The sequence below is a fragment of the Miscanthus floridulus genome, chromosome 10 (genome assembly GCF_019320115.1).
Source record: "Miscanthus floridulus cultivar M001 chromosome 10, ASM1932011v1, whole genome shotgun sequence".
Classification (NCBI taxonomy): Eukaryota; Viridiplantae; Streptophyta; class Magnoliopsida; order Poales; family Poaceae; genus Miscanthus; species Miscanthus floridulus.
This window is the reverse complement of record NC_089589.1, coordinates 26047025-26119113: the sequence shown is the minus strand read 5'-3', so window position 1 is coordinate 26119113 and position 72089 is coordinate 26047025. Positions and strand designations below refer to the sequence as shown.

General features: G+C 44.2%; 2 protein-coding genes, 1 non-coding gene and 1 pseudogene across 3 annotated transcripts; 1 reads left to right on the top strand and 3 right to left on the bottom strand.

The window, feature by feature from the left end:
• Positions 1-1617: 1617 nt before the first annotated feature.
• On the bottom strand, positions 1618-11024 carry LOC136486392 (uncharacterized). Its single transcript, XM_066483272.1, has 15 exons — positions 10728-11024; positions 8601-9003; positions 8339-8516; positions 8132-8271; positions 7124-7967; positions 6138-6238; positions 5906-6050; positions 5761-5829; positions 5596-5641; positions 5072-5505; positions 4885-4964; positions 3781-3916; positions 2834-3023; positions 2360-2442; positions 1618-2273 (listed from the first exon to the last, which is right to left on the bottom strand). The coding sequence occupies exons 1-15, from the start codon at positions 10828-10830 to the stop codon at positions 2133-2135; spliced, it is 3093 nt and encodes a 1030-aa protein (XP_066339369.1). The 5' UTR covers positions 10831-11024; the 3' UTR covers positions 1618-2132.
• A 12610-nt stretch (positions 11025-23634) lies between these two features.
• Positions 23635-30255, top strand: LOC136488268 (ankyrin repeat-containing protein At5g02620-like). Its single transcript, XM_066485263.1, has 4 exons — positions 23635-23809; positions 23968-24543; positions 28898-29424; positions 29560-30255. Exons 1-4 carry the CDS (start codon positions 23647-23649, stop codon positions 30253-30255), a joined length of 1962 nt encoding a protein of 653 aa, XP_066341360.1. The 5' UTR covers positions 23635-23646.
• An 8775-nt stretch (positions 30256-39030) lies between these two features.
• On the bottom strand, positions 39031-39102 carry TRNAP-AGG (transfer RNA proline (anticodon AGG)). The gene has a single exon. It is a non-coding gene; the product is annotated as a tRNA-Pro (tRNA).
• A 10915-nt stretch (positions 39103-50017) lies between these two features.
• LOC136488267 (wall-associated receptor kinase-like 17) lies at positions 50018-69198 on the bottom strand (annotated as a pseudogene).
• Positions 69199-72089: the final 2891 nt, after the last annotated feature.

Here is a 72089-nt window from a genome sequence, read left to right as displayed (position 1 = left end):
GAGCAGATAAGGTAAGGCGCACAAGTCAACCGCAATACCAAGGACCATACCCTACACACCTACAGGACAGTACTATCAGGCCATGTCAGAAGGATACTTTGCAACCTTCCAGACATGTCAGGACACGAATAGTATTGTGGGCGCCGACATTTGTCCTACAGTATGGTATGCGCCGACATTTGCCATACCAGAAGAACACGATAGAACCAACCACATGCATTAGGGCGTCAACAGTATTGTAGACGCCGACAAACTGTCTCCTACCCAACGGCGTGGGCAACAAGATTAGGTAGCACACACTCCCTCTCTCTCACTTGTAAGGTCGTCCCCTTCATCTATAAAAGGGGATGCGCCCTCTCCCAAAAGATGATCGATTCAACGAACAACACACGGATCATTCCGACTCACTCTCTGCTAACTTTAGATATTCTAAAGCTACACAGAGTATATGTTTCAATACTTAGCGCACGTAGGAGCTCCCGTCACTCTCGGCCCTTCGGTCCAGAGTCCGACCGAACCTCTGATACCCCCATCTTATTCCCACTCGTTTGTAACCCCACAGCAAACTTCGAGCACCTAGGCTCAGGAATAAAGTCACCGACCGACTCAAACTGGACGTAGGGCACGTTGACTGAACCAGTATAAACCCTGTGTCATTGAGTGTTAGGCCACATCCGATCACAAGTAATCCAATCCGAGTGAACTTTTCCGAGTCTCATCATCTTTTCATTCTGAATCATACATCACTGTTACGCGTGCCTGATCATAGGATTTAAACGACGGCGACCCTAAACCTCCACACCACTACGGTGCGAAACCCAGACCAGCATGTCAGTGACCGTCGGTGTCGGTTTCATCACAGATATCATCCTCACCCATCCCCATGCTCAACATTTTTTTCTTCAACAAACGACATTGTGCACTATTGGTGTCACCTTGGCCTCGATTCCACACTGAGAACGACATTTGTGTGGCGTAGCTAGCTAGGTCCTATGGGGGACCTCTGCCTCAGTAGACGCCATGGCAAGTTGGACTAGCTCCAAGGCCAACCGCCAACCAAAACAGGTGCACGCCGAGGAGAGGAGTCTTCTGCACGAGCCAGCCAAGCCTTGTCCACATGCATGCATTTAAGCGTTTCATCACAAGTGGTCGGAGGTGTCACCCAAGTCCAAGTCCATATGGATCGGAGTCGAGCCACAGAGCAGTTAGCCAATGCCAGGAAGACCAAGGAACGAGCTCAACTGCCCATGATCACGATGGTCCATGTCCGTGTCTGGTAATATCTCAAGGATAGCTTATGTCAGACATGAGACATGAGACAGCAACGACTGGCATTTTCAGTAGGAAATGCGACCCCCAAGCCATTTCGAGAATCAGGAGGATGATCCATCAAGTAATGTCTCTAGTCTCTACGTTGCTGAAGCATATATGCCCACGGGAATCATCAGACACGGACATATATGTAAGGTTGCTGTCTCTTGCAGTATTCACTCTCTCCTTTCACAATATTTGTCTGACACTGATACACGTACCTAGACGGCATAATATGTGAGTAATACTTAATAAAATCCAAGTAAATTTGCACTGTTTGGATAATTATAGTAGCTATATTTTATCAAAAACAATAAAGAATCACTTAATTTGGTATGAAAAAATTACATACCTTTTGCCTCCTAAGTATGCAGACCGGACAAATATGTGAAAACCGAGGTGGCACCTCGTACAACATTTTGATTTACTCAGGCACTCAGCAACACATACAGTACAGCTATACACTTGACCTTCAAAACTTTACAGGCCTGGGGCCTCAGCCTAAGACAGGGAGGGAATAGCTTAAATCTTGGGGGAAAGAATTAAAGAATGCTACCATACATTCAACACCTACAAGATCTTACTGTAAGTTGTTCTGGTTTACTACATCAGGGGGCTAATTTACACAACTTCTGATATACATCTGTACAGATCGTTGTTGGGGTATAAGCCTCGTTAAACACCAAGCGCTTCCTCAATCCAACTTTGCACCACGGAAATACAATTGCAAAGCCAGTAACTCACCGTGGAGCAATGCAAGTGGGTTCAAAACTGTTACGATTCTATCTGAAGTAGCATGTTTATCCTGACAGTCTCTTGGGTCAGAGTTGGTATGTGAAAGAGGCTTGCTCTTTGCGCCCCTTCTCATGTATGTCGTCTATTAGCTGGCGAAGCTCTGGGAAGACTGTCACGAGGACCTGCTCTAGCATTGCATATGCGAGCTGCTTGATGCAGACGTTGGACTACAGCACATCGGTAATGCATCGTGGAGATCAGAATGATGTCCAATCGTAGAGCTTAGATTACAGGGATTTTGAGTTTTACTTACTTGGAGGAAGTAGTACATGTCCCTTGCGCTGCGTCGGTACTGTTTGTATCCAATTATGCTGACCAAGGTCGATGGAGTTCCATCTGAAAGGGCATTGCAATTTGCAAGTCATTATTTTCCACTTTCTAGAGGAGCAAATTATGTTAGTTAAATGGCATGGTACTGAAGGCATGTGATAGACGGCTCGAGTTCTAGATGTGTTTCCTAAGTGGTGCCTTTCTTAGGAAGTCTGGAAGAAAATACAGCAATGATGTTTTCCTTTTTTTACTTCTAAGTGACCCCATTGAAGGCAATCACCTATGGATCAGATATTCAGAGTTATTACTGCTGCACACACAAACAGAACTAGCATGCTCGTACACCACATATAGTCATGTAGAGTCGCAAACATACATCATCCTAACATCTTCAGGGGAACAACATAAATAGAAAGACAAAAAAATGCCACGAGCCGGAAACAGTCAATAGACTAACCTAAAAGAAGTTTTTTGACCTCACTGGCATTTCTGGATGCCTCAAGCTGAAGTTCAAAAGAGCTTGTGCTCTTTTTGTTGCCAACAGCCTGGTTGGGACTCCCAAATGACTGCTTGTCAAATTGACTTGTGCCTGCATTCCCTTTATATCCATCCAACTTGGTGAAGAATATACCGTTTGGCCAAAGGGTCTGTAAATAAGAAATCCATTAGTTGCACAGAAAAAGAAAGACAAAGTTTGGAATCCATTACTTCTGCAATAATACCTATAAACCACAAAGGATAAAGAAACTATTGAGATGCACATATTACAAAGATATATCCATGTGAAACTTTATGCGTTTGGAACAGCTCTTCACATGGTTTGCCCAATCACACAATTAGAAGTACCAGGGACCTGAATCAAGCATTGCTGAATGGTGGAGAAAAGCAGGTCGTGACATTGACGAAGCTCAAAGGAAGGGATTTAATAGCGTTGTGACTTTGGGGGGCCTGGATTTTATGGACTCATAGGAACAAATATGCTTTCTATGGCATCTCCCCCTCTTTACAAGTTGCACATCAATTCTTCAAGGAAGAGTTGAGACTTTGGGGGTCATGCCGGAGCCAAAAAGCTCGAAGAACTGGGCCTAGGTCGTGATGAGGACTAGCTGAATATTCTTTATATGGTCATTATCCTAGTTTGCTTGGGTGATTTTTTTTCAGTGTTACAACCCCTCTGATCTCTAGTGGAGTTAGAGTGTTTGCTTTTCAGGGTCTTTTAAGGGATCATTTCCTCCTCTCTTTAACATAAGATACACAGCTCATCTCACCTGCACGTTCGAGAGAAAAAAAAAATAGTGCCACAGAGGCATCAAAGGAAATATCAAATTTTAAACTAAAACTTAAAAGAGAACCAAGATAAATCCAGTGAAGGAAAAAAAATGGGGGGATAATGTGTCTCCTTACATCTTGAATCCAACGTATTCCTTGTACAATGACATCTTCTCTTCGTAGCCAATTGATTTGTCTTATGATCCATTCATCGATTGCATCTTCCATGACCAACTGCAAAATTTGTTTTGATATCCAAAGAACTTGTCTCCTGCAGATTCCGTAACATATCAAGGAAAACATCATGTTTTGTAATTGAAAGATAGAAACCGCTGGATTGCAGAAGTGACTAAGTTGTAGGACTGAAGCATAGATGGTGAAAATAAAAGTGGTCTGTGCATGGCTATAAACACGGAAAAATGGCGATAAACCACCCAAATTTTATTATCATCTAAACAAACATCAGAGAATATACTGCCAAAATACATGAAATGGGAACTATATGCTGATATCTAGTAACCATTCCAATCAGGCCAATTGCCTTTGGGTCACAAGTTTCTACATCTACAGTATTATAGTGTATCATTCACTTAGGCCTTGTTTGGAATGGAGGTTAGAGGAATGCCAAACCGTTGTTTTGCTGATGTCACTATGCGTTTGGTTTGGAGGAATCGGCAAAGAACTTTCCATAGGAACAGTGGAGAAGCATGTACTTTTGCAGGAAACAAAAAATGAGCTCCGAGTCAATGGAAAGCTTTCCTGTGGCCACTGCAGCTTCGCTCGCTCTCTGAATATGCTTATAATGCTAATCTAGCCTTAACAGCGAGACAACATTCAGCTTCCTGTTTGAGCCCCATGGCACACAAAAGAAAAGTTTTGTCCGCTTGGTAGGTATGGCTCTCTCTCTCTAGTTTATATACTAAAAATGATGTTCTGAACTATATTTTCTTAAGGATTTGATTAGTATAAAAAAGTTCATATTGCAATCAAGTTTGAAAGTTTACTATACTCTTTTCATTCCTGCATTCCAAACACCTATCTTGAAAATTTCCTATGTTTTTTCAATCCTCTGTTTTGCAACTACTTTCCTTTCCTATACCTGTGTTTTCTCTCATTCCTGTGTTTTCTATTCCTTTGTTCCAAACAGTCCCTTAATTTGTTACTATGTAACAGTGGTCTGAAACTAGTAAGCAAATTCTGAGGAACAAATTTGATAAAGTTCATTATAAAGGAACATACCGTATCCAACCCCGTCGCTTTAGCTGGAATACCTTGTCAACCAGGTTCAATAAAGGCACACTAACATTTGTTGGCATCCACTGCCAAAATAGAAGAGAAGGTTTATCAGTAAAAGGAAAAACAGTAAGAACAACCATTCCCTATGATCTGCATCAAATAAATTATGTAGTAGTAGGGTGTGGTGTACCTCAGGAGGAATTCCTGTTGGATCCTCGAATGTATTTAGAGATGACATGTTTGAAGAATCAGAATATGCACTTGTAGGTTTTCCTATTTGGTCACTGGCTTGTTTATCCAAACTGGAATATGTTTCGATGTGCTTAACATCATTTGAAGTATGGCCTCTATTATTGACCTCATTGTCTGAATGGCATCCACTATTCATAGATGAGGTGTGATCTTCGTAGTTACTATCACCATCTGATAGGCTATGAGCACTTTCCAAGTTTCTTTGATGCAAGTTGTGGTTATCTTTCTCTTCCTGGTTCCAAGATAGAGACATCCTATTATCTGCAAATTGGGCAGTTGCGCTAGAAGGCGATGTGCCGACCGCCCGTTTCAAACCATCTGAAACTCCTTTAAATTGTCGAACAATGTCATCCATTGCATCATCAACATTAACTGTTTTAAAACAAATAAAATGTCTTTAAGAAAAGAACATAGCAAGTTATAGCTTTTAAGGGGAGAAAACAAGTGTGGAGACATGCATACCAGCCAAGGTTTTCATAACAGAGGTGGACTTTCCAGCAGAGTAATTCTACAAAGTGGAAAAGAAATGAAGTGCTCAGAACCTCAAGAAAGCACTGAATGAAAATGTGTGCAATCCTTATCATTAAGGACAAGGCTATAAGGATTTGCTTGGTGTAAATCACACACCTTTGAGGATGCACTCAGGAAATCCCAAACTTCATGCTGCTCTGCAATATTAGCTATAGACAAGAGATCCTATTGAACACAAAATTAATATTATAAACACATTTGAAGTAAAAGATGAGCAAAAATGCTAGAGAACCAATCATACTTGAAGATATTTGTCCAGGAGAATGCATCGTTGGTGCACAAGGTAATCATCAACACTAGATGAAAGAAAACTCTTTGGAGGCAGATGTAATGAATAATTAGGTATCTCCTTCAGTTGTCGATGAAGACGTTCAAAATTCCGGTATCTACAAATAGAAGCTATAGGTGAGGATCATACATGTTCCTCTCTCGAAGCTGCAATTAATGTACAAATATGCCAAGTAAAACCATGCCTTCTTTTCACAAACCAGGCCTTGTTATCTGCATCAGTCACCGCGATAGAATAAACTGCAAAAGATTTTGAACCTAGTTTCTCAAAATATGCACCAACAACCTGCAAAGAAATAGACCCCAACAAATCACATCAGCTGTGGAGAATGACATTACTTCACATCAATAGATGTTGTATCAAGAACAAGAGAACTGATGGTGACATTAACCGCTAGGCCTGATATAATGTAATCATGCAGGAATGGAAACTGTTAGAAATTAATTAGTAATTATCAGACCAAACCACCACAAATACCAATTTTCCCCCATATGACGCTGAATAACTTCTTATGTTCAATATATGCCACTCACTGACATGTGGGCTGGGCCTCACACACCAGCCTTACAATGAGTGCCACATTGTGGATCATGCATGTAGTCATTCAGTGGCATCTTATGTATTTTCTCTATATGAGGACTAGATACAAATTAAGCACAGGATTATACAGATCTGATTCTAATCGGACACCAAGTACTAAAATGTAAAACCAATGGAAACCATGGAACCCACGTGCTAATCAGAAAATGCAGAATACGATAAAACGAAGAGATATTCCCATAGTTTAGATTACTTATGGAAGGATGAAAAAGCTTAAGAGCGCGTGAGATGCAAACCCCATGCCCATAAATATTTTAAAATCACTGCCCGCAAAGAGAATAATAAAATAACAGCAACATGCAACACAACAAAATCAGAGATCAATTTGCCAACTGTTACAAACTTCTGAAACTTATCTCACAAGAGATGATCCTAATGGTATAATTGTTAATAATAAAATTTCACAAGAAACTGTGGTGAATACTAGCAACATAACCCTGACCAGGTTGGTTAAATTTATTCAATTAATCCAATTGATCAAATTTATTCAGTAAAAGCCAGCAACTTGATGCTTGTGGTTAAGATGATGATACTGGAATTGTTCTAGTGATAGGATTAGAAAACAATTACCCGGCATCTTATCTTCGGAACATGCATTAGCACCTCAACATGTGAGGCAGGACCAGCACCTCTCTCATCCTGATTTTTCCTCACAATTAGCCTTTCACTGGGAACCATGGGCTGGTTACTTTTTGCCAAATATCTTTTCTCAATATCAGGAGTACTATTAGATCGTTTTAGTTGAGCTTTTACACTGTTGCTGGTTTCATGTGGTTTCTCCTTGCTGCTGAAATGAACTTGACTCCCCTCTTTTGGTTTCACTTCATTCGTATTTTGTAGAGCAAGTGGATGACTACCTGTGACGAAAGTAGATTGAGCATTCCTATTTTTACTTTGCATCAAATTGACCATGTATTTATAATCAACAGATGCAATTCTCTCGTTGAAGTTAGAGGATAGCTCTTTAGCCACTGCCCCTGCACTTGGACTGTTATCGGAACCTCCATAACCTTTCAACCTAGATGATTGGTCTACATTAATCATTTTCTTTTGATAATTTCTTCCGATTGCCCACATGTTCTCAAGATTCTCAGGGGCAAGAACCTCTGACCTCCTTTTAGTAGCTGCATCCAATACCACCGCCCAGTCTGGTTGACGAGGTTGGATGGTACTATCATTGTCATCCTCTGACATTTTCGACTTTCCACATTCAGAAGTAACAAGTGACCTCATCCCAGAATTATTTGGTGGAATTAAGCTGCTAGGTTCTACAGTCAAATTCCTTGATTCCATTTGACAACCTTGTGAACCTCCTTTGTAAGGCACTAGTTCCGTATTAGCCATGTTTGTATTTCCTCCAACATTACCTGTATCTTTGATGTTTAGAAGGTAGACAATCAACTCGTTGATGTAGCTGAAACAAAAACAAACAAACAACAAATAAAGATTTGGAACAAAGCTTAGGTGCAGCTAAAGGTGGAAACTAAAATTCGATAACTTAAATTACAGTTAAGCAGCCCGTAGACTGCTTGAAGCCTATATATTGCCATAAATCAGCCGTTTTAGCAGACAACTTACACAGGGCTTGCGAAGTTCATAACAGGTTGCAAGACTAGGCAGGTCATCAGTTCCCTGGAGAAACAGCGAACTAGTGGACTCTGTGCATCTTGTGGCCTCAAAACTAGAGCCATAATGCCCCCAACGATTTCTTGAAGAACCTAAAATTCGTATTAATTAATGGCTGTATTATTGTATAACATGAAAGCTAAAATGGTTAGCTATTACCTTGTACTCATGCTCTGAAGATAACAGTGCTGGATGAAGTTCCTGTGAAACTATTAGGTGCTGCTTCAGTCTCTCATCTCTTTCCTCAGAAGACAAAGTCCTCATGACATCAACACCAATTAGAGTTTGATTTTTCCGGAAAATATCTAAATGGTTACCAATCAAATCAACCATATCCCTGAAATAGGAAAAAAAAATTAGCATAGAACTATTACTCAATAATGATGGTATGTACTAGATAGTATATCAAGCCTTTAGTCACCTTGTTAGCATGTCAACTAGATTCATCTCTTTCACCCTGCCTGATACTTCACCAAGAGCATGAAGTACTAAGCCACGTATCAGTTCTGGGGCCTCTCTGTCGGGAGTAATATCTGAATACCACAAGTCTAAAACAAAGTCTCGCAAAATATTCTCAATGAAACTTTCAAAAGCAGCCTCAACAGAAGGTGAACCAACTTTTCTTCTCCATCTGGATACTGGTGGTACAGTCGAAAGGCGATGATCATTTGCAGACAACTGCCTCTTTGAGGCTTGAGACAAATATGTCTGCTTACGTACAGGCTGTTCCCTCCAACAGAACTCCACTTTGAAGGAGAGATACCGGAGAAATCCAAGTATAAGGATTGACATGGGCACATTTGTCCACATTGATTTACTTGTATCTATTTGAAACAAAATGATATGGATCTTAGCATGGATACAAGTGACTGGACTATATATTTAAGAAATATACTGCATATACAAACATAAAGAAACCTCTGCACACAAAAAAGAGTCAATAATAATGGTTGAAAGATAAATAATTACTAAGTGTTTAAAGATTGCCAACACATTCACAGAGTAGAAAGTAAAACAATGGAAAAGGAAGGAAGGAAAGAAGGCTATCTTGACAAGCAAAAAGATCAGAGAAAAATATACGCATGCTTAATTTAAAATATAATAATAAATAAAATTATACATGACTCAATAGTGACTTATTTCACTTACATTTCCACCCTCGTGAAGCTAAAACGTTAACTTATCTGAAGCTACTTTCCGCTGACAACTAGCCAATCACTTCAGAAATGGTTCCCAAGTGGTCGGACTATAGGCAATTATTTATCTCCAAGCTAACTCACCAATATCTAAACAATACACAAGCAAAAATCATTTCACATCTCTCACTAGATTCCCTTTGCTTTCATCTGTTGACATCATGAAGGCTCAAGAAATCATTATAGTACCGTGACTGAACTCTGTGCAAGTCGAGTAAAAGACAAAGAAGGGATACTCATTATATGATTCAGAAGGACACAAACTAGTTGCTGTTTACATTTGTGTTCAACTTCAACCATTACTTCAATCCCATCCTGGTACCAAACAATTTTCCTGCATCATTTACTTTTTGAATAAAACCACAACTTGCCAACACCAACTAGATAGATGCCCACATATCCACTACATCATTTGAGTGGTCACTAAAGCTAAAGCTAAAAATCTCTGAAGCATCATAGCATAAAACTACTCATAAGTCATAACACAATTTATAGCTTGAAAGAGCAATGTCCTAGACCTCACACTATAGGTAAATGACATAGAAATGTGTAACACAAAAACTCATCTTCAACCCCAGAGTACAGGAAAATTTCAAAAATTGGCACCTGAGTGATTATGGATTGGACATTTACACTCAAACTGTACCTCACCTCAGAGCAGAATGAACATCACTCTCTTTTCAAACTTATCCAAGAGCTAATGCCAAAACCTCTGCTACATACTCGGCACGTTTTAATAACCACTAAAACATCTATCTTTTGCACCAGACCATCCAGAAGCCCTCTATCCACAACGAAATTCTCACAAAGAGAATCTCAGGAAACCCTAGATTACACTTCCCATCTCCAGCAGTTTCATAAATAATGCATGCAAAAGTTCCTAAAATGAAATTAATTAAGGATCCTAATTCGAATTTTTCAGCATTTCAAGCAAATCCAGCAAGCTTTCTTAGTAACTGTAACCTGAAAGTAGTAGTGGTAACTATTAACTAAAATAGAATGCAGGCAGCAAAGTAATAGCTAACATCCAAAAAATGCCACGTAACAGGCATTAGAGGTGTGACTACAACCTCTAGCTGCCCGGCTAACAAAAGGTCTCAAGTTTTGTAACGCATGAGCCATCAAATCACATCGCAATCCCAGCATGGACAGCAGCAGTTACCCAAAATCTCTCACACCTATGCTTTTGTTCCGCAGATAAACACGAAACGGCAAGGTAGTCGCTACCGAACCAATCTAATCCCTCGTCTGGGCCGCTGGGCGGATGCTGCGGAACATTTGTATTGCGTCGGAGGGAAACCAATTCGGTCGCAAATGAGATACGAAAGCAGAGAGAGAGTGGGCGTGCTCACGCGTGAGGACGTAGGAGATGGCGAAGATGCAGAGCGCCCACCAGACGGTGCGCAGCTTGGCCTCCTCAATCAGATCCTCGACGCTCTCCATCCTCTTCCGCATCTCGGCCTGCGCGCGCGCGCGCGCCGCGGCGCGGCCCGGCCCGTGGGAGGCGGCGGGGGGCTCCGGTGGGATTGATTCGGATGCGGAATCCCCCACCCCAAAGGGCTCCGCCGTCGCCGGAGAAGAAGGCCGGGCCGGGCGGTGCCGGCGGCGACTCGTCTCCACGGCGATTTTTATTTCTAGTATTATTCTGCCTTTTTGTGATTTTCTTTGAAAATCCGTATAAAAACGTGCCCGGGTCGAACCCGCCTTTGTGTTCTGTTGTGGGGCCCACGCTAGTGGATGCGTGTAGGCGAATGCCATGTGGGTCCCAGTAGCCAGCTGGGATGCCCCTGCCACGTTGCACGCTGACGAGTGGGGCCTTTCATGTGACTGTTTCAGCCGTTGGATTGGAAAGGAACGGCGTGTCAGTGGGTGGGATGCTGGAGTGGCTGGTTTAACGGTCAATAACGAAAATCATGCCTGCCGCGACATGTGGAGCCCGTAGTGGCGCATCAAAAGTCCCACTAGGTGTCTTGGGCCGATAATTCCGGACAGGCGAAGATACTATGGCCTTGTTTATATTGCAAATTTTTGTAAACTAGATACTGTAGCACGTTTCGTTTGTAATCTGGATACTAGAACTAGAACGGAGGACAGGACAGCTAGATTGTGGCGTGGATTCACATGAATCCAGAGTAAAGAACAACTTTTTATATTTTCTTAAACTACAATTCAGGGTTCGCATTATATTTTCTTATACTACAAACAGTGGCGAAACTAGTAAAATGGGTCATCAGGGTCAGCATACAAAGAAGATTGAGTTACATTATGTGAAACTTACAATTCAGGGTTTGTAGCATGCATTGTTTAGGTTTCAAACAGAACGCATTTGGAGTATACATTTGGGTTGCCCGTTGGCTCCTCGCCGAAATCAACACGAATCAATTCATGAGTTTTAACGTCGCGAGATGAGTGGAGAAAAACCCACCGCTCCCCGTGCTCTCCTCATTCACCGCTCCTCAATGCACTACACTCCAACCGCTACACGTCCTTCATCGACCATATCGTCCCTCTGATGCCCCGGCCTGCCCTTCTAACACGCCTACTAGTCTAATTGATAGACTAATATATTGACTTGACTATCTCATTACCTCTGTCTTTCACACGCCAATTCCTCCTCACTTCTCGTATATATGATCCTCCCTCTCTCTCTATTTCGAATCAATCCATGGTTAATTTTGGAAAGGCCAAGGTATGCCAGCTTAGGCGATTTGGTCATTGATCCTCTTGTCGTTTGGGAGCTACGGAAAGAGCGGAATGCAAGCGTCTTTCAACGACAACATTTGAGTCCAGAGTCTCTAATTGCAAAAATCGAGGAAGAGGTGATAACATGGAGTTTAGCAGGAGCAAAAGCACGGAGGCAAATCAACAGATCATTCTTAACTATGGGGTAGCCTAGTGGTGGGATGTTTGGATCCCCCAGTTTTTAAGAATCTGACATCATTTATTGCTCACTAGGTCACAAGAAACTGGCAAAAGTTGGGTATCAACAGCTTCAACTGGTCCATTTGGATCCCACCCAGTTTCCAAAAGCTATCTATTCTTAAAAACTAGCATAAATTGGACGGATCCAAACAGGGCCGTAGTGCTTTGGCACCTTTTTTTCTTGGTTTTGTAAATTTGTAAATACACTTAAGTGCTCTTCCTCCTCTGTATTAATATTAGTCTGTAGTCAACTGAGAGCGGTGCATTGAAATGACACCTATTTCTCTAGTAGGGAATTGTATGAAAGAGAAAGATGACGCGATAGATGAGTGCCGAGGAGGAATTGTTGGTGCACGAAAATATCAAATCATTAGGACGGTTTGACCCAAGCAAGTTCATTACCACTTTTGGTTAAACGCCAGCAGATTTGATTTAACCAAAAGTGGTAATGAAGGAGGGTGCCGCGCCCACGTTCACGTGCTCCAAACTTCATGAGCACCCACGTTGTGCATTTTTGTTGGAATCTGCCATTACCCTCCTTCATTACCAGTTGCGAAAAACCAGGTAGTCGATACCACACTCAGTTTTCCTTAAAACTGGCACTTGTAAGGACCTATCCTTATGATCGATTGTTTCTTAAATCCAGTGGTGGTACTATTTTTCTTTTGAACAAGTCGTAACGATGGTCAGCAGTGGAACCTTGTTTTTTTTAATAGTGTGTATAACAATGCAGTATTTTTGACTAAAAAACATGTATAATATACGATAATGATACGATGAGGACGTCCATTCCATGACTTCCATCCTAATGCGCTCCCGCAAAGAAAAGATCCCCGTCCGCTCGTTGTACTCCCCACGGTGCCTCCATCCTGCACATCCCCTACGGCGCCTTAGCCCGTCGCTGGTTGCTGCGCCCGTCGCTGGCCCCCTTCTTCCCATCCCCCGCCTGGCAAGAGCTCCCCACTAGCCCCTTCTTCCCCCCCACACCCGGGCAGAGCTCATGGGTAGAGCCCGCCGGTGCCGGCGACCTCCTCCATCGCTGGCCTATCTCCGCCTCCCCCTCCGCCTGCCTGCGACGGCATAGGTCGCACGACCAAAGCTCACCGGCGGCCTGTCCCTGCCACCCCCTCCGCTCGTCTCCAGAAGGGGTCACGATGGCGCTGCCCTCTGCCTGTCCATCTGTAAGGTCGAGATGGCGGACTAGAGGAAGGGTGAATAGTCCTTTCTAAAATTAATCGCGTCGGCTAACCGAAACAAGTGCGGAATTAAAACTATCGGTCTAGCCAAGAATACACCCCTCTATCTATGTTCTCTAGCACCTTTCAAATATACTAATTAAGCAACAAAGGTGCCGGGCTAGCTAGAGCTCACCTAACCAATTCTAGAAGCAAGGTCACACAAACCTATGCCACTAGTATTTTAAGCAACAAGGGAGCTCCTACACATGCTAGTAAGCAAGAGCACAAAGCCACCTAATGCTTCCTAACAATGCTCAATAACAAGGCAACCAATGCCAAATTAGAGAGTGCAATTACTTAGCTGTACAAACTAAGCAATGTGACTAACAAGGTCTCACAAACCAAATTAGCCACGCAAGGGAGCTACTTCTATGCTACACAAGCAAGAAGGTAACTAGTAACCTACACAAGCTAACTAATTATAAGAGCAACTACACAAGCACAATGTATGCAAAAGTAATTACAAGCTTGTGTAACGAGGATGCAAACCAACAGGAAGAACAAGGTTGACATGGTGATTTTTCTCCCGCGGTTCACGTGTTTGCCAACACACTAGTCCCCGTTGTGTCGACCGCTCACTTGGTGGTTCGACGGCTAATTGGCATCACCCGCCAAGCCCGCACGTCGGGCACCGCAAGAACCTACCCTGAAAGTGAGGGTAGCTCAATGACACGCTCAACTAGAGTTGCTCTTCGCGACTCCCGCAGGGCGAGCACAATGCCCCTCACAAAGCTCTTCTCCGAAGCACCGCACAAGCTTCTTGCGGGCTTCGACGGAGACCACCACCAAGCCGTCTAGGAGGTGGCAACCTCCAAGAGTAACAAGCACCACCGGCTTGCAACTCAATCACCTAGTGCCACTCAATGCAACTTCATGATGCAATCGTACTAGAATCGCTCTCTCACATAATCGAATGATCACTATCAAGTATATGTGAGATGGAGGGCTCCCAAGCACTCACAAGCATGGACACAAAGTCCCCCGAGGTGCTCAGCACCAACCATGGCCGAGGCCACCTTCTATTTATAGCCCCACGGGCTAAAGTAGCCGTTACCTCTTCACTGGGCAAAACTCGGGATGACCAGACGCTCCGGTCGTATCGACCGGACACAGGACCTCAGCGTCCGATCAACGGATGCTCACCACATGTCGCCTCCATTCAACCTTAGTCACTTGATCTCAATGGTCAAGTGATGACCGGACGCAGCTGCTCAAACTGACCGGACACAGCAACCCAGCGTCCGGTCGTTTCCAGTAAGGTACCAGTCACGATTGGACACGCCCGGTCGGTCACGATCGAACGCATTGTTAGCGTCCGGTCCTTCTCCAACTTTTCTATGTCGCCTACGTCACCGTACATCAGCCTGACCAGACGCACCTTGCCAATGTCCGATCACTTCCAGCGCCAGCGTCCGGTCGAAGACCGACGCCTGCACACTCTCTGTCGCCACTGACCGAACGCAGGACCCCAGCGTCTGGTCACCATGTGACCAGCATCCGGTCCACTCTGAGAGACCCTATCTTTTCTGTATAGGGCATCGGTGGAGTTTCAAACCCTTCTCGCCTCCGTTTCATCGCCTAGTTGATCCACATAAACTCTAACTTTATCTCCTTTGTAAATGTGCCAACACCACCAAGTGTACACCATTATGTGTATGTGTGTTAGCATTTTCACAATCATTTTCCAAAGGATTAGCCACTCAACTTGCCACGCCACTCAATCCTAGCGACGATGCAAAGTTAGATCACTCGAGTGGCACTAGATGACCGATAAGCAAACAAGTTTGCCCCTCTTGATAGTATGGCCATCTATCCTAAACCCGGTCATCAACTTCTCTACACACCTATGCCCGACGAAATGAAATGCCCTAAGATATACCTTTGTCTTGCGCATTCCATTCCATCTCCTCCAATGTCGATGCAACACATGCACCAACATGATCAACAATGATATGATCCACTTCATCTCATCACGTGATCATATTGGTTCATCAATCTTGACTTCACTTGCTTTTCACCATTGCCTTCGTCCATCGGCGTCAAGTCTTGCTCAAGCTTCACCGCCACGTGGTCCATCGCTCCAAAGCCTCCAACTTACCCTTCACGCTTGCAACCGGTCCATCAAGCCAAGTCTTTTCTTGATCTTCTCCACCTTTATCACATGACTCAATGTCATGTCTCATGTGCAATGAGCTCCTTCATCATCACATGTGTGAGCTTTGCAACATCTCCAAGCCATTTTCTCCTTCATGGCATATGTTGCTCACACACATGTACTTGTAGACTAATCACCTGTATAACTCACATAAACACAATTAGTCCACCTAGGTTGTCACTTAATTACCAAAACCACACAAGGACCTTTCACCATCCCCCGCTTTCGTTGTGTCATATGGAAGAAGAAGAAGAAGGGTGAAAACGTATGTTGCAAGCCTATGTTTCAGATGTTTCATAGGCATATTGCAAAAGTTTCATAAGGATATTACAAAAGGAGATCGAAATGTTGCATATATTGCAATGGTTGTATGTATGTTGCAAACTTCTGTTCCAATGTTTCATCTATTTTTTTAGACGTATGTTGCCAAAGTGTGTTTATTTAGATGTTGCATATGTTTCACACATATGTTGAAAGTGTTTTATCTAGATGTTGCGTATGTTTTACAATGGTTTTGAGATGTTTTTGTAAGTGTTTTAGATGCATGTTTCAAGTGTTTCATCTGTCTTGAGATATATGTTGCAAGTGTTGCATCTGGATATTTCAAAAGTAGATTGAGTATTGCATCTTACTCCCTCCCCACCTTCGGCTACCTCACCTCGGTGTCTCCACCTTCTCTCAGCGCTGGTTGGGCATTCGAACCAGAAGGGTAGACGGGCGCCGCCTGCTCCCCTTCTTCTCGATGCTGGCATCGTAGTGAGGGACGGACCACCACGAGTTCCCGTGGGCGCATGCTCCTTCTGTTCCGTTATGTGGGGGAGGGATAGGTGCGCTTGTGAAAGGTCCTTTTGTGGTTTTGATAATTGAGTGACAACCTAGGTGGACTAATTGTGTTTATGTGAGATACATAAGTGATTAGTCCACAGGTACATGTGTGTGAGCAACATATGCCATGAAGGTGAAAATAGCTTGGAGATATTGCAAAGCTCACACATGTGATGATGAAGGAGCTCATTACAAATGAGACATGACTCATGTGATCAAGGTGGAGAAGATCAAGACATAACTTGGCTTGATGGACTGGTTGCAAGCGTGAATGGCAAGTTGGAGGCTTTGGAGCGATGGACCACGTGGCGGTGAAGCTTAAGCAAGACTTGTCACCGATGGACGAAGGCAATGGTAAAAAGCAAGTGAAGTCAAGATCGATGAACCAATATGATCACATGATGATATGAAGTGGATCATATCATTGTTGATCATGTTGGTTCATGTGTTGCATCAACATTAGAGGAGATGGAATGGAATGCGTAATGCAAAGGTATAACCTAGGGCATTTTATTTTACTGGTCATAGGTGTGTAGAGAAGTTTATGACTGGGTTTAGGATAGATGGTCATACTATCAAGAGGGGCAAACTTGTTTGCATATCGGTCATCTAGTGCCACTCGAGTGATCTAACTTTGCATCATCGCTAGGATCAAGTGGCGTGGCAAGTTGAGTGACTAATCCTTTGAAAAATGATTGTGAAAATGCTAACACACATACACATGGTGGTGTACACTTGGTGGTGTTGGCAATTTACAAAGGAGATGAAGTTGGAGTTGATGTGGATCAACTCAGTGAAGGAACGATAGCAAGGGTTCAAAACTCCATCGATGGAGTGTCCGCCCGTAGAGTGCGGACAGTCCGACGGTGCCACCGGCGCCCTATATAGAAAAGATAGGGTCTCACAGAGTGGACTGGATGCTGGTCATGTGGTGACCGGATGCTGGGGTCCTGCATCCGATTAGTGGTAGCAGAGTGCGCGCAGGCATCGGTCTTCGATCGGACGCTGGCACTGAAAGTGACCGGACGCTGGCAGGGTGCGTCCGGTCAGTGCTGACGTATGGTGACGTAGGCGGCACTGGAGTTAGGTGCGCAGACACAGAACTGATCGAACGCTGATCTACGTCTGGTCATGGTGGACCGGACGCGTCCGGTCACAAAACAGAGGCTCGGGGAGCTCTCTAGAAATGACCGGACTCAGGTGCAGCAGCGTTCGGTCGCAACTTAACTGTTGAGATCGGGCACTTAGTATTTGAAGCCAGGGATGACATGGCAGCCATCCATTGACCGGACGCTGGCAGGGTGCGTCCGGTCGATCTGACCGAAGCATCTGGTTATCCCAAAATTTGTCCAGTGAAGGGGTAACAGCTAGTTTAGCCCATGGTGCTATAAATAGAAGGTGGTCTCGGCAATGGCTAGTTCTAAGCACCTCGGGGGACTTTGTGTCCATGCTTGAGAGTGCTTGGGAGCCCTTCATCTCACATATGCTTGATAGTGATCATTCGATTGTGTGAGAGAGCGATTCTAGTGCGATTGCGTGGTGAGGTTGCATCGAGTGGCACTAGGTGATCAAGTTGCAAGCCGGTGGTGCTTCTTACTCTTGGAGGTTGCCACCTCCTAGACGGCTTGGTGGTGGTCTCCGTCGAAGCCCGCAAGAAGTTTGTGCGGTGCTTCAGAGAAGAGCTTTGTGAGGGCATTATGCTCGCCCCACGGGAGCCATGAAGAGCAACTCTATTGAGCGTATCATTGAGCTACCGTCACTTTTGTGGTAGGTTCTTGCGGTGCCCGACTTGCGGGCTTGGCGGGTGATGCCAATTAGCCGCTGAACCACTAAGTGAGCGGTCGACACAACGGGGACATAGCGTGTTGGCAAGCACGTGAACCTCGGAAGAAAATCACCGTGTCAACCTTGTTCTTCCCGTTGGTTTACAATCCCCTTTACACAAGCTTGTGATTACTTTTATATACATTGTGCTTGTATAGTTGCTCTTGTAATTAGTTAGCTTGTGTAGCTCACTAGTTACCTTCTTATTTGTGTAGCATAGAAGTAACTCCTTTGCGTGACTAATTTGGTTTGTGTAACTTTATTAGTCACATTGCTTAGTTTGTGTAGCTAAGTATTTGCGCTCTCTAATTTGACATTGGTTGCCTTGTTATTGAACAATGCTAGTGAGCTTAGTTGGCTTTGTGCTTTTGCTTACTAGCATATGTAGGAGCTCCCTCATTGCTTGAAGTACTAGTGGCAAATGTTTATGTGACCTTGCTCCTAAAATTAATTAGGTGAGCTCTAGCTAGCCCGGCACCTTAATTGCTTAATTAGGATATTTGCAAGGTGCTAGAGAATATAGATAGAGGGGTGTAGTCTTGGCTAGATCGATAATTTTAATTTCGCATTTGTTTCGGTAAGCCGACACGATTAATTTTAGTAACGACTATGCACCCCCCTCTAGTCGCCATCTCGACCCTACAACTCATTTTCTCTGTTATGCGCTGAGATCCGACGACTCCTGTTCCTCAAATCGGATGGCCCCGAGCTGTGTTCGATGTGTCCTCGGGCCAGACGTCTGGGTGCTAGTTGTCCCGATAAATATATATACGATAATATGCATCATATGGTCTCATTGTTGAGTGATTGCATGCCATATATGTGTATCATTTTCAACAAAGCATATATTTTATACTAAATACTATACATGTGGTTGTCTAACAAAAAAAACCGACAAGGACTAAGAAAACAGAGTACACCATATCTCCTCGTCGTCCCATCTCTTGAACATGCTACTATCGTAAGTTGGACGGGTAATGGCATGAGCGCACTTGTGAAGCTCACGCAGGCTTCCAACAAAAATAGTGAAATTTTTGTATTTTGGTCCCTTTTGAAAACAATTTTTACAAATAGACCTACGGCAAAATATTTTCTGAAAATAGACCATTTTTAGGCGTCTTAGAACATGACGCCGAGGTATGAGGGTCGGCGTCGACTGACATGACGCCGAGGTATTGCCACATCATGGACGACCGAGGTTGTCGGCGACACGGTGGCGCGTGGGGTCCGCGACGTCGGCGTCGTGTCAGCCAACGCCATGGGCCCAACCTCGGCGCGACTGGACTGCGCGCCGAGCTATTGGCACCATCCAGCGCATGGCCCAGGCGGCCCAACAATGCATGGTGGCCCAGTAGCTCGGTGCGGGGTCACTTAACGCCGAGCCACCAGACCTCGGCGTGGCCCGACTCAATGCCGAGGTCTGGTCCCTTGAGGCCGCGCCGAGGCCCCCTTCTTCTTCCTCCCTCCATTCTAAAGACTGCCGGCTCTCTATCTCCCAAATCCCCCACGGCCCCCACGAAACTCTAACCACCAAATACGACTCTAGGTGTCCGGATCTTGTCTCCCGAAGCTTCCTCGAGGTAATGGTCCCTCCCCTCCTTCAATCTATCCACGTAGATGTGCTTGCATTGTCTCTAATCATGTGGAATCATGGGTCTATAGTGTTTTGGTATATGTGTGTTTGCATTTGCAAAATGTATGGCTTAGGATGATTGAGTGCATTGTTGTTTAACTGTTTTATGTGCTGAACATGTTAGGTTAGTTTGGTTTCTAGTTATTTTGGTCATTAGGGTTCTTTGTTTATTGTACGTGTCATTAGGGTTAGTTATTTGTTGGTCATTAGGGTTAGTATGTATTTTAATTATTTGTTGGTCATTACATTTCAATTTTTTATGACCAAGGCGTTTTGCCAAGGTACTCCTCTTTCCCCTTTTTCATTTCATCCATTTAGATTCGGTTGTTTTTGAACTTGGCATTATAGGTTTGGTTCGTGTTCATGTCATTCGTGCAATGTATGGTGGTTCAAATGATTGAATGACCCAAATGTATGGTTGTTGTTGTTGTTGTATATGTTCTGGTTTATAATCATTGAGTTAAATTATGTGTTTGTTGGGATTGAAATTTGCTTAGGGTTTGTAATAAAAAGCTTATTTGGGAGGTATGGTGATTTAGTGTTAGTAGCTTTACATTCGTTGCAAGATACTTTGGATTGATTTTTTTTCTATGTAATGTTAGGATGGCAAGGCGTGGTAAAGCTCGTATTCAAAGGTAATCCCAATGTTTATTCATTATTTCTGCAACAAATAGAAAACCCTAGGTTTAGGTTTGGTTCTCCGTTAATATGACTAAATTCTTTCAATTGTAGCTATGGTCGCCAGAGGGCAAATCCCTACGACCTAAAACCTCTCCCTGAAGGTGTTCCTCGACCAATGTGCTTTTGTGGTGATCCTTGCAAGGTAGACATCTCTGAAGATGAGGAAACATATAGACAGAGGTACTGGATGTGTTCCAATTATGCATGGGAACCTATAAAGCAACAGCGCCGTGCATCGTTTGTGAGGAATTTTTATTGTGTGTTAATTAATTTTCTTGTGATATTAAGTATTGCTTATTTATTTGTTTTGTAACAATTTGTTTTTCTTGCAGACCGTTCTACCACTGTGTGACTTTGAGCAGTGGATTGACACTGAGATCAAGGAGTCGGACAAGCAGCATCTAGAAGACCTGAAGGAGTGGGATGCGGAGGTTAAGGAGAGGTTTGAGCAGAGACACAGACAGGAGGCTATAGAAAAGGAGCATAAGGAAGAGGAGGAAAGGAGGCGTGTTGCTACGTATAGGGCGGAGAGGGAGAAGAAGCTTGAGCGTGTGCGCCGAGCGAAGGCAGCGATGGAGGAGAATCCCGATGCCCAGAGGAAGGGAAAGTGGTCTCGTTGCACTCAGTAGGTATTTGGTTTATTCACGAGCGATGTCGTGTAGCCCTGTACTTCGTTAACTATCCTAGACTGTAGTGCTACTATTTGTATCACTGAAAAGGCTACTTGTGTTGTTGCAGTCACTGAAAGGGCTACAAGTACTGTTGCAGTCATTGAAAAGTCTATTTGAAAACTCGCTAAAAAGTCTAGATTCGTTTACTATTGTATCCGTATACGCAATGAATTAATATCAGAGTGATGTACTGCATTTAGATGAAGTGACAAAATACAGGTGTAGCCTTTTTAGATGAAATGACCAGTCATGATTGTAGGCTTTTCAGATGAAGCATCTAGCCTTTGCAGATTCAATAAATGAGTATGCACACAAGTTTTTTGTCAAGTAGCATTCATGGTGAACCTGCCTTCATCTCTATATATAGTGCTCTATGTCTTGCTCCACATCCACACAACTTATTTTCTGGTTTAGTTTTAGCAAATGTCGAGCGGAGGTTCCTCGAGTGGAAAGGGTTTCGGCGGAGGGAGAGGAAAGGGGGTGAGGAAGGGACCTCCGACTGTGACCATGGCTAAGGTCCTCGAAATCACCAACTAGTGGATCTCTCCAAGACAAGACCCTAGACAATATCACTATTTCCCTAAAATTGAGACGACCAACAGGGCGATCGTTATCAGAGTCTTTGGCTATCTTCTCTACGAAGGATTCATCATCTCTAGCTATCTCCATGTCAAAACGATTCGTAGCCCTAGCATCACCAAAGTCTTCTTCACCACTAAGATCATCTTCGTCGCTAAACTCATCCTCAATAGAAAAGTCTCCGCTAGCGTCGTCCAAACCTTTTTCTGCATCACCAATTATATAATCATCATCCTCTTCATCACTATCATGATTGTCCTCACCATCGGTAACCGGATTCTCTTCCTCATCTCCACCGTAGCCTAGTTGTGTGACAAGTATTTCTTCTTCAGACAAAGGACCATAACCTATGTGAGCGGGGGAAGATGGCCATGCTTCGAAATTATCATTTCCTAAGCCGGACTCCTTACTTACCACTAAATCCAAAGATCGTATTTCTGAGGCCAATACAACTGCCTTGTAATCATTTCATTCAGTCTCGCTTGTAATTTTGAGCGACCGCTTGATCTGAGGACCCTTCGATGACCCAACATCTACGACACCTTCAAACTGAACATGCACGTCTCCTTCATTGCAGCCTAACTTAACCTTCACTCGCTCCACTAACTAGGTCAAATATGGTGTTTCAGAAAAAATCAACAACTCCTCACACATGTCCAGAAATTCCAAACTATCATCTCTTGTCCTAACAATACGGCCTCCATGATGCAACCTCACTAATTTATCCATCTACAGCCATCACACAACAAGTAGTGTCACATATCAATATATCATGCGAGTTTCAATCCAATAAGTAGAAACTAAAATATATCATTTTATCTTTTTCAGCCCCAACAACATAATCATTTTTAGTCATAAAAAATTAAAATGTAATGATCAACAAATAATTAAAATACATACTAACCCTAATGACCAACAAATAACTAACCCTAATGACACCTACAATAAACAAAGAACCCTAATGACCAAAATAACTATAAACCAAACTAACCTAACATGTTCAGTACACAAAACAGTTAAACAACAATGCACTCAATCATCCTAAGCCATACATTTTGCAAATGCAAACACAAATATACCAAAACACCATACACCCATGATTTCACATGATTAGGGACAATGCAAGCACATCTACGCGGATAGATTGGAGGAGGGGAGGGACCATTACCTCGAGGAAGCTTCGGGAACCGAGATCGTGGCACCTAGGGTCGATTTTGGAGGCTAGGGTTTGGTGGCGGCGTGGGGGAGAAGAGAAAGAGAGGAGACCGGCGGTTTCAGAATAGAGGGACGAAGAAGAAGGGGGCCTCGGCATAGCCTCAAGGGACCAGACCTCGGCATTGAGTTGGGCCGCGCCGAGGTCTGGTGGCTCGGCGTTAAGTGACCCCGCGCCGAGCTACTGGGCCACCGTGCGTTGTTGGGCCGCCTGGGCCGCGCGCCGGATGGTGCCAATAGCTCGGCGCGCAGTCCAGCCGCGCCGAGGTTGGGCCCGTGGCGTTGGCTGACACGACGCCGACGTCGCGGACCCCACGCGCCACCGTGTCGCCGACGACCCCGGTCGTCCGTGACGTGGCAATACCTCGGCGTCGTGTCAGTCGACGCCGACCCTCATACCTCGGCGTCATGTTCTAAGACGTCTAAAAATGGTCTATTTTCAGAAAATGTTTTGCCGTAGGTCTATTTGTAAAAATTGTTTTCAAAAAGACCAAAATACAAAAATTGCACACAAAAATACACAACGTACATATGGAGGAGGGTGCCGCACCCACGTTCATGTGCTCCAAACTCTATGTCGCCGCGTTTGAGGGGCGGACGGAGGAGGTCACCAGGATCTTCACCGGAAGTGGACAAGCAGCATCGCCGGCGGCGCGGAAAGGTCGGCCACCCCCAGCAGCAGCGCCGGCGAATGGTACATCGTCTAGCCTTCCAATCCATTTGAAAAATCCGGCAAAGATATGATGCACGTAGTAATCAGGAGAAGAAGTCTTGTACACTAATTTTACTCCAAGCAAATTAAATCATGAATGGTGAAATTATTAAGTTCAGTTTATTCACCTTGGATTTCAGCCAGTCATCCCGGACGAAGCTGCAGCACCCGCGAGGTGACGGCAGAGCACCGGACGCTCCTCCACATCGCCGCCGGGCAAGGCCACTGCGGCCTGATCACCGAACTCGCCCGTCGTGACCGGGACCTCCTCTCCTCGCTGACCTCCTCTCAGGACACGCCGCTCCACTTCGCGGCGAGGGCGGGGCACGCGGACGCCGTCGCCGTCATCGTCCGGCTCATCGACAGCAGGGAGGACGACGATGACAGCGACGACGATGTCGAGGAGGCCCGGCGGCGGCTGCGGCTGCGGGGCGTGCACGACGTGCTCGGGGCGAAGAACCGGGCCGGAGACACGGCGCTGCACGTGGCCGCGAGGCACGGCGGCCGCGGCGCCGCGGCGGCGGTGGAGGCGCTCATGGGCGTGGCGCCCGGCCTGGCGGCGGAGCTCAACGGCGCCGGCGTGTCGCCGCTCTACCTGGCCGTGGTCAGCGGGTCGGTCCGCGCCGTTGCCGCCATTGTCGCGTACGGGGACGACGCGGCTGCCGCCGGGCCCATGTCGCAGAACGCGCTGCACGCTGCTGTTCTCCAGAGTTCAGGTCAATTCGTTCACTCTTTAATTTTTCTTCTTTCAGTTAATTAATTAATAACTAATTAACCCCATCCATGTCTCTTAGAAGATGCATAGCCAATGAAAAAACATTGTTTACTTTAATTATGAAGACGAAACAGCTAGTGTTGTGTGTTTTTTTTTTTGAAACGAAGCTAGTGTTGTGTGTAGTCAATGTTCTTGAATTGACAAACCAAGTTGACGATTTGATGTGTCACGTGGACGGGTTGGTCAAACTTATCTATATCTATACCTAATAACAAAGAGACAACATTTTCGACTATTTTTTTCGTCCATCCATTTTTTTTCGTCTACATTTCCCTAACTACCGGTAGTTGAGAGTTTCTTGCGTCTAGACTTATATAACCCTAGATAGATAGGACAAATAGATCTCTCCGAGCCTGAATAAACTAAATAGGAATAGAAAACTATGTCTGTTAGTCTATCTATAGCCCTCCTGATATATATGCACGACTTAAATATATGTTCTTGAGGTAATATGGATAGTTAGAATCATAATCCTAATCCTAATCCAAGTAGAAGATAATAAAAATCGAAATTAGACAAATCTGAGGAGAGAAAATAATAAGTTGAGAAAAATCCTCAAATAGCAATAGTTTTACTCTATTTTTTCCCTATAACGGTCATGTTTTTAATTTTCCATGTTTACTTTTCCCTTGTGTCAAACATGGAGTTGTACTCCGTTTTTCTTTCCACGCCAGGATGGTACGCCTGGAGCACGTATTGAATATTTGAGCCTGTACGCCTGGAGCACGTATTGAATATTTGAGCCTGTACGCCTGGGCAGGCAAGCAGCCTGGTCGCCGCCGCCTGTGCTGGCTGGCCGGCCGGCCGGCCGGCGCCGCCTGGGCAACAATAAAAAAAATAGGCATAAAATTTGTCAGACATGAAGTACTCAGCACAATAAAAAATATAGGCATAAAAATTCTGTGCATATCACACAAGAAGAAGCAAAATAATGTTAAGTTCATCTCACAAATCCACGAATTTGGCCTTAACAAGTTCATGTCACAAGACGAAACGTCCGTCGCTATCTAAGGGTATCATGCACGCGTGAAAATCCCATAAGGGTAGAAATGTCCTTTTTAGGTGGGAAATACACTTACATAGATTAGAAAAGAGAAAAAATACACTAAATGACGTATAAATTAAATGGCTAATGGGAATGCAAAAGTGCGAAGCCCAATGATTAGAATGCAAAAGTGCGAAGCGTAACGATTGGAGTCATAGATATCCAATTCTCTGTAGCACGGACAAGATCAGACGAAATCGAAAGAGCCAATGAGTTGAATCTAGACCACCGGAGAGTACCATGGGCCCGCGCTGCCACAGCGCCTCACGGACCGGTCCTGCGCGAAGTGCTGGCCGAACCGCGACGCCCAGAGGTAGAGGCGCACGCAGGGGAACCGCGACGAAGCGAGGGCCCAGCTGCCGGAGCGGGGAGGCAAACTCCGAGTTGACCCGCACGAGCCAGTCCCGCTCGGCCACCAACGAACGACACCGCGCGGACTGGGGGGTCCGTGGCCGCCGATTGCGCCGCATCCTGGCCGGATTTGGTGGAAAGGTATCGGTAAATTTGGGCAGGCACGGAAGGAGATTGCGGAGCAGCTTGCCGCTTCTCATCTGTATTCGATCGATTGGGATGTGGGAATGAAATACATTTTCTTGTGCTTGTGCTTTGTCTCCTCGGCGCTCGGCTTGCCGCAGCCGGACGCGCGGGCACGGAGGCACGCGGACGGACTCCATCGGCCATCGCGCGTTGGTTGAGGCGATGCGTGCAGTGCGGCAGCGCCGCTTGGCCCGGCGTGCAGGCGGGACGGGCTTGCCCAGGCCATTGCAGCGAGAAGCTGCGTCCAGTGGATAAGGCTCCTGCTCCTGTGGATAAGGCCCAGCCGGATTGGAATGAGGAGAAAGAAAAAAAAAAAGTGAGAAAGAAAATAAATTAAAAAATAAAAGGAGAAAAAGAAAAAAAAAACAAAAATGTATTATATTACATCGCAATAAGCAAATTGGAATAATCTCCGAAATAACGACAAGTTTAGATGAAACCTTACTAAACCAACGTAATTCCATATACCTTCACGAATGTGTCAACATAAGAGGTAGATTTATTTCACCCGTTGCAACGTACAGACAAATTTGTTAGTATAACTTAAAAAATAATGAAAGATAAGTAAGCCAGAACACGCAATTCAACTTGGACTGTTGTTTTTTTTGTTAATGTGAAGAGTAGGTGTGGCTCTCCAGCTTTGTTTGAAACAACGCCATCTTTGTGACATGATAAATAATCAACAGTATGTATTTCACATTTTCAACTATTGTAATGATAGTCGACCCAACCAGGATGGGAGTAGTTGATTACATTAAGATAAAGGGAGGGTCTAGCACCAGGACGTTTGGACAAAAATGTGTCCAAACGTGCATTCGGACGCCCGCACCACGCCCGCCACTCACGAGAATATTATCGTTGCCTAGCGCATGCTTAGTGTAAAACGTGTGCGCCCGTGCTTTGCCGTGCCCGCGTAACAGGAGGACCATTACCCCGACGGACCGTAACAGACAGTCGCGCCCGCCTCACCCTGCCTGTGGATGCGCTCCGGGAGGTGTCTGTCGGCCTCAGGCACCCGCACAGTGACCCACGGGCGGCGCCCCAACAACAATAGCATGCGGCTATGGTAGGCCGCTGTCCGCAAGCCACCGGGGCCATTGCTACATGTGCTCCCCTAGATCTATTTTTGAAACATCCAGTAGAGAAACACTTGCAATATGCAACTGAAAACAGATGAAACACTAGAAACATGATGCGTGTATAGCCATAGCAATGCAACATCCAGATCTAGTTTTGCAACATTAAGATAAAACGCTTACAACATACGTATGAAACACCTGAAATACTTGGAATATGCGTTTAAAACATGCATGTTATACAACATCCAGATATACTACTACAACATCATGATAAAACACTTGAAACATACTTTTGACACAATTGAAACACTCGAAAACATATGCTTGCAACATGCGTATATTGTCATTGCAACATATGCACCATCCCAGATCGACTTTTGCAACATTCAGATGAAACGCTTGAAACATAAGTCTAAAACTACTGAAACACTTGAAACACGATGTCGCTTGCGGCCATGGCCTACCTGGTGGGGAACTGTGGTGGGAGATGGGGCGGGGCTTAGGCAGCCGGTGCACGGCGCGGCGCAGGGCTACGAGCTGATTTTGTCGAGCTCCACCTGCTCCCACACCGTCGCACGCCTGTCCGCCCGCTGCGCCGACACGTTGCTCCGCCGCTTCGACACCCTCTTCGCCGTGCTCATCAAGCAAGGCTCCTCCTCCGGCGGCGACGACCTGCACGGGCTACGCTACGCCGCCCAAGATGTACTGGAAGGCCTTCAAGATGCAGCGCCTGGTGGCTGCCACAGCACACGTGCCACGAGCTCGACGCACTCGCCAAGCTGGAGTAGCCCGCGCCGACCGGTGCTGGCACCAGCGCCGCTGCGTCTGGGAGCAGCTGGCCCGGGTGCGCGTGTCGCGTGGCTAGGCAGAAAGTGGAGTGCCTCCGCGTGTCCGTCATGTGGATGAGAATGAGCCACGTCGCTAATTAAATAATGGTGTGGACGAACTGAAGGTGGGAGCAGGCCCGTGGCCGGTAAACAGGCCCAGCTAGGAGTGTCCGGGGGCGCGGATGCAGGATGGATGCCCGCGAAGGAGTATTAGCGTTAAGATAAAACATACATCCACCGTATCAAGTTATAACTTGATTTGGCTTTATCCTAAGTCAATTTTCTCAAAATTTTTACCATGTTTTTAGAAACATAAATTGACATGGAGAATTTAGTGAAAAGTAGTTAATTAATGTTATAGATGTTAGTGTATTTTAATAGAAACTTGATCAAATTTTAAAAAGATTGGTTTAAAACAAAGTTAAAATGAACTGTAACTATTGACATCTTCAATCGGCAATTATTCACTTACAACCCTCTTCTCTGTTGCTTCACGAGGTTCCATGAGGCCAACATGGCAACATTGGATGGCTCCACATTTTAAAGTTGTTTTCCTCCAAATAAAGCTGAAGTCATATATGCTAGTTGAGAATAGAGCTGAATGTGTTTGTAATGTGTAACATTACAATTATTGCAACATGGCTAACAGTAGTAACATGGTTGCAACTAGAGACATAGATGGACTTTTTTTTTTCAAAACAAAATCAATAATATATATGTTTCATCCTTTTCTAACTCATCATCTGATACATTGAACTATGTGTTGAGGCCTACTAACATTAATATGAAAATTTTCATTTCTTGTAGAAATGGTTTCTTTGCTACTGCAATGGCGACCAACACTTGCAAGCGACCTTGATAGCAACAAGAGCAGCCCATTACATTTTGCTGCATCCAGTGGTGACTGTTCTATAATCGAAGACATCTTAAAACATGCACCACCCAGCACCGCATACATGCAGGACAGCCAAGGCCTCTCGGCTCTTCATGCTGCTGCTTTGATGGGCCATTTACCTGCAGTCCGTTTGTTATTACAATACCACCCTGCGTCTTCAGACATTCGTGACAACCATGGCAGAAATTTTCTACACGCTGCAGCCATGAGAGGCCACCACTCCATTATATCTTATGTCATAAAAAACCAAATGCTGGAATATCTTTTGAATGAGCAAGACCAGGAAGGGAATACAACATTACATTTAGCTTTGCAGGCAGGGGAATACAGAGTGGTTTCTAAGCTTTTATCCAGTGGAAAAATGCAGGTTCACATCATGAACAATGACGGCCACACCCCATCTGATCTGATAGAAAACTCAAGGGGTTTCTACTTAATGGTAAGTAATACTTCCATCCTTCTATTTTTAGGGAATGTTACAAAATTCTAGATTGTGTTTTATATAAAAAAGTACATATTGTATTCATTTGAACTAACCTGTCCTCATGTCCATGACACATTTGTGAACTAGCAGGCAAGGCTAGTGGTAACGCTGTTTGTCTATGGAGCACAGTTCAAGCCACAAAGGCAAGACCATGTAAACAAATGGAACGGACAGGACATCATGAAATGGCGAGAAGCTACATCGAAAAACCTCGCAATTGTTTCCACCCTTGTGGCGACAGTCGCCTTCTCAGCAGCATTCAACGTGCCTGGTTCATATGGATCAGACGGAAAAGCAAATCTGAACGGGAATCACACTTACAGTGCGTTCCTAGTGCTGGACACCATTGCCATGACCACATCTGTAATGGCGACGATATTACTTGTTTATGGGGGTGCTTCACGGTCTCATCGTTCTTGGCAGGGCTTCATTATGTCCATGCACTTCCTTTGGCTGTCACTCATCTGCATGATGCTAGCCTTTTTTGAGGCCATATCAGCTGTGACAAGCAGTGATAGGAAAGCTATGAAGTCTCTTCTATATCAGCTGATCTACGCTGGGGTGTATGTCCTGATAAGTCTTCTCACAAAACTTGCAATGCCTGGATCGTTTGTAGGAGTTTTGCAGTTTGTGGTAGGTGGTTTCTCGAAACAACAAAGGTGTCTCAAGAAGCGCATCAGTCAGCAGTATCCCTTTGGCGTTATCTATGCCTTCAACATGTTTATGTTCATATTTGTAAATACTGTAGCAATTGCTGCAATGGTCGTCTCAAGTATTTTTCTTTGACGTGAGAGGTATCTTGTTCATAACATTCTGTATTAGCGCAGACATATGCTAACACTACTAGAGAACAGATTTTAGAACGATGTCCTAATTTGGCATTAGCCTCGGCATTTTTTGTCCTCGGGACTAAAGGTCCCTGCCCAACGGTCGTCCGCGGGGCAGGGGCCTTTAGTCCCGGCTGGTAAGCTTTTAGTCCCAGTTTGGGTGATGCCCTGGGAATAAAGATTAATCTTTAGTCCCGGTTTGGACCCCTAACCGGGACTAATAATCCCGGCCTATAATTCAGCTCATTTCTTCCTCCCCGAGCCATTCCATTCAAACTCACTGCCTCTGTTTTTCAGCTTGCTGCTGTTCTTGCTCTCTCCCCCTCCATTGGTGTTGCTCTTCGATTTTGGAGGTAACAAACTTAATCCTCTTATGTTTTATCAGTAGCTTATCTCATTTTGCGATGTAGATGCATGTGTAACTTTATATGTTGGACTTTATTATGATTTTATATGTAAACTTAGAAAATTGTAGAAAATCCGTACTAGTTGAACTTGCGGACCGTGTTCAAGTCGGCGAGCATGTTCTCTGCCGAGCGGTAACAGACGTCAAGGAGGAGCTTTGATTCTACGAGGGAGAGCGGCAACGGTCGTGGAAGACCGTGTTCCCTTTCTCGTAGAATCGGAGCTCTTCCTTGGCCTAGTACGGTGCCGTCCGGTGGAGAAATGCTCGCCGAGTTGATCACGTAAGCAATGTCAACTAGTACGGATGGTTATTTATTGAAACATGTTTTTGAGCTATAATTTGATGGATATTTGATAACTTCAGATCTACAAATGTCATCTACAAATGTTACTATCCTTGGCAACCTAAACGTCCGCGAGCTCGCCGATATCGAGCAGGTCACTTAGAATTATTTTTCCATGAAATGAACTACTTAGAAATCATGCCTTTTTTTAGAATTAAATTTTCCATGAAATGAAAAACTTAGTAAATAGTTAGAAAATTATAGAAAATCCATACTAGTTGAACTTACGGACCGTGTTCAGCTCGGCCAATATGTTCTCTGTCGAGCGGTAACGGACGTCAAGGAGGAACTTTGATGCTACGAGGGAGAGCGGCAACGGTCGTGGAAGACCGTGTTCCCTTTCTCGTAGAATCGGAGCTCTTCCTTGGTCAAGTACGGTGCCGTCCGGTGGAGAAATGCTGGCCGAGATGATCACGTAAGCAAGATCAACTAGTACGGATGGTTATTTATTGAAACATGTGAAATCCGTACTAGTTTTGTTTAAATATATCATTTTAGAAAATATGAAATTTACACTAGTTTGCAAAAATAAGTATAGAAAGTAGATGACAACTGGTACCGGATCATCGGCCTCTTGTTCGGTTGCGAAACGACTGAGGCCAGAACTCCCTCTCATTATCTGCGGCAAGTGTAAGCAGAAGATTGTGATGGAGTACCGAGTCAAGAGACAGGGACCCAACAAGGGTCGTGTTTTCTACAAGTGCCCGGATCGCGATGTGAGTTTCTTACGCATTTTATCTTTATGGCTAATTGACCTGCTTTTCTTGAATATTTTTGACTAAATATTTTTTGGCTTTAATTACAGTGGGAGGACAATGGATGTGATGGTTGGTACTGGGAGGAAGATTATGCTACATACGTGCAGAATTTGGGTGCGCTTGAGGTAGCGGCTGCTGCTGATGAGGCAGTGAGCCAGCAGGAGAAGCTTATTGATATTCAACAGAAGAATGATTTGTCTGTTTTAGTTGCGTACGATCACGAAATAATTATGTTACTGAAGTGCATTGTAGTTTTAGTTTGTTTAGTGATAGTTGAGATTGCTTACGTTGTAGCCAGACTTAGTTAATTAATCAACCGTGTGTGTGTCATTTATGTTGTGTAATAAAATACTAAATTATGTTCAAGGTTTTCATAATTTGTCGTGTAATATGGATTATGTCACGCCATTGGATGTACAATGCCAATCGCCGCTCCCAAGACTTTATTGAGGGCTTGCACTATTTCTTAGGTGTGGCCGAGGCAAATAAGCGGGATGGTTTCATGTGCTGTCCATGTGCCCTATGTAAGAATTTAAAGAAATATTCAAGCTCAATGAGTCTTCATTCACATTTGCTTAAGTCAGGTTTCATGTCAAACTATATATGTTGGACTAAGCATGGAGAAAGCGGGGTCATGATGGAAGAAGGTGAAGGAGAAGATTTAGACATTGATGACATTATTGCTCAATATGGTGCCTTTGATGATACTACAATGGGGGGAGATGAAGAAGAGGTAGCGGTAGAAGATGATCTCGGTGATGCTCTTGGCGATGCCATTCGTGATGCACAACAAGAATGGAAAAGTGAAAAAGAGAAAGTTAAGTTCGAGCGTATGCTTGAGGATCATAGAAAGTTGCTATACCCGACGGCCGAAGAGGGGCAAAAAAAGCTGGGTACAACACTGGAATTGCTACAGTGAAAGGCAAAGAATGGTATATCCGACAAGGCATTTGGGAATTTATTGAACCTCATAAAGAAGATGCTTCCGAAGCCAAATGAATTGTCCACCACTACGTACGAAGCAAAAAAGGTTGTCTGCCCATTGGGATTAAAAATCCAGAAGATACATGCATGTCCTAATGACTGCATCCTCTACCATGGCAATGAATACGAGAATTTGGATGAATGGCCGGTATGTAAAGCATCGCGGTATAAGATCAGGCGCGATGATCCTGGTGACGTCGAGGGTGAACAACGTCCTAGAAAGAAAATCCCTACCAAGGTTATGTGGTATGCTCCTATAATACCACGCTTAAAACGTTTGTTCAGAAATAAAGACCATGCAAAGTTGTTGCGGTGGTATAAAGAAGACCGTAAGGTAGACAATATGCTGAGACACCCAGCTGATGGGTCCCAGTGGAGAGCGATAGACAGGGAATTTCCAGAGTTTGCAAATGAGGCTAGAAACTTAAGGTTCGCCTTAAGTACAGATGGTATGAATCCTTTTGGAGAGCAGAGCACTAGTCATAGCACTTGGCCAGTTACTCTATGTATCTACAACCTTCCTCCATGGTTATGCATGAAGCGGAAGTTCATTATGATGCCGATCCTCATCCAAGGTCCGAAGCAACCTGGCAACGATATTGATGTCTATCTGAAGCCATTAGTTGAAGAACTTCTAGTTTTATGGAACAAATCAGGTGTACGTGTCTGGGATGAGTACAAACAAGAACACTTTGACCTACGAGTAATGTTGTTAGTAACAATCAATGATTGGCCTGCTTTAAGTAATCTTTTAGGTCAGACAAACAAAGGATATAATGCATGCACACATTGTTTTGATGACCTTGACAGTCCGTGTATATAATTATCCTCACATGTAACTTATATTTATATACAGATTTCAGAAGTCAGAGCTCCAAAGAATACAAGACACCAGTGTTGGCTTCATTGATCCTTATATCGTATTCAAAACCGGTATTATTGTCAAGGAGCGATGGGTATCTGAAGCACAGGAGAATATCATGATGTTCTTCGTGAAGCAGCACGACAAGACAACAATACTTTTCCCATACAACTTTGAGTAAGTGTTAATAATAATGTAGTCTACATATTTTATGTAATATCAATACAACTTATATGCATATACGTGTGTGTATAAACCAATGCAGTTTTCACTGGATACTCATTGTCATTGAGTTAAACTCAAAGTCGGTTACTAATCTTTGACTCGTTGAGAAAAGAATGGGCACTATACCAAGATATGATAGACATTATCCAGGGGTAATTTTGATCTCTCGCGCACAACTATTATTGAATAGACTTTACCATAATTTATTAACGATCGTACATTATTGGTCGCACAGGGTTTGGAAAGAGTTTATTCGGCAACATCGCAAGGATTGCAAGGCACCACTTAATGTAGTTGAAATACCAGTAAGTTGTACTATATACACTTCTCCACGTGTTTAATTACTATATCGTACTTCAATTTACGTGTGAGATGATGAGAATAATCTTCTTCTCGTACAGTGGTGTTTGCGGCAGGAACCAGGTAATAACTTGTGTGGATACTACGTTTGTGAATTTATCACTGCGCACATAAGAAGAACTCCTGAAGATGTCCTCAGAGTACGTATATATCAATTTTTATTTATTTTTAAATGAATATATATACATATATGTGTATTAATACTTTTCCTTTTATTTCAAATGCAAGACTGAATGGTTGAAACAAAGGGTCATGTAAAAAGACCATCTGAAAGCAGTTCAAGAGTCAATAGCAGGATATCTTCTAGAAAAAGTGCTAAATCCCAACGGCGAGTTCTACTTTGATCCTAAGGAATAAATGATGTAAATTAAATGTTTATTGATATCGTTATTTTCGAGAACAAGATTATGAAAGTGTTGTATATATACATATATATATATATATCTATAATATATATAGTTTCATACTTTATTCGAATATAATAATGCTCAAGATGAGAATTAGATGTAATTATACGCATGCGTGTATTTATATTAGCAGCGTAGAATACGTACATAAAAACATATTATATATTAAACAAATACGTGTAACTGAACTGAAAACAAATTAAACAAAAAAAATGAAAAAGAAAAGGAACCTTTAGTCCCGGTTGGAGTTACCAACTGGGACTAAAGGGTGAACCGTTAGTCCCGGTTGGTGTTACCAACCGGGACTAAAGGGTACGCCAAGTTGCTCGGCTGGAGGGCCTAGTCCCGGTTGGTGTTACCAACCGGGACTAAAGGTCCCTCTTTAGTCCCGGCTCGATGACCCGGGACTGAAGGTTCCACCTTTAGTCCCGAGATCGTTGTCCCGGCGCGGTAACCGGGACTAAAGGCTGTTACCGCCCGGGACAACAAGTCCATTCTGTAGTAGTGTAAGATGCTATCATGTAGTCATGCATGTGTATGCAGACATATGTACATCATAGCCTCTATCTCTACGTATACTCATGGTAGACACCGCACATCACTGTGCCTATATATCTCTATGTATATTCATGATAGACGCTGCACAACCGTGCTACACACGAAACCCACATACATGTGCATCTCAACATTCTAGGCATTATTATTTAAGAAAAAATTATATACAATAAAGCATTGCTTATCAAGATAATCATATCGTGCATGAACGCGAGAACTGTCATTATATCTTCATCACCTATGTATAAAGAGAGATCCTACCAATCCCATTCAGGGTTGGATGATGGAGAATAATGTTATGCTTGCCCAAGTTCTTGTTAAGTAATTGTTACAAGGTGCACACGATGCCATTCTCTTCCTGCACCACCCTTTCGACACACACTATGTTAGAAAACCAAATCACAGACGTGGGTTTGCGCGTGTTTCCCATAGCACGTCTGTGGTGACCCCTCATCATAGACGTGTGGAGACGCATCTGTAATAACCCCACATCACAGATGCCTGTGTATAGACAAAACGTGTCTGTGATAAGGAGTCATCATAGACGCATGTTGTTTAGATGCGTCTATGATGAGGGTTATCACAGTCGTGTTTTTACTATACTCATCTGTGATGAGGGGTTATCACATACGCAGATTGTGTAGACCCCGTGGTGCGACGCCCTCCTTGGGTACGACTCCTCTTCGAATGCGGGGGCTTGAACAACCGCACGCTCAACTTCATGCCGCCTCCCCAGTGCCAAGATGAGCCCACCATGGCCACCATCGACGATATCTCCGAAGCACAAGCAACCCTGGATCTATCCTCCTTCGTTCGAGAGGCTGTCGTCCCTCACATGAGCTACTACAGATCTAGCCTCCCTCGCACGGCCCGAGTAGCTCACTCCGCCACCGTGGCCAGTGCCCCAGTGCGTCCCTCACCATCGTCGTCGCTTGAGGGACAGGATGGGAGGGCGCATAGGCAGGAGATGGGTGAGGGATGGGAGAGGGACAAGAAGAGGCGGCATGCAGCAGTGTGGGATCATTGGAGGAGACAACAGTCGCCGGTGGCAGCAGTGGCTAACCATGGCGGGAAGAGAGAAAGGGGCGAGGGGGACACGAGAGTTAACTAGACTTTATATTTTTTAGGCCCGAGACAAAAATGCATAGACCAAAATCCATCTAGACGTGTCACTGATATAAAACTATCATAGACGCGTCTCATTCTTATATCACAAACACGTTTTCTTGATCCGCGTCTCTGATATATGCCTCTAGCAACCTATTTCTTCGGAGCCAACACCTTAGAGATGCATTCTTACTAGACACGTCTATGATCATACATCAGAGATCAAACATCAATTGCAACGATTCGATAGATAGCTTATTGGGATAGATGTAGATAAACAACCCCCCCTAGAAACATATAGGAGGTTTTCTCCTCATGCGGCTCGAGAAAATGATGTGAATTTCTGCCTGCGTCACAATTTCCTGACACTTATAATGGTGTCTTCTCTTTGTAGTTTTGACATAGTGACATCGCCCTTCTCCACATGGCCACTTTTCTCCTCCACGTGCCCTCCTCTTCATTCTCTACTACGACAAGTTTGCTGCATTTGCATCCGCATCGTGAATGTTTTTTTTGCCCCTAAGGGCATATGCCCCATGTGTATACATCGCCATGTGCATCTATGCTTATGTGGGCATCAAATGGTGAGCTAGGCGATTAAGATCCATAGTCTAAGATTGTTTAGTTCGAACAGATGGAAGACTAATATTGAAGCTGTTGAGTGGAGATATGATAGAGCACCAACAGCTTCTATGGCAATTCTTATGTAATCATCGCAAAACAAAGAAACATCATTTCGTGATTCAGCATGGAGAACTTGAGACAATGATCCATTGGAAATATAGTCATATACCAGCAACGGAATCTCAGATTCGAGACAACATCCAAAAAGTTTCACAATGTTTCTGTGATTTATTTCAGAAAGTATCGCAACTTCATTGATGAATTGCCTGATCTCACAATATACTCGATGACTATAGACTTCTTTATTGCAACAACACGTTGGTTAGATAAAATGCCCTTATAAATCATCCCATGACCACCCTGTCCAATGATGCGTGCGGGAAAAGTTATTTGTTGTCTTTTCTAGCTCTTCAGGGAGAAAATATTTTTTTTCTGGTGATATCAACTGTTCTAGGACAAGACCTTCGCCACTTGTGCCACTTTTCTCCTCCCCGTGCCCTCCTCTTCTCTGTTGTGACAAGTTTGCTGCATCTGCACCCGCATGTGAATGTTGTTTTTGCCCCTAATGGCATATGCCCCACGTGCATGCAATGTTGGATGCACATGAGAATGCGTGCTCCTGCTGCATATGCATCCCCGTACGCATCTATTCATATGAGGGCATGTGTTCCTAGGGCAAATTTTTTGCGCCCCATTTGCATTTTCTATTGTCTGGAGTATGAAGGTGTGTTTGCAAAGGTGATGTAGACTAGGCCCGATCTTTCGAAAGGTATGATAGCGTCGATTGGTGGAGACTCGACGTTCACGATCTAGGCTTCGAACCAAGACTGATTCAGACCTCCACAACCGTTACACCACTGCTCCGTTGGTTATCAACCACGCGAACGCAATTGACCTCGCCGAGAAGGCTTTCCTGCAAGCGAATCGAGAACAAAAGCAAGAACGGGATGAACGCAATCTGAAATTGCAAATAAATATGAGGCTTATGAAAATAAGAAGGAGTTCAAGTCTTTATTCGAAAGGACTAATCGCCACATGCGAATAAGATCAAGAACTGGGGCCCTGATTCACAGCAAGCGGCCTTGGCGGCGACAGTTGCAGCAAAACGACGTCTGTTTCACGAGGAAATCAAGAACTAAACAAAACACAAACCCTAAGGAGAGCGACGACTGCTATTTATAGAGTCTTGGGCGTCACCCCCACTGGACGTGCCCCCTAATGGGCCCAAATACGATACACGGTCCAACGGACCAAAAGACGGTGTCGCAGCACCCTGACAGATTCTGGACGCTGACTTGTTTCGACGATTCTTGTTGATTCCGAAGGTCTTTTGACGTGAAACCACTTGGATTGGCTTCCTTATCAAGTTAGCTTTCCAACCATATGTGGATCGTCGAAAAGGAAGTCCGGATACGTCCTGGGTGACCAGTTTAAAGCAGATTGGTCCTAGAACCCGAGATGGGCTCCAACTTCAATTGAGCTAGGCCTCCACTATGAGAAAGATGCATTGGATGCCCATGCTGGTCCTCCTCCTCTCATTGTATGTGATGAAGAAGTGATGTCCTCATCAAAAGTGGTACAATAATTTAGGACACAAGAGTGCATCATCATTTTTTTAAAAAGAAAAAAAAGAGTGCATTACACTTACTACCGATTGAGTGAAAATATTGAATATTTCGCATCCGACGTGATAGCAGGGTATATCGTTCTAGCTTATGGCTTGCTGCTTCTTTGATAGTTTGATGAAAATCTTCGTACTTCACCAAGTTTATTATTCCGAATCCACTAAAACATTGTTTGTAAACGTCTTATCATTTCATATCAGAGTTGGCATACAACTTGTCATTGTTCGTCCTAACATGGACGATATACGAATTCATGCTTGTGCACTCAATTTTCTCAAAATACGAAGCGAAAGAATGCACGTAATTTTTTAATCTGTTTTTAGAGAACAACATAATCTTGATGGAGCAAGTCCGTGCTGGTTCGTAGGAAAAAAGAAGAAGAAAAACTCATATCTGAGAGAAAACAGTATGTCTGGAAAAGATAGAGGACATTTTTTAGATTTCGATTTGATAAAATTCGGAAAAATAAAAAAATTAGGGGGCATTCCGAGAATTGAACTCGGGACCTCTCGCACCCTAAGCGAGAATCATACCACTAGACCAAATGCCCATATTGTCTTCTAGCTGATTTAAACTCTATTTGTTCGTTGGTGTGTCCGTGTCTCCTCCCGTCCCAGGCCTTGCCGCCGGCGAGCCATCCCCCTCTGCCGGCGCTTTCATCCGCCACATCCACATACCCGTCCTCCTCGGTCGCACCTCCATGTTTCAGCAGTATGACCGAGCGGCACAGAAAGTTACTGGACAACTGGGAGCTAGAGCTATCGGTCCCCATGAGCGCTGGATCTGCGCGGAACCCGCCAATGTGCAGTGCAAGGAGGCTTCTTCGAGATGGGGGATGACCTCCAGAGCCGGCATGCCGAGTAGGTTTCAGCAGGGGTAAGTTTCTCTCTCTTTTAGGAGCAGCGTTTGATGGAACAGGAGTCGAAAATGGGAAGGGAATCAAAGTCAAACCCCCGCTGCGCAGCAACGATGTTCAGTCGTCATGGCTCGTGGTTTTAATGAAGGATCGTGTAGGAGAGATGTCAGTATGGCACATTGTAGAAACAAATTTCGTTATTTGTAGGATCATGTTTGCGTTATTTATCTATATATTTTCCCTTGCGGCATGTTCCATTATGATGTGTGTGTGCGCTTCAGATTCAAAGATTAGCTCATGTTATGGTCTCATAGAATCCAAGGCTAGGAGCTCTGAGATAGCACCACACCTTTTCTCTTCAATCTGAAACTGAATACGGTAATTTAGGCTTTAACGGTTACTGCTCATCTTGTTAGGTCCAATTTTAATAACTCCATAAAGGAGTCAAGTGTGCAGTCTTACCTTTTCACTAATGAATTCACTTTCACCTTTTCAGATTGTCAAGAGATCTCTCTCTTGATTGATCTTGTCAAGAAGAGATCACTCTCTGAGGTAGCACCACAAGTTTGTCTTCAATCAGAAACTGAATAAGGTGATTTAGGCTTTAAATAGTTACAGCTTATCTTGTTCAGTCCAATTTTAACTCCACAAAGGAGTCGAAGTGTACAGTTAAATAGTTACAGCTCATCTTGTTCAGTCCAATTTTAACTCCACAAAGGAGTCGAAGTGTACAGTCTTTCTTTTTCACTAATGAATTCCGTTTGAACTTTTCAGATGGTCAAGAGATCACTCTGTTGATTGATCTTGTCGCAGATGGCTGGGACATGCCGCTGGTGCTTTATGAGGTGGATAGTTCTTGCCACAATTGAAACTAGGTACCTGAAGCAGAGTCAACTCTTGCTTTCACTAACAAACGTGCAAATCGTTTTTTATTGCTTCTGCCTCTTGCCAATAAATAGGATGCTCAACAGTGGTTCCAGGAGAGTATTGCACTCCTCTTTTTATCTTCCATCGCATCTAGAACCATGGCTACTACCCATATCAGAGGTCTACAAGTTTTGCCTTCAAAACCTTTCTCCACTGAAGCCAAAGTAGAAGAAGAGTTGCAGAGCTTCACGGCGTTCATCTCTTTGCCATGCGCAACATTGACATGATGTGTGATGGTCTGAGGATGCTTGGAGACATCTACAACTGCATAGAGGAGATCATGTCTGTTCCCCAAGCAATCAAGCTTCGCTCTCCATACCCCCAACAAAAGAAAATGGTAGAGGAAGAGCTGGAGCAGTCCCTTGTGCAAAGCTGAAGATGACTATCCAGGAGCTGCAACTATCCCTCAGGAGAGGAGACGGTTTGTCTTTTCAGCTCAAAGTTGTGTCCTTTATGCGTCTGGTGAAGAAGGCACAAACTGACAAGTGACAAAAGTCTTTCAAGAAGGCCAGCAACAACACAACTTTTGAAGGCTGCAGACTGATCAGGCTAGTTTTCAGAAGCCAGAAAGATGGCTGTCTCTCTACTTGAATCCATATCTGGTCTCTTGCCAAAGCAGACTGCCACCACAAATGCAAGCAAATGGTCTCTTGTAAGAGATTGCAGAAAAGGAAGGTTGCCTTCAAGGATGAAGAGTTGCAAGCACAAGAGTGCAGCATGGGAGATCTTGAGAATGGTGCTGAGTTGCAGTTCAGGAGGTTTATCCAAGGCAGCGTTTCTCTCCTAAACATTCTTAGTGCATAGATAATTCTCAAGGCCTTTTGCTCTGGTAATTTGTGATTGGCACCCACCTTTTAAAGGATCCATCAATGTTTGAACACCTTTCTAGTTTGTACACAAAACAACATATACATAGATCGAATCAAAAGGCCATCCAATTCTAGAATCAAAAGGACATCCACTCATAACTCAATTCTAGAATCGAAAGGACATCCACTCATAACTCAATTCTAGAATCGAAAGGCCATCCAAACTCCAAAGGAAACGAAAAAAAATGCATGGCCACAGTCCCCATCTTGCGGCATGCCTTGATCTTGCGTAAGTTGCCAACTGGGATTTTTATCAGCTGAATGTTGTGCTAATGTGGTTTACATCAGGGGCATTATGGATACAAAGGGACAACAAAAGGGACGAAGTTCCCCTAAAAAGGGTATTTAGGGTGCTCCTGCTAGCGGACGAGGTGTGGCTAGAGCTGACTACCAAGGAGGAGGGAGGGAGCAGCAAATCAACAGCCAGATGCGAGTGATATGCTGCATCGTGCTGCTTGACGTGCAGCAACAATACAGGCTCATCGAAGGCCATGCCACCGAGAGCGTCGAAGTCATCAAATTTCACATGTGTACTGAAAAAGGTAAGCGATACATGAAATTATTATTTATTGACACAGTCTCAAAGTTTTTCAAAGCACTGAGTAAATGTTTATGCTAATGCGAAAGAACAACCATATATAGACTTACATTAACTATACTGGTTATGACCAGTGAACACAATTAGGGGGCCTGCTAGCGAGCGATACTCAAATCAATAAACACATCTAGCGTGGTAGGGTGGTAGATTCCATGAACTCTTTCTCTAAACTAGAACCTGGTTGTATGGCAAATGCTTGGCAAGTAGCTTCAGCTCTTCGAGCTAGCAACATTGTTTTATTTTGCTGCTCATTTTCTAGGCCACTTTGGTAAGAAGCTCACCTGTTTCTTTTGTAAAATCTGCAATTCCATCTCCACTTGCTTCATTGTAGGCCTTTCTTCACCACGTAGTCTTAAGCACATCTCTGCAAGAGAGGTGTCGGTGTTTTCGGACCATCGACGAGTAAATTTGTATTTGCGTGTTCAGCTCGGATGGTGTGCTCGGAGGACACAAGGGTTTATACTGGTTTGGGCGGAACGTCCCTACATCCAGTTTGCTGCTGCTCATGTTACCGGCACTTGGTTTGCAGTAGGGGTTACAAACAGGCGAGAGAGAAAAAAGATCCAAAGTCTCTGGTGAAAGGAATGAACAGGTGCTGAGAGCTCAATCGCTGTTCAACTGTGTGCTCGTGTCGTGCTCTTGTGTTTTTAGCTCGTGGTTCGGTCTTGTGCGGATCTAGATCGATCGGGTCCCCTTCATGGGTCGTCTTGCTTTCCCTTTTATAGGCCAAGGGAAATCGTGGGTTACAGCGGAGGAAAAAGAGAAGAACCAGAGAGAGGAAGGCTTCCAGGATCATCGGGTCCTTCTTCTCCTTCATGCGGGTCCCGTCGATCCTGTAGATGTCAACAGGGACGGCTCCACGTCGTGGCCCTGTCAGTCACTGGCGCCATGCGCAGACGTCATCTGTCGGTCATGGCGTTCCATCCCGTCCCGGCGAACATCGTGGTGAACTGACGCGCCTGTCAGCGTTCGTACGAGGGTTAGTCAGAACAACATCGGTATACCTGATGCTGTTCTTGATGTGAATCCTCAGGTATGACCTGTCATGGCCTCGGGTTACATCGAGTCATGCCCGTCTCTTCCCTGGTGTCAGAGTTTTGACCCAGGCCCATACGCCTGGACCTGGAGTGGTTGATGGTGATATGGGTCCCCATTGGGCGAGACGGAGCCCGTGGCCTCGGGGTCGGGCAAGGCGGAGCCCACGGCCTTGAGGTCGGATGAGATGGAGCCCCCGACCCAGAGGTCCGGTGAGGTGGAGCCCGCGCACCTAGGGGTCGGTTGGAGCTGTAGTCGTGTTCTTGACTGCTCGGATGAATCAATGTTGATGACAATTAGCTCTTCTTTGGGTACCCTAGTATTGGTCCCTGACAGTAGCCCCCGAGCCAGCGGAAGAGTAAATACTCATTCGGAAGCTTTTTCGAACGGGAGGACTCTGAAGGCCTTGACCTTCTTTTGTCGCCCACGGCATGTCCTAGGGACGGCGATTCCCTTTCGTCGTGATCGGACCCCTCGGAGGTATTGCCGTGAGATTTGGTGGGTCAGAAAAGGTCTTTTCTGATTCTGACCCCTACGGGGGTCTATCGTTCTGCGACCACGCGTTCGGTCTCTGTTTACACCAAAATTTGGGAAAAGAGCACATGAACTTGTAGGTTTCTAGGATTATGCCAATCAAGGAGTCTATAGAGTAAAGATTGAAACCTGCTGGATCAAATGCGACACTGGATCGATTCTCTCCGAATGACGTCAGCAGATAACGATGACAGGGTATGATTGGCGCCAAGAAGATACATATCGGACTCTACAAAAGAGGAAAGATTAGAGTCCAAATTATCTTAAAATAGGAATATTTCCTTCATACCAAAGAATTGTATTGAGTCGTGCTCGAGTAGGATTCATTTTAGGCTCCGGGTATAAATACCAAACCCCGGCTATTGTAGAAGACAACAATCAATCAAATACAAGTCAATTACTTTTTTTGGCTCCAGCCACCCCTTAGGAGTAGGAGTAGAGTAGATCTCGATGAGTTCTTCAGCGAGTACGGCTGCATCGATCCAGTCGACCTCCACTGCTTGTCTGTAAGTACTGTCATGGTTTATACCTCTGTTCGTATGGCTGCATCGATCCGGTCGACCCCCACTACGACTCTGGTATAGGCTAGTTATCGACTCTTGTCTAATTCAAGTATGGCCTGTGTGATTCTGCCTCACACCCCACTGCTTGAATTAGATCAAGGTCAAGTTATCGGCTCTACCTTAGTATGGCAGCCTTTGGTAGATTCATTAAGTTACCGATATTGCTTATTGCTTTCATCGTTCATCTAATTACAGCAATATCACTCTGCCTGATTGAGATTGATTTGGATCGGCCTTACATCTTATTTAACCCATCGTTTGCTAATCTAAAGTTGATCTAATCTACACCTTAAACGATGAGTTATGTTTTATCGGCTGTTTTACATCAATCTTAATCGTGCATAGCGTGCGGTTAAGGCATGTTCGATTTTGAGTAGATCTATTGGTTAGCGAGAACCATTTCATGGCCCATTAACATGGCCTGTGGGATTCTGCCTCTCACCCCACTATTAGCACCGTGGAGTGGAGATCGTTAGTTGGTAGATCTATTCCTGAGAAGGTATGACCTTAACTGGTCATGGCGATGGATGAGATTTAACATGTTCATTAGATTTATCTTTATTAAATGGTTAAGTGGTGTTGAATTGTCTCTTTATACAAAAAAGAGTTCGGTTACTTGTAATCATTGGCTCAGCATAAACCAATCATCATTGATATCTTATTGCCATTGATTAATATTTGCTTAAATAATATTTATCCTAAATGATAACCGATTCTTCTTATACGACCCCATGAGCTTTAATCGATTTATTCTTATGAATATGCTGGAATCGACTATTTAGTCGATCTCCTCTCATATTGACTCTTAGAGCCGCACATTCGGGACTGTCTGGCAACACCGACACGTTCCACCCTTAATTACTGATGAGCTTTCTCTCCTTGTCAATTGCAGGGTCAAATTGACTGGCACGTCTTGGGAGGATTGCGCAGGATCGACCACCCTTGCGTTGAAGCTAGGCGGATCTACTCCATCGAGCAGACCCTTCCGGCTTGCTGCGTGTGTCCTCAGCACGGAGACAAAAATTCTGTGTCGACACATGTTTCTGGCATGCCTGGTGGGACACCACAATCGTCATGGCGGCTCACAACAATGACAACATCCTTATAGTACATTATGAAGACCTATCTGATGAAGATAAGGATACCATCAGCAAAGCTACGGAAGAATTTCAGAAGAAGTGTTTGTTGTCCTACACAAAAACACGTGACAGCATAATTATTCAGAAATTTCCACTTTCAAGAGTTCTACTATATGGACAGACAAACACAGTCGAAGCTGAAGACAGACGTTTCTTTACGGAAGTCATAGACAAATCTGTTCGTGATGCCATATCAAGCCATAATGAAGCTTTCATTGACGTATTTCACAACGCCATGAAAGAGGCAATTCATGAAATTCCAGTTGGTCAGGTTGGATCGACTTGTTACAACATTCCAGACCCGTCGACTCAAGGGACTAATCAAGTCGGTACCAGCCATCAAGAAGCGACACCAACTGGTAATGGTGACATCCTGACACTTCAAGGTTCATCTGAACAAACTCTAGGTACTACTACGAATCAGATACAATACAATCCTGGACCGTCAATACAACATGTGCAACAGCAGGTGGGGCAAGGTCAGAATCAGGTGATCAATTTTGGCACATCAGGCCACATATCATCGTCAGCTAAAAAAATAGCACCATCAATTCAAAGGATCCGTAGAGATATAGATCCTTATGTCTATAATCAGAGACTTCAAGCAGCGAGCCAGCAAAGGACCCAACAGATTGAGATTCCATAAGGCAAGGCACGTGGAATTTCAATCCATAGATGGGTCAGCAAGTACCAAGAAACCCAAATCCACAAGCTGACGAGTTGCTGCTGAAGGTGACCGAGATGATGAAGAATCAGTTCGATCTGAAGCCAAAGGGGCTAACCTTTTCGTACAAATGCCCATATCTAGAATAGTATGATTTGGTCGCTCTTCCTACAAATTACAGGCTCTTAGAGTTCGTCAAGTTCACCGATCAAGACAGTACAAGCATAATAGAACATGTCAGTCGGTATCTTAGATAATTGGGCGAAGCGTCAGTTGAGGATGCCCATCGAGTTCATTTCTTCTCCTTATCCCTGTCAGGGCTAGCCTTCACTTGGTTTTCATTACTACCAGTCAACTCCATTGCCAATTGGGCTGACCTAGAAAAGAAGTTTCATACATATTTTTACACTGAGTCTAGAGAAAAGAAGATAACCGATTTGACAACCATGAGACAGAGGACTAATGAATCGGGCATTGAGTTTCTTTAGAGATTCTGAGAGACTAGGAACTTGTGCTTCTCATTGAACTTGACCGATGATCAGCTAGCTGCTTTAGTTGTCCAAGGAATATTGTCAATGTGGAAAGAAAAGTTGCTAGGACAAGAATTTGACAACTTGGGTCAATTGGCTCAACGAATAGCAGCGCTTAATAGCCAATTCCAGAGTATGCGCAGAGATACCCGATTCCAGAAGAGTACCACCATAGCCGAAGCTTACAATCCATACTCAGCAGATGATGGCTATGAAGATGAAGAAGAGGAGGTTGCTGCAGCTGAATGGAATTGGGGCAAGAAGACAGTAATGGTGTCAAATCCTTGGAGAAGAGGAGTCGAGGAGAGCTATGACTTTGATGTCATAAAATCAGACAAGCTCTTTGACTTCTTACTTGAGAAGGGCTAGATCAAATTGCTGGACAATCATATTATGTTGCCCCCTGAATAATTGAAGAATAAGAAATTCTGCAAGTTCCATAATGCTACTTCTCATTCCACCAATGAATACAGAATTTTCTGGCAGTATATATAGAGAGCTATTCAGCAAGGGAGGCTCAAGTTTGATACACCTCAGAAGATGAAGGTGAATGATAATCCTTTCCCAGGAGATCAAAATATGGTTGATGTTGGGCTATTCAAAGGAAAAACTAAGGTCCTAACATCGGCCAAATCGAGAGAAATGGGAACAGTTGATCCCAAAATACAAATATCGGCTGATGAATACAGAGAGATTAGAAGACGTCATAATCAGTAGAGGAGCTGATATGAACAGGGGAAAATGTCAAAGGATGGAGCGACAAAGCCGTAAGTCGCATCTCGGATCCTGTTAAACAAGTGGCAGCGGTAGAAGGAAAAATGTTATCAGCGATGGTTAGAGGATCAAGAATACCAACGTCAATTGGAAGAAGAGAGGTATGAAAGGAAGCAAGCTGAATCGCACTGGAATTGTCCTTTCTTTAGATACTGCTAGAACAAAGGTTTGAAATTGCCTACCAGACATGACTGTCCAGAATGTAGTAATCAATATTGGGAGTTTAGGAAATCTCAAGTCAACCGCTGGTCTATCCATGCCCAGGATGCATATCATCATAATAATATGGATCGGTGCTTAAAAAATAAAAGTATTTATGATCGTCTAGGAAAAAGAGTTGTTGACCAAGACTGGGCTGATCATGAAGAAGAAGCAACCAGAGGGAACATGTTTGGTAGAAAGGCCAATGGTGCCCTGGAGGTTTAACAAAAAGCCAGAAGAGAAGAGTGCAACGCCTAAGGAATAAGGAGATAGAGCAGGCTCAGCCATCCGGTAAAACTCAAGTGTGGCGTACCAAGCAAATAGCTGATAAGAAGCAGCCATCGGCTAATATCCAGATGGCTTTTCTGTTGCCATCAGAATTCAGAGCTCCGGTAGATCAGGAAGTTTACTCAGACTTCGATGAATCAGAGTATGAAGAGATGGTTGCCAAGTTGACGGTTACCCACCAAGCGATATTTGATAAGCCAGTCAAACATCGGCACTTGAAGGCTTTATACATGAAATGTTTTATTGATGGGAAGCCGATGAACAAAATGTTAGTGAACGGAGGTGCTTCTGTCAATCTTATGCCTTACACTACTTTTCGTAAGCTTGGCAAGGAACCAGGAGATTTGCTTGAGACTGACATGATGCTTAGAGACTTCAGAGGGAATACATCTAAGACCCAGAGGGCAATAAACATTGAATTGACAATCAGGAGTAAAACTCTGCTCACCACATTCTTTGTCATCGATGGAAAAGGCTCATACAATTTACTCCTCGGTCATGACTAGATTCACGCAAACTGTTGTGTGCCATCAACCATGCATCAATGTTTGATTCACTGGCATGAGGATGATGTCGAGGTGGTTCACACTGATGAGTCTGTGAGCATCGCAACAGCCAATCTAGTGTTTTGGGAATTAGGAGACTTCGAATGCCTTTCTGGCAAAACATGGGAAGGAGGCTTTATCAGGATTAATAATGAAGGCCAATTGCCGATTCAAGCAATCGGCTCTAAAAGTTTGTTTTAATCAGTAATTGTGGTGTCGCGTCGACCATTGAGTGAAGGAAAAATAAACATTGAGTATTGGAAATGGGTTTAGACCGATGTATGTGAATGCTGAATTAAAGTGTAAGGGCGATTCAGAGTCAATGTATTTCTTAAGAGAAGTTCTGTTTCCCTTAAAAGGATGCTTGACCTAAGTTGGTTAATTGCTTGACCTTTGAATGAAAAATGCATGAAGAGATGTTATCCTGACATCTGAATTTGATAGCCGATTCGTTCTCGGCTCCAATAGCCGGTACTAGGAAGGTATCGCCTCTAGTTCAAAAAGTAAAAATCTTCAAAGACAGTAAAAGCCGATACGATATGTATTGCCTATAGAGCAAAAAACAAAAAGAGCAAGAAACATTCACAGTCGTGTGCGAAGGCGTCGCATTGAAACATATTCGTGAAAAGAACATGAGTCTTTTGTGCATCAGATTATCCTAAGTACAAACTAATCAAAGACCTTGTTCACTACATCTTGAGCGGATGTGATGTCCACTATGGCCTCCGCTGCCATGACGAACTCTTCTAGCAGGTCCTCATGTTCTTCAGGGCCGTCGCCCGATGGGAAACCAATCTCCATGGTGTGGAGTTCGTACCTAGTCTGAACTTGTGCCGTGGTCAGCGCCACCGCCGCACCATGACGAACACCGTGGAGGGCAATCTCCCAAACATGGGCCAGAACATCGTGGAGACGAGCATTGATAAGGGAGCCACGGGCATTGATGACATCAACAGCCACGTTCACCGCCAGTTGGAGAGACTCCAACTACATCGCCAGGGCTGATGATCATAGAAAAGGGGGAACTATCAAGATAAAGGCAGTGAGAAATCAGAATGGAAACATCTCTGAAGATCGTCTTACCTATTACCACAGCGTTGGACTCGGTCAGCCACGCTTGGACAGTGCTGGCCTCCTCCTCAGCCGCATGAAGAGCGGCCTGAGAAGCCCCGAGGCGGATCTTGAGCTGGCTATTTTCTCGAGTCACCTCACAGTAGCGGTTCTGAGCCGCCCTCCACTCCTGGAGGAAACGCCGAGCATCATCGTCGTTGTATGAATCGGAGGAATCCGACGATGAGGATGGCGCGGAGGACACGACATCAGAGGGTTCACCAACCCTGGGAAGAGGACGAAGCCTATCGTTCACAACAAACCTAGAAACAAGAGTTCACCCCTATGAACAGAAGGTTACAGATCATCGCCATGCGCAGAAGACACCAATCTCACCTCATGCGTCGGAGGTGCTGGCTCACCGGCATATTCTCCTCCAGAGTCTCCTCCGCCGCGTGCTTGCCGCGGTTGTCCTCACCGGCCATGAAATTGTTTGGATCTATTGGAAGGGGAGAAAACCCGCTACAGGCTTGTGAAGGTGGAGAAGTGCAAAGGAACAGGAGCGGTTGCGAGTGTAGATGTGTTCAAGGCCGGAGCCCTCGGCTAGTATTTGAGGCCACGGAGCGAAGAGATGGACGCCTCGGGGAAATACAAAAGGCAACCACAATTAATAGAAGATAAAGCGCCACCTCGCTAATACCAAGAAAGATGCGGCGTTAGGTGACTAAAGGCAGAAGATCGAAAGGTTCTCTAAATAAAAGCCGCATTTTTAGATTTAATTAAGATCAAGAACGTAAATCTGAAATCGGCTATTTCCAATCGGTTCTTCGGCCAAAGAAAGAAATACAACAAGATATGTATGTTGACCTACAGATTACACATTCAGAACATCCTAAATGATTTTCAGTATTGCAAGCCGGACAGCATTAGCCTCTGCAATCTTGTGCTCGCATTCTTCAGCTGTTCCGGGGGTGTTCTCAAGGCTGCTATGGATAGTTCTACTTTCTTTCACTTTGACCAATAGTTCCTGTTTCTTCTGTTTGATGGCATCAGGTATTTGAGCCAGAGTGGACTTGCGATGATCAATGGCGGCCTTCATGTTTTCTAGCTCCCTCTCAAGCTCTACACGTTTGGCTTCTAATTGGGACAACTCTGGATCGGTCCTGAGGGAAGAGTTCTTCAGAGCATCAATCGACTGTGTCAGTTCTTTGACCTGTTGCCTATTGGAGTCCCTTTTAGCCAACAAAGCTTCATAGTTGGACAAGTTCCTCTGAATTGTTTTCACCTTCAAGGCCTGATCTTCGAAAATAGGCAAATATGATAAGATCCTAGAGAGAGCTGGGGATGGATCACCCTAAATAGCCAAGAAAACTCGCTGCATTGATTCAGTATCTTGAACCAAATCGACTATGTTCTTCTCGAATACAGGCAGTATATCTTTTAGCCGATTTCTGGTCTCCTCTGGCAAGGATTTAGCAGAGGAAGTGGCTGACGATCTGATTTCATCTTCATCAAAATACTCCTCAAGATTGAAAGAACAACACTATGCCAGAAGATCGAGTGCCTATATATAGGGGAAATCTTGATTAAAAGGTTTGAATCAGTTTGTCGCAAAATGGATGGTGAAAAGATACAGTACCTTCTCTGTAGTAGCCTCTATCAGAAGAGGGGGAGCAGCTGGTGATGCACCAATAACATCTGGTTGAATCGGCTCTAGATTTCTGGCGCTGATATCTGCAATGGCAAGGGGAGATTTTTATTCATGTTTATTGCGGAGGAATAGGCCAAGCACACGATTTCCTTACCATCAGGTGTATGCCGAATTGGGGAATCGGCAGTATGAGTATCAACAATGGGACTGTTCCCAGCGTCAACAGGATCGTTGTCAATAGGAGAACTGCCAGGCCCCTACTCTTGCATGGGTATTTCCTCAGAAGATGTCTAGCGTGACAAATGATTAAATAAAGGTTGGAAAACCGGGTAAATCAAAAAGTTAATAGAAAATCAAGGATAAAACTCACATTTTCTGCCATTGAGAAAGCATTGGGTGCCTCTACTGAAATCGGCTTCTCCTGGGATGAAGGTTCGATTGGTGGTGGATCAAGTGCCTGAGATAACTGTCCTGTGCCCAGAGCAGACTAAGACACGATGCTCGATAACTGTGAAGAAATTGGGATAAAAAAATTGAACATCAGTTTGAGGAGAGTGTGAATCGTTCACCTGAGTAGCTGATGGTCTTATCCTATGGAGTCCTTTTCCAGTAGTGGCTTTCTGAGTTGCCCCTAGAGTCACTTTGCGCTTTGGAGATTGACATGTCATGATCATGGGAGTAGCATGGGTTCTCATCAACTTCTTCAAAGAAGGTGCGGTTGATCCCATCCTTGAAATTGGGCATGACGACCGGTAATCTATCGGACGCCCTCTCCTATCCCGGCTTGGAGGCTCATGATGGCTGGTAATCTATCGGACGCCCTCTCCTATCCTGGCTTGGAGGCTCGAATTCAATATCCTGAAAGGGTCGGTTAGGGTAGTTGGTAAGAAGATTCGCCAAGTAATTTCTCCAAAAAGAGAATGATGGGATTACCTCATTATCAGAAGCAAATTTTCCATCTAGAGCTTTGCACAGAGGGTAGACCGGCCCACAAAAGAGATGGGAATGCCATTCTTGCCACCAGGATTCAAAGAGATTGGAAGAAAAGCTGGCCCTGACCCAGTCATGCAAGGAAAAGGAAGGAAGATCTGATCCCAATTGAAAGACTCTAGAAGCTTCTAGCACGGCACTGATATCTTCCCTCGGCTTTAGGGTGTTCTTGAAGAACAAACAAAGGGGGAGTTGATCGAGGCCGAACTGACGGGCCACAAATGAAGGGTTGTAAAATTCATAGGTTGGAGGATTGCCTGGGATTGAGGAGCCTTTAATCATTTTACCACGACCGTGATGAAATTCGGCTGGAAGAACACTGGACTTAATAAAAGAATTAAAGATCGCAGCCGCTGTTTTGTCCGAACAGCCAGATTCAAATCAGAATCTAAAAGGAAAAGTCAGTTCATCCTCCTCATTATAAGGTAGCCAGGTCAGGATGGCCGTATCAAACCCTTTGTAATTTTTTTTGAAGAGATGACCAGCATCGAAGTTGATTATTATGGCTGATGCAGCCTCACCATAGTTCATACACCGTCGAGTTCTTCCTTCTTTGCCTCTATATTCCTCACTAAAATTAGAGGAAGGAAAGCTCAAGTCTCTGAGGTCAGGCTTTACAGTCTTGTGTATGTACAAATTGAGCCATAATTGTATCAGCCACCAAGGACCGCTGATAGTCTGCATTGGTTCATTGTTCAGTAGTTAGGCAGCCACCTGGTACATCAGATGATAAGCAGCTCCTAGCAGATATTTTCCAAGGGATATTCTTGCCTAATGCTAGGTACTCCGCCATGAGTTTGTGATTATAGGTTGAACCACAAGATGACCCACAGAAAATGAATCTTTTCAACCACATGTTCAGAAAGGCCGCGTACTCTCTTTCACTAACAACTGGTCCATCTTCAATATGATTCAGAATGTAACTTGCCAATCCAGTACAGTCTGCTATCTTAGCCAATCTCTTGGAACCGGCACTCAAATACTCATAAGGTTGCACCAATCCAGTAATCCTAAGGCCGGTCAACATGTATACGTCGGCCTGAGTGATGGTCATTGGGCCGTGACAAAAAATTAAAGCATTTAGAGCATTAGACCAGAAATAAGAAGCAGAAATCAAGAGTGAATCATTCCTCTCCATTTTGGACAATGAAAGTGCTAAGCATTGGTTCAGGTCATAAAGCTCCCAGTCTCTACCTTTCTTCGCAGATACCCTACAGAACCAATCTCTCTATCCCATAGGTGCGTTAGGACAGTTTCTTAAAGAAGTTTTGTTCTAGGAGGATGAATCCACTATAGACTGTTTAAAGGGGATCTAGTTGGTTTCTTGACGGATAAAATCGGATGGATCAGAATCACCCATAGGCCCAAGGAAGTAAGCATTAGGGACGATAACTGATGGAATCAAGATCTCGTTCCTCATTTCCTAAAAATTGGGTAAAATAAATTCAAAAAGAAAGAAGATATGGGGTGGCGCCGATACTCGGAAAATGAAAACTTGGGGATATACCTCAGGGACGTGATCGACGGTCGCCATCGCGGTCAAAAATTGGTTTGGATCTAGCGAGGATCGCTTGGACGATGACTCGACTGGAACAGATGATCTGCTAGGGTTTGAGGCCTCGGTGATGACGGCGTCGGCTGTTTGAAGTTGGCTTAAGAAGAAAGAAGAAAGCGAACAGGCCAAGTAAGTTGCAAGATATACTGTTGGGATGTTATATAGAACTCGGGTCGAGGAGTCAGGAGTCGCACGTATATCTCAGATGGTGCAGTTGCGGCATGGTAAACCAGTGAACCAGAATTTCGGGATAAAATCATTTTATCCCAAAATTGGGGGGCATGTGTTTACACCAAAATTTGGGAAAAGAGCATGGGAACTCGTAGGTTTCTAGGATTATGCCAATCAAGGAGTCTATAGAGTAAAGATTGATACCTGCTGGATCGAATGCGACACTGGATCAATTCTCTCCGAATGACGTCAGCAGATAACGATGACAGGGTATGATTGGCGCGAAGAAGATACATATCAGACTCTACAAAAGAGGAAAGATTAGAGTCCAAGTTATCTTAAAATAGGAATATTTCTTTCATACCAAAGAATTGTATTGAGTCATGCTCGAGTAGGATTCATTTTAGGCTCTGGGTATAAATACCAAACCCCGGCTATTGTAGAAGACAACAATCAATCAAATACAAGTCAATTACTTTTTTTGGCTCCGGCCACCCCTTAGGAGTAGGAGTAGAGTAGATCTTGGCGAGTTCTTCAGCGAGTACAACTGCATTGATCCGGTCGACCTCCACTGCTTGTCTGTAAGTACCGTCATGGTTTATACCTCTGTTCGTATGGCTGCATCGATCCGGTCGACCCCCACTACGACTCTGGTATAGGCTAGTTATCAACTCTTGTCTAATTCAAGTATGACCTGTGTGATTCTGCCTCACACCCCACTGCTTGAATTAGATCAAGGTCAAGTTATCGGCTCTACCTTAGTATGGCAGCCTTTGGTAGATTCATTAAGTTACCAATATTGCTTATTGCTTTCATCGTTCATCTAATTACAGCAATATCACTCTGCCCGATTGAGATTAATTTAGATCGGCCTTATATCTTATTTAACCCGTCGTTTGCCAATCTAAAGTTGATCTAACCTACACCTTAAACGATGAGTTATGTTTTATCGGCTGTTTTACATCAATCTTAATCGTGCATAGTATACGGTTAAGGCATGTTCGATCTTGAGTAGATCTATTGGTTAGCGAGAACTGTTTCATGGCCTGTTTTCATGGCCTGTGGGATTCCGCCTCGCACCCCACTATTAGCACCGTGGAGTGGAGATCGTTAGTTGGTAGAACTATTCCTGAGAAGGCATGACCTTAACTATGCGCTATGCCTGAATCGGCTATTTAGCTGACATCGAGCGCTTTCACGAACAGTTCACGTTATGTGATCATGGAAGTAGAGATAAGTTGAAAGATATATTAGCCCCATGATCTTATTATTGTATTATGGCCTGCATGATTCTGCCTCATGCTCCACTGATATTAGTAATGAGCTAGGGTCATCGAGTCTATTGTTGTTTGTACGGCCTGCATGATTCTGCCTCATGCTCCACTGGTCATGGCGATGGATGAGATCTAACATGTTCATTAGATTTATCTTTATTAAATGGTTAAGTGGTGTTGAATTGTCTCTTTATAAAAAAAGAGTTTGGTTACTTGTAATCATTGGCTCAGCATAAACCGATCATCATTGATACCTTATTACCATTGATTAATATTTTCTTAAATAATATTTATCCTGAATGATAATTGATTCTTGAGAGAATTTCTTATTTGACACTGGGAAAATGAGTCGTTCCTTTCTTGGCCCTAAAATTTTCTTCGTTCCCTATTTGACACTCGCTTCAACTTTCATCCCTAATTTGACACTACCGTCAAATTCGTTAGTTAACGGTATTAACTGGCTGTTAAAAAGACGTTTTTGCCCCTAGAAAAAAGCGGCGAAGCAAATTTGAGAGGAAACAAAACCTGCGCCCACCTCTGATGCATGCGCCCAGCTGCAAAAAAAAGGCGCAGGTTTTTTTTTTCTCTTAAATTTGCTTCGCCGCTTTTTTTTCTAGGGGCAAAAACGTCTTTTTAACAGCCAGTTAACACCGTTAGCTAACGGATTTGATGGTAGTGTCAAATTAGGGATGAAAGTTGAAGTGAATGTCAAATAGGGAACGAAGAAAATTTCAGGGCCAAGAAAGGAACGACTCATTTTCCCAGTGTCAAATAAGGAATTCTCTCTTGATTCTTCTTATACGACCCCATGAGCTTTAATCGATTTATTCTTATGAATATGCTGGAATCGACTATTTAGTCGATCTCCTCTCATATCGGCTCTCAGAGCCGCACATTCAGGACTGTCTGGCAACACCGGCACGTTCCGCCCTTAATTACTGATGAGCTTTCTCTCCTTGTCAATTGCTGGGTCAAATTGACTGGTACGTCTTGGGGGGATTGCAGAGGATCGACCACCCTTGCGCTGAAGCTAGGCGGATCTGCTCCATCGAGCAGACCCTTCCAACTTGCTACGTGTGTCCTCGGCACGGAGATGAAAATTCTGTGTCGACAGTCTCCTTGCGAGTCCAACTTTCCTTGTGCCCTCACCCGTAGCAGGGGTCCGGTCGAGGGTCGGATCGTCTTTGTGATCATCTTCCCTCAAGCATTTTTTTTCCGATAGAAACAGAGGGGCCGAGCGGTGCCATGATTTTTCCTCTATGGACGAATCATGGTGCTCGGTGAGCTGTTAACGGGCTAGTCCGAGTGGGGCCCCAGCATCCCGTTCGTGGGGGTCCGCCTCGGGTCAGCTGGTGACCGACTCCAGATTCTCAGCGATCCATCCATATAGTTCTCGAGTCCGTTCGACCGGTCCCGAGGGCTCTCTGCCTTTCTTCGTGGAAAAACCATGAATCATATCCGGTCGAGACTCGAACGTGGGCCGGGATGCCCACGGCGCTTGTGTGCTCGGGTACTGGCTGCTAGCGGGCCCATCCCTTTGCACCCCTCACTCTAAAGGTGCCCGGAGCGATTGTCGAACCGTCTGTGGACCAACCTTTGAACTCCTGGGCCCAAACGGGGCATAGAAGCGTTTTTAGCTCCGTATCCCTCTTACCTGTGATGGGTTGTGGCCCGTTCGGAGAGGAGAAATGTCTGGTGCGTTTTTCGAGGGGACGGCCATAGGTTGCATGCGCACGCCCTACAACGAGACGTGTTGACAGGTCGTGGCAGGAGCGGAGATCTAGGCAGGCAGTCGATTTTCTCGCACCCGTCGCCCCTATAAAACCAAAGGGTTTGCCCTCCATGTTTCATACGCACGCCTGCATCTCACACTGGTAGAGAACCGAGCTTTACTCCCGGTGGGGAACCTCCTCTAGTCCCGGTTCCCCACCCGGGAGCAAGCATCCGGGACTAAAGGGGGGTCCTTTAGTCCCGGGTCAGGAACCGGGACTAAAGGAGGACCTTTAGTCCTGGTGGGTAACACCAACCGGGACTAAAGGTGCCTCCTGACATGCCACGATGGCCGGCACCTTTAGTCCCGGTTGGTAATACGAACCGGGACTAAAGGTTTTTTTTCTTTTTTCTTTTCTTTTCATTTTTTTGTTTTCTTTTCAAAATAGGTTTTCAAAGTCGTATTGTACACTGCTAATTATACATTTATACGCGCGTATAGTATGTTTCGGTTCAAGCACAATGAACGTATTAAATCACACAATTCAAGCATAGAAATATATATATATATATACATGCATGCATGCATATGTGTATTTTACATTATATTATTTCATGTGCATATATTACAAAAGATTGCATTACAGTTGTTGTGACATAACAAGTTTCCTCTCATCCTCTAGCTTGGCTTCAATGGCACTGTTGGGTCGAAGTAGAACTTGCCCTTGGAATTGATGACCTGCTCATTAAAAAATCCGGCTATAGACTCTTGAATTGCTTTGATTTGGTCTTGCCGTATGACCTTTTCCTCTAACCATCGAGTCTACAGGTTTGAATTAAAGGAAAATAAATTAATATATGTACATATATATATATAAAGAAATAGTAACACAATCAATAATAATAATTAAATGAATATATAGTGTATTTTTAACGTACTTTGAGTCTCTCTGTAGAAGTTCTTTGGGAGACCACCTTGATAAACTTGCAAACATAGTAACCACAGTAGTTGTTCCCCTGTTCCTGCCTCAGACACCACTTTATGAGAAAAAGATTTGTCATCCAATCTGGTGATCCGGTGAAAGCTATATGTTTAATTAATAAAGATGATACGATTCAGGGGACTTACTTTCAAAGGGATTACATTCTGTGGCGCTTTGCATTTTTCCATGTGTTGCTTCTCAATAAAGGTTTTCCAAACACTGCCCAATAAAAAATTTGCCACGTCATCAGATATAGTTAATCATCATGTTTGTGTATATATATAGTTGCTAGAGATCCTGAAATTACCTCTGGATAATATCTATCATATCTTGGTAGTCTTGTTGTGGTTTTCTCATCGAGTCATAGATTATCAAGTGACTTTTCACCAGATCGATGTCCATCAATATCCAGTGATTGCTGCATGTGTTTATAGGATATAACGCATAACACTCATTAATTAACTACAATCAACATATGAGCCTTTAAGGATGATCGACATGATTAACACTCACTTGAAGTTATAGGGAAAGAGTATATCCTTCTTGTGGCGTTGGTTCACTAAGAAGTTCATGAGGTTACTCTCTGACTCATTCTTCTAATTAGTCTTTGGAGTAATTGGGTCTTTGAATACTATATGGGGATCAACAAAACCAATTTCATTGCAGCCTTCCTTTCTGAGCTCTGTCATTGTAAATCTACATATATATAGTACTTGTTAGGATAATTTATATGCATATACACACATATGATGAGTTTAATAATAGATCGAAAGAATTATTACTTACAGGCAATAGCAGCTAATGATAACTTTGTCCAGAGAGGTCAGGTGGCATAGTTGATGAAATTCTGCAAAGTCAACATACATAACATCATCGCCATGGAACCAATGTTCATCTCTAATTCTGACACCAACGCAGAAGTCTCCACTGGTAGATGCCTGCATGTACCACTTGTTTAGCAGGTACATTTGCGTCCCCAGATCAGATAAGGCTTGAGGGTTGTATAGACTCTGGCCTAGTACAAATTTTTTCTTCCAAATATCAACCTCCGCCGCACTCTCAATGTTTCCATCACCAAACATCTGGTAAAGGTCGAGACCAGTCTCATCAATAAATTCACCAAGGTGATCCAAATCGACATCCGGAGGTATGTTTGCCTGATGCATTAATCCTAAATTCGAACCATATTCATTACCAACAACTAGCGGGGGGATTGATTGGTGCGCTTGTTGTCCGAGTTGGGCAACTCCTTTCCCTACCCGCTTCTTTTTCTGTGCCGCCTCAATTGACTTGGTGAGAGTGCGGTCATAGTCCGATAACGTTGATTTGGACGGCTTACGAGATTCCTGCTGTTGTTGCTGGTAAGAAGTCACCTTTTTTCTTAGAATATCTGGAGCTACGAAGAAGTATGGTTTCTCCAGGTTTCTCCTTGCTTCTTGATTCATTTTAAGTTTGTCATAGAATCTAGACATGTCTTTTTTATATGCGTTAGTTCCTTCTTCCTTCTCTTCAGATATTATTTTGGGAATAGCCCTTGGTTTCATGGTGGCTTTCTTTGCAGGCGGGGACTGGTTCTTCGTTTGAGGGGCTAGCCTCTTGCTAGGCTTCTTGGTAGGCGGGGGTGGGGGAGGCATTGGAGACCTCCTTGGAGGTGTTGGCAGCGGCGTTGGAGACCTCCTTGGAGGTGGCGGCTGCGGTGTTGGAGACCTCCTTGGAGATGGTGTGGATGCAGTCTCGCCTTCCAACACAATGTCATCGTACAAAGCACTATGATGATCTGGCGATTGAACAATTGGATTTAAGTTGGGGGAGGATCTGCTACAAAAAAGGAATGACATATTATTATGAGCAGATTGTTAATTATTTAAGCCAATACAAATTAATGATGTAGTGTTTTCATCCGCACGTACCTATGGTGAGGTAGTTCAGGAGGAGGTGGAGCCAACATCCCTGGAATGATGATGTAGCGCTTGCGCCATAGAATGAATGTCTTCTCCGCTTCTCCTAGAGTCTTCTCGCTATCACCTCCAGGAATGTCAAGAGGCAAATCACTAAAACCTTTTTCAGTTTTATCTACCGAGATGGTAGCATATCATTCTTGAATTATATTCCCATGAATCCTTGGTGTCTTGGTTTGGTCGATAGGATTAACAAGACCGATAGCCACCTTGATTGTGGAATTCTCCTTCGGAATGTGTAGCTCACACGTTGTACAAGGTTCAGTGACGTCATCCACAGGGAAGCGCAGTCCTGTGTCCCCTTGATTTGGTATCTCCGTGGAAGCGCAGCTGCTTTTCAACTGAATAGATTGGCTAATGTTGATTCCTGGCTCTAATGCCTGCTTGCTTGCACTCACTGCTATTTGCACTTGCCTTCTGATTTCCTCCTGCATTCTCACTTCAAGGTTTTTTTCCCGCTCCTATGCTTCACGCACCGCTTCCTCCAACCTTTGGAGCAGCTGTGCCTCTTCTTTCTTCTTTCTCTGGCGACTTCTGTAGGAAGGTCTGTCCTGAGGGAATCCATGCTCCCACGAGACACTTCCTTTGCCTCTAGTTCGGCCACCATGTTCAATAGTCCCGATGGCGTATGTCAGCTCATCCTTCTCTCTGTTGGGCCTGAATGCACCACTAGCAGTAGCTCTCTGAGCATAAAACAATCTTTCTGCTGCTTCTTGCAGTCTTGCGCCATAAACGCACTTCCCTGTCTCCTGGTCTAGTGTCCCCCATGAGTGAAAAACCAATTCTTTGCATGTTCTCCCCACTCGAGTGATTCTGGTCTGATACCCTTGGCAAGAAGGTCTGCTTCCATTTTGTTCCACTTCTTAATGGCAGTCGGGTAGCCACCTGATCCCAAGTTATGGTGGTATGTCTTCTGTTGGGCATTACGTTGGTTCTTTATCACGTGACTCACACCCTCTTTCGAAGTCTTGTACTGTACAAACTCATCCCAATAGGGCCTCTGCTTTGAGATCGGGCCTGGGACAGTAAAATCTGGTGCTATGTTCTTCTTGACATATATCGTGTATAGGTGTTTCTTCCAAGTCTGAAACTGGGTGGCCATCTTCTTCATTGCCCAATCCCTAACTCGCTCCTTCAATTCATCACCATCTATTATATCATCATAACCATCTGTTTGGAGCGTGAAATGTACCAAGACATCTTTCCAAATTAACGCCTTGTCACGATCGGAGACAAAACTGATATGAGGAGCATTGGTCTTCTTCTTCCATTCATGGGTACTAATCGGGAGCCAGTCCTGTACAAGGTAACCATAGTGGTGCACAAATTTCATTTTATTCGCCCCCCCGGTTCTCCTATATCCACATTGAACTCCGAGATGATGAAGCGGCCCTCCAATGACTTTTTGGGACCTCGAACATTTTTACTCTTCGTTGTAGTTGTTGATGTCGATCCAGAGGGCTACAAAACATAAATATTATTTTTAATGTCATGAGCACACATAAGTCATATGATAATATATATAGCTAATAATAAAAAATATATACTTGGCCAATATGTTGTTGCTCATTTTGTTCAAGAGCTAAGTACTGACTCCCGTCATCTGCATCCTCTTGCACGTTATTTTTAGCACCATCATCGCCGGCAACTTGAGTGCCAGTGTTGATTAAATTCATCATCAACTCCTCATCCATGTTTCTCGGGTCGGCCATCTAGCTTCAAAAAACAAAACCAATATATAGTACGTCAAATCTTTGCTTACATGCGTAAAATCTACGAACGATATGCATTATTAAATCTTGCCCCTCGGTCACGGACACAATTCGCCACACTAGGGTGAACTGCGTCGGTACTAGGGCGAATTAGGGCTATACATAAATGGCCAAGGGCGAATTGCGTCGGTGACTAGGGCGAACCACGTCGGTGACATCAACAGCGCGGTTCGCCCTGGTGTGATTGTTTAGCATTAACGATAACGATAATACGAATGTTGATCAACTAGGCCATGAGAGAGGGCGGTGTGACAAGAGTGGCGGTGCTCCACTCCGCCGTATATATGTCTGTACACATGGGTGAACGAGTGCGGCGGTGCTCCGCCGTATACATAGAAACGCATGGGCGAACGAGGGCGGCAGTGCTCCGCGACGTATATATACATGCATATGAATACAAATGACGTATATATACGTGTCGGCGCGGTGGCCGGTGTGCTGACGACGATGACGTGAGGCGGGCCGGCGTACTGACGACGACGACGACGTGAGGCGGGCTGGGGCGGTGTCGGTGCGTGATGTTGTGATCCTATGTACCATGTGAACCATGTAGTCATTCATCATATGAGAAAATTCTATGCTGATAATGTAAGTATAAGTCATTATGAAATGTAAGTATATGTGTCTTATTGCTAATATAACCATTACTATTTCCAAAATGATAAGAATTTATTTTCTTCTTCTACAGGCGATCTCTGATGCTATAATATAAAGTTTGAAGATAGTCTTCCCGGAAAAAATATGTAATGCTCATATTACTTTAGCATCATTAATATATTATATCTGTATATTCAAAGTTCACAAATGAAGAAACGTTGAAGTTTTCCTTCATTGTCAGTAGCCATGCATGCAAGTCCAACCATGCTTACATCATCACATGTGATATTTTTTATAAACTAAAAAACGCTTAGTTTACAAACTGGGTATCCAAATTGAGTTTCTATTTGACCATTATATATCCTACAACAAATCCTTCAAAAAAAGACCCTACATGTATATATTTGGATAAAATTTTGTTAACAAACATTGATCTAAGATAGAAAAAAATTCTTCTATTGAGCAAAGGCAGTGTTTTAGATTCATCAAACAATGTTCTAGTTTCCGGCCACCGTCTGAGAATGTACAAAGAGATCGACGAACTGATCACCTCGAGCTCGGCAGTGGAGGGCCTCAGGCGCGGTGGAGGGCCATGGGCACGGTGGAGGGCCTCGAGCGTGGAGGAGGGCGCGGTGGAGGGCCATGGGCGCGCACGGAGGAGGGGCACGGGCGCGCGCAGTGGAGGCCGCACGAGGAAGAAGAGGGCGGCGGTGTCATGGAAGGCGAACGGACGGCGGCGCGAGGAAGAAGAGGGCGGCGGTGTTCGACGAGGAAGAAGACGAGCGGATCAATCTGCGCCAGGCGCTGGAGGTTATATATCAAAGAGAATTACTCCCGGTGCCAGCCACCAACCGGGAGTAAAGGTCCTTTACTCCCAGTGCGTGTTACCAATCGGGAGTAAAGGTCCCTTTACTCCCGGTGCGTGTTACCAACCGGGAGTAAAGGTATACCTTTACTCCCGGTTGGTAACACGCACCGGGAGTAAAGAGTTTTTTTTGGCAGGCCACGAAACTACAGCCCACCTTTACTCCCGGGTGGGCTTCCCACCCGGGAGTAAAGATGGCCTGCAGTTCCGTTTCCCGCCTGTTTTGAGCAGACTTTTTTAATAGAAATATGGATTTTCTTGTTAAATACATAGTAAATTAAATAAAAGGCATAAAATTATTTTGTTAAAAATATGGATTTTCTTTTTCTTTATTGCACATAGGAAAAATCTATAACCTAACTTTTTTTATTTTTTGTTACAATTATAAAACATAATGTAACTAATATTTATTATTTCGTTAATGCAAAAATGTAGTGTTTAATTAAAATTATTAAAACTATTGGTTTTGGACAGGAAATTTGTTTTCACATCATTTTAACATTAATATTTTAATTTTTCATCACTCAGTATCATAATTTACCTTTTTGAGAGAGAAATCCCACCAAATCAAACATTAATTTAATTTGAAACATAACATAATAAACATCTGAATTCACAATTATTACATAATATCTCAAACACACACTACATTAAATCACTATATCATCAAGTGGGCACAGCAGTGAACTTCTTCTTTACGTATGTCCCTTGGTTATGATCGCTTCGTAACCATGGAGTGTCCTCATCATTTACCAAGATGCTAGGGTGTTTGTTCACTTTGAAGGGCGGAATTCGGTCATCCTTTTCATAATCTTCTGACATGTCCGACTTGTCCTCAATTCCCACGATGACTCTTTTCCCTGAAAGAACTATGTGGCGCTTTAGCTCTTTGGTTGAGTCATTATCGTTTTTCCCTCTTTTTGGTTTGGTAGACATATCATTGACATAGAACACCTGATTCACATCCTTGGCAAGGACGAATGGTTCGTCTTTGTACCCAATATTACTAAGGTCTACTGTTGTCATTCCATACTCGTTGTCTACTGTTACCCTGCCTCCGGTCACCTTGACCCATTGGCACTTGAACAATGGGATCTTCAAAGTAGGTGCATATTCTAGTTCCCATATTTCATCTATGCGTCCATAATATGTCTGCTTATTCCCATTCGGGTCTGTGGCATCTATGTGGACACCACTGTTTTGGTTGGTACTCCTTTTATCTTGGGCTACTATGTAGAATATGTTCCCATTTATCTCGTACCCTTTGTATGTGATGATATGCCATGATGGTTGCATAGCCAATAAATATAGTTGCTCATGGATGCTCTCATCACCTTGACATTTTTTTCGCAACCAACCGCCGAAAGTTTCCATGTGCTTACGCGTAATCCAAGTTTCAGTCTTCCCTGGAAACTCAGATCGTAAGAGATCCTTGTGTGTCTCAATATATGGATCTACCAAAGAGGAGTTCTGTAGAACTATGTTGTGCGCTTTATTGAAATAATCATCATTCGTACCAATATATGTTTTCCTCCCTAGTGTCCCCTTTCTGCTTAGTCTCCCCTCATGTCTCGATTCAGGAACACCAATCAAGTCAAGGTCGGGATAAAGTCAACATAGAACTCAATGACCTCTTCTGTTCCATAGCCCTTGGCGATGCTTCCTTCTGGGCGAGCACGGTTGTGAACATATTTCTTCAGGACTCCCATGAATCTCTCTAAGGGGAACATGTTGTGTAGGAACACAGGACCGAGAGTGAAAATCTCCTTGACTAGGTGAACTAGGAGGTGTGTCATAATATCAAAGAAAGAAGGAGGGAACACCAACTCAAAGCTGACGAGACATTGAACCACATCATTCTGTAGTTTAGCTAGATCAGTTGGATCAATTGCCTTCTGAGAAATTGCATTGAGGAATGCACATAGCTTCACGGTAGCTAGACGTACATTTGGAGGTAGAATTCTTCTTAATGCAACTGGAAGTAATTGCGTCATGAGAACATTACAGTCATGGGACTTTAAGTTACAGAATTTCTTCTCTAGCACATTTATAATACCCTTTATATTCGAGGAGAATCCAGATGGTACCTTGATGTTGTTTAAGCATTCAAACATGATTTCCTTCTCCTCTTTGCTTAGAGTGTAGCTAGCAGGACGTAAGTAATGGCGTCCATCATCTGTCTTCTCTGGATGCAGGTTGTCTCTTTCTCTCAAACAACGCATGTCCTGTCGTACTTCAAATGTGTCCTTAGGCTTTCCATACACACCCATGAAGCCTAGCAGGTTCACACAAAGATTCTTCGTCAGGTGCATCACGTCGATCGAGCTGCGGACCTCTAGGACTTGCCAATAGGGTAGGTCCCAAAATATGGACTTCTTCTTCCACATGGGTGCGTGACCGTTAGCGTCGTTTGGAACAGGTTGGCTTCCATGTCCTTTTCCAAAAACGACTTTCACATCATTGACCATATCGAGTACATCCTCACCGGTTCGGTTGTGAGGCTTGGTCAGGTGGTCTGTCTTCCCTTTAAAATGCTTGCCTTTCTTTCTTACGGGGTGATTTGCAGGAAGAAATCGACGATGGCCAAGGTACATGACCTTTCGACATTTTTTCAAGAATACACCTCTAATATCACCGAAGCAGTGTGTGCATGCATTATATCCCTTGTTTGACTGTCCTAAAAGATTACTTAGAGCAGGCCAATCATTGATTGTTACGAACAACAATGCTCGTAGATCAAAGTGTTCCTGTTTGTACTCATCCCATACACGTACACCTTCTTTATTCCACAAAATGAGAAGTTCGTCAATAAGTGGTCTCAGGTACACATCGATGTCATTGCTAGGTTGCTTTGGGCCTTGGATGAGCACAGGCATCATAATGAACTTCCGCTTCCTGCATAACCAAGGAGGAATGTTGTAGATACTTAGAGTAACAGGCCAAGTGCTATGACTACTGTTCTGCTCTCCAAAAGGATTGATACCATCTGTACTTAAAGTAAACCTTAAGTTTCTTGCGTCATTTGCAAACTCTAGGAATTCTCTGTCGATTGCTCTCTACTAGGACCCATCAGCAGGGTGTCTCAACATATTGTCTACCTTACGGTCTTCTTTGTGCCATCGCAACAATTTTGCATGTTCTTTGTTTCTAAACAGACGTTTCAAGCGTGGTATTATAGGAGCATACCACATAACCTTGGTAGGAATTTTCTTCCGCGGACATTCGCCCTCAACATCACCAGGGTCATCTCGCCTGATCTTATACCACGACGCATGGCATACCGGGCATGCATCCAATTTCTCGTACTCTTTGCCACGGTACAGGATGCAGTCATTAGGACATGCATGTATCTTCTCTATTTCTAGCCCCATAGGACAGACAATTTGTTTTGCTTCGTAGGTAGTGGCGGGCAATTCATTGTCCTTCGGAAGCATCTTCTTTTAGATTTTTAGTAACTCTCCAAATCCCTTGTCAGATACACCATTCTTTGCCTTCCATTGCAGCAATTCTAGTGTGGTTCCCAACTTTTTCTGCCCTGCATCACAAGTTGGGTACAACAATTTCTTGTGATCTTCTAGCATCCGCTCGAACTTAATCTTCTCCTTTTCACTTTCACATTCTCTTTGTGCGTCATGAATGACCTGAGAAAGATCATCAACCGGCTCATCTTCTGCGGCTACCTCTTCTTCAGCTTCTCCCATTGTAGTATCATTGAAGCATGCACCATCGGGAATAATATCATTGTCGTCCCATTGTTCTTCTTCACCTTCTTCCATTACAACACCGGTTTCTCCGTGCTTTGTCCAACAAATATAGTTTGGCATGAAACCCGACTTGAACAAGTGTGAATGAAGAGTCCTTGAGCAAGGATATTCCACCGTATTCTTACATATGGCACATGGGCAGCACATGAAACCGTCGCGTTTGTTTGCCTCGGCCGCACGTAACAAAGAATGTACGCCGTCAATGAACTCTTGGGAGCGACGATCAGCATTATACATCCAATGACGGCTCATCTGCATTACATGACATAAATACCATATTAAAACCTAGATTATAATTAATTATTTATACAACATGCGTGCCACCACAAAAGATACAAATTTATGAAAGCATCGCTACAATGTAGACAATCCCAACTACCACTAAAAGAACTAAAGCTAAAATACATTTTAGGAGCATAAGGATTTCACGACCAATCTCAACTAAAACAGACAGATCCCCCGATTGTGCAACATCTTTGGGCTTCTTCGGCTGGATCACTGCCTCATTAGCCGCCGTATCTGCCTGTTGTGCAAGATATTTTTGCACGAGTTCAACATACTCTTCCTCCCAGTAGAAGCCTGAACATCGTCCACTGGCATCCCACTGAAATTAAAACAAAAAATTAAAACTTTAATCACAACCATCATGAAAATAGGTATAAACTAACCATAATCATTAAATACGATAAAATAACTTACATTGCGATCCGGACACTTGTAGAAGATACGATCCTTGTTGGGACCTTCCTTCTTCACTCGGTACTCCGTCACAATCTTCGTCTCATCACAACACTTGCCGCATGGAATGAGAGGGAGGCCCGGCCTAAGTCGCTTTGGAAACCCATGAGAGGCCGAGGACCCGGAAGCAGTTGCCATCTACTCTCTATACTCATTTTTTAATACACTATAAATTTCTCCTTTTATAAACAAATAAAATTAAGAAACTATAAAATTATCTAGATCTCTATACTCATTTTTAATATATTATAGCTCAAAAATATGTTTTAATAAATAACCATCCATACTAGTTGACCTTGCTTACGTGATCATCTCGGCGAGCATTTCTCCACCGGACGGCACCGTACTTGGTCAAGGAAGAGCTCCGATTCTACGAGGAAGGGAACACGGTCTTCCACGACCGTTGTCGCTCTCCCTCGTAGAATCAAAGCTCCTCCTTGATATCCGTTACCGCTCGGCAGAGAACATGATCGCCGAGATGAACACGGTCCGCAAGTTCAACTAATACGAATTTTCTATAATTTTCTAACTATTTTCTAAGTTTATATTTATATATACTACGTTTAGGTACGGTGATTGACAGACTACTGCGACGATATCGGGATATGTGAATAAATAACCATCCGTACTAGTTGACCTTGCTTACGTGATCATCTCGGCGAGCATTTCTCCACCGGACGGCACCGTACTTGGTCAAGGAAGAGCTCCGATTCTACGAGGAAGGGAACACGGTCTTCCACGACCGTTGTCGCTCTCCCTCGTAGAATCAAAGCTCCTCCTTGACGTCCGTTACCGCTCGGCAGAGAACATGCTCGCCGAGCTGAACACGGTCCGCAAGTTCAACTAGTACGGATTTGCTATAATTTTCTAACTATTTTCTAAGTTTATATTTATATATACTTTAACCTTCTTTCATGTAAATATGCAAGTTTGAAGTGATTTTGAGCTCAAATTGCTTACAAATGGAAAAAACCACAATAAAGAACCATAAATATATATAGTGAACAAAATGACATAAGAAAATGGTGAAAAATGAGAGTATGAGATTGGTAACCTTTACAACTGAAGAATCGACGGAGGAATCGAAGAAATCGACGGAGGAATCGAAGAATGGATGGATGAACAATGGAGGGAGGGAGGAAGCAAGAACACTAGTGCAGTGAGCTTCAAAATGTGCTGAGCTCGGGCTCGGGGAGGAAGAAGGAGACGGCCGATATATAAAGGGAGAACATTTAGTCCCGGTTGGTGGATCCAACCGGGACTAAAGGTAACTTTCCAACCCCGGACGCAGCCACGGCCCGGGAGTAGACTTTTACTCCCGGTTGGATCCACCAACCGGGAGTAAAAGTATACCTTTAGTCCCGGTTGGTGGCTCCAACCGGGACTAAAGGTCCCTGCCACCTCTGTCTGGCGCAGTAGCCGTTGGGCAGGGACCTTTAGTCCCGGTTGGAGCCTCCAGCCGGGACTAAAGGTATTTCTAGTCCCGGGGGCAAAAAATTCCGGGACTAGAGCCCATTTTGGCCGAGGATCAAAGGTCTGTTCTCTACTAGTGTCATTTAGCTACCTTGAGTGGAAATACTCCAGATCTATGTAACCAAATGTGTAACAATGTGTGTTTCATCAGCTGGAAGCAATCTTGATGCGCCGAAGTCTGAAACTTTAGCTGTGTAGTTCCCATCCAAGAGTATATTAGAGGACTTCATATCACAATGGAAGACTGATATTGAAGCTGCTGAGTGGAGGTATGATAGAGCTCCTGCATCTTCTGTGGCGATTCTTATGTAATCATCCCAAAACAAAGAATCATCATTTCGTGATTCAGCATGGAGAACTTGAGACAATGATCCATTGGAAATATAGTCATATACCAGCAACGGAACCTTAGATTCGAGACAACATCGAAAGAGCTTCACAACGTTTCTGTGATTTATTTCAGAGAGTATTGCAACTTCATTGATGAATTGCTTGATCTCCCTGTACTCAATGACTAGAGATTTCTTTATTGCAACAACACGTTGGTCACATAAAATGCCTTTATGGACCATCCTGTGGCCACCATGTACAATGATACGTGTGGCATCAAAGTTATTTGTTGCCTTTTCTAGCTCGTCTAGGGAGAAATTTTTTGTTTTGTCAGGTGATATCAATTGTTCTAGGAGACGACCTTGGTTTGTGTGGAAGTAATTCTTCTGTAGTTGCTTTTGAACTTTCCTTTTCCATTTACGGAAAAGAAATAATGCTACAAAGCCCAGGAGTAGGATGCTGAAGCCACTAGAAAGTCATCTCTAATATCAGGATGGAATTGCTCAATTGCTACACGAAGGCCCGGATCAGAAACAACATGAACATCCGGATTAAATACCATAATAGTAATACCTTCGACATCATGCTCATGTGATGGTTGGTCTTCATTTTCAGCATCTTGCACTGTTTCTTGTACTGTTTCTAGTGGATGCGGCACTTCTAGTTCTTCAGATTGAGCAACAGTACCAAATCCGAAAGCAGTAAAGCACTGAAGTCTGAACTCTGAAGCGGCCAAACAGGCTCGAGCAGCCAAGCAGGGCTGGCTGGGGCTCGCTACCTGCTTCTTGCTACCTGGCGGAGTGGCGGCGCCGAGGCCGAGCGGCAGCGGCCGGCCGGCTGGTGCGGGGTCGCGTCGCCGGATGCCCGGATCTGCCGGTGGCCGGAGGCAGCGAGGCGACAAGCGGCGACAGCGAGCCTGGAGGGCGGAGCGGCGAGCGGCGTCGGGCGAGTCGCGCAAGCAGCGAGACCGCGACTCACCCTTGCGATTGTGCGAAACTTTTTTTTTTGATCTCACAAGTTCAGGCTCTACAGCCTTATATTAATAAATAAACCTAAGCTCAGCTAAATCGCGAGCGACCATATCGTGTATAGAGACTGGGAGTGAGTCCGTCCATACATATGATTGGCCCTACTCGAAACAGAGACTTTGCCGAATGCAAAATTCTTTATCGAGTGTTAAAAATCGGGCACTCGGCAAAGACACACTCGGCAAAGAATTGTACTCGGCAAAGAGTTCTTTGCCGAGTGCCAGACTCTCGGCAAAATCTCTACACTCGGCATAGGCTGCCCGTGAAATGGTGTTCGGTCACGGCCTCCTTTGCCGAGTGCCTACTGTTAGGCACTCGGCAAAGATTTGATTTTTTTTTTTAAAAAAAATTATTTGCCGAGTGCTCCAGATCTGGCACTCGGCAAAGATTTATTTTTTTTAAATTCTTTGCCGAGTGTCTCAGATCTAGCACTTGGCAAAGAATTTTTTTTTAAAAAAATACTTTGCCGAGTGCCCCTGGCACGACACTCGGCAAAGATTTAATTTTTTTATAATTTCTTTGCCGAGTGCTCCTGTGGACGCACTCGGCAAATAGGAATTTTTTTAAAAAAAAATTAAAACGCTCTTTGTCGAGTGCCTTATGCCTGGCATTCGGCAAAGACACCCTTTGCCGAGTGCCATGCCCCGGCACTCGGCAAAGTTTTTTTTTGTTTTTTTTGTTTTTGACCTTCAATTTTTTTGTGCAGCCCTTTTAAAGCATCAGGAACTCCTAGTTATAATTTGGGGATTTTTTGTGGCTTTTTTATATATTTAGTTACTTTATTTCGTTTACTTAAATTTTTTCAAAAAATAGAAATTTGAACTGCACGTGGTACGAATAATGAAATTTAATTATTCAAAAATTGATAGTCATGTTAGTGAGTGTTGTGAGAGGCCGTATCTAGGAATGGACCTGAAATTTCGGACATCTTGTTCACAAAACATGTCCGCGAAAATTGCGTGTCAAGTGTTTTTAAATTCTATAAAAAGCAAACGAAGTCTGAAAATCATGAAACTTGTTGAGATATCGTGATATCATATGTGGAGGCTATGATAAAAATTTCAGAAGATTTCATGCACGTTGTCACGTACGATGCTTACAAACCAGGACATCTCTACATGTGATATCAGATCTCACATGAGCCAGCCAGCCCCGTGCCCACGCTTGCTCGCCCCCGCCTCCGTGCCGCGCGCTGCGCCCACGCCGGCCCGCTTGCCTGCGTCGCCCAGCCGCCCGCGCTGCCCACGCGCCCGCGTTGCCCGCGCGCCCTACCCCCGGCCGGCCCTTCCCCTAGCCGCGCCGCCCGCTGCCCGCGCACCCGGCCGCCAGCGCACCCGGCCACCCACGCTGCCCGCGCGCCCTGCCCCCGGCCATGTCGTGCCCCCGGTCGGCCCTACCCCCGGCCGACCCTTCCCCTGGCTGCACCGCCCGCTGCCCGCGCACCTGACCGCCCGCGCTGCCCGCGCGCCCTGCCGTCGGTCGCGCCGCCCTGACCCCAGCCGGCCCTGCGCCCTGGCCGCGCCCTTTTCCCGGTCATACCCTGCCCCCGACCGGCCCTGCCCCGGCCGCGCCCTGCCCTCGGCCGCGCCCCGTGGACCGCCCGCCCCGACGCCGTCCGTGCCCGACCCCGTCCCCGACTCCGGTGACTCTGACTCCACCCGATCCCGACGCCGCCCGTCCCTAGCCCGGCGCCCGTCAGGTATGGCTTCTCTCTTATTGTTGTCGAGGTAGTTGTAGTTGTAGTAGTATTAGTTGTACTAGTGGTAGTAGTAGTACAACTAGTGGTAGTATTAGTAGTAGAATTAGTGCTAGTAGTAGTAGAAGTAGTGGTAGTAGTTATAGCAATAGTGGTAGTAGTAGTAGAACCAATGGTAGTAGTAGTAGCAATAGTGGAAGTAGTAGTACAAGTAGTGGTACTACTTGGATATATTCTTCTGCATGGATTGATATCCAAACTACATGGCTTCTCTTGAGACATATGTGCTTGTCGGCCATCGTGCTATTGTTTTTGCAGGTTTTGAAAACCTCACCGTGCAGGGGAGGTTCTGCCGATTTTTTTTGTAAATGACAGTATTTTGTTCCATTTTTGTAGAGAAGAGCCCGTC

What these genes read in the sequence shown, in the direction of transcription:
- LOC136486392 (XM_066483272.1), bottom strand. Translation starts at nt 10,830, where the DNA reads ATGCGGAAGAGGATGGAGAGCGTCGAGGATCTGATTGAGGAGGCCAAG. An exon ending in TTCCGAAGATAAGATGCCGG is followed by an intron (nt 6,239 to 7,123) that starts GTAATTGTTTTC and finishes ATTTCTTTGCAG; the next exon opens with GTTGTTGGTGCATATTTTGA. An exon ending in AAGCGACGGGGTTGGATACG is followed by an intron (nt 3,917 to 4,884) that starts GTATGTTCCTTT and finishes CGGAATCTGCAG; the next exon opens with GAGACAAGTTCTTTGGATAT.
- LOC136488268 (XM_066485263.1), top strand. Translation starts at nt 23,647, where the DNA reads ATGGAGGAGGGTGCCGCACCCACGTTCATGTGCTCCAAACTCTATGTC. An exon ending in TGCTGTTCTCCAGAGTTCAG is followed by an intron (nt 24,544 to 28,897) that starts GTCAATTCGTTC and finishes CATTTCTTGTAG; the next exon opens with AAATGGTTTCTTTGCTACTG. An exon ending in CAAGGGGTTTCTACTTAATG is followed by an intron (nt 29,425 to 29,559) that starts GTAAGTAATACT and finishes GTGAACTAGCAG; the next exon opens with GCAAGGCTAGTGGTAACGCT.